The sequence below is a fragment of the Muscardinus avellanarius genome (assembly GCF_963383645.1).
Source record: "Muscardinus avellanarius genome assembly, chromosome: 1".
NCBI lineage: Eukaryota > Metazoa > Chordata > Mammalia > Rodentia > Gliridae > Muscardinus > Muscardinus avellanarius.
The window spans coordinates 3551201-3623289 of NC_137786.1; positions in this window are offsets into that span (position 1 = coordinate 3551201).

Sequence of the window (72089 nt, forward strand, 5' to 3'; positions counted from 1 at the left end):
TGACTTGGAGGTTTATAGAAAGAGGAATGGGAGCAAGGGTCAGGGGTCTGCACAGCTAGAGGCTTCACACAGCTGCCAGAGCAGGTGATCTTGGTCAAGGGAGCTTCTGGCCCATCATCTCAGGATTGGTCAGGCAAGGCCTCGTCAGGGATAAGGTTTTTGTTGCCTAGAGGGTAGCTTTGACTTATCACAAGATGATGTTTATCCATTAGACCTGTTGTTTCTGGAACCACGGTGACTCAGAGTAAAGGAGATGGGTGGAAAATGGAGGCAACTGTCCAGTCTCAAATCCTGCTTCTAGCTATGCACTGGACATTTGCAGGTGAGAATGGAGAGTTTGAGTCCTCCCTGCAATCAGATTTTGTTTTGGTATCTGCATTTCAGTGGTTCTAGTTGAATATATATAGCAAAAGGGTCCTTGAGATAGATTACAGGAGGGAAGAGAAGACTGAGTTGATGTGTGAACTCCAGAAACCAGTTTGCACTGGTGCTAGGAGGTGCCATTGTGTTTCCAACTCCCTGAGAGCCAGCTTGACTCAGATTCAAACTTGTCAAGACCACCGTGCATCCTGCTTTAGACGTTCCCACTGGCAACTTTATCTGATGCGGTGGAGATCCTGGCATTGAAGCTATCTATCACCCCTGTGTGGGTACTCCAGTGGTGAATTCCAGTCTTGGGAGCCACAGCCAGGTGCTAAGAGCAGAGCAGCCCCACTCAGAGGAGACCTGGAGCAGGCAGCCCTGGCCCGGGGCATCTGCTACTGTGCGATGGTCCACGCCTGAGCCATGGCAGATGTGTTGACTGTGAGAACAAAGCAGAGCTCCGTGTGGACTAAGGCCTTTAGCACAGCTTGCTTCTGCTCTGTCTTCCTCCCTCTGAGCTCACCGCAGCTGGAGCTGGTGTGTCCACTTCACAGGTAGGCGGGGTTGCATTTTAACATGATGTAATGTCCTCTATTAAGCAAGCTGTCCAGGATCCAGGTTTCTGCTGTGAACCCCTTACCTCTTCTCCCCTTCTGCCCCCACAGAATGGTTTTATATGGAAACTGCTAAGGAGCCAATGTGTAGCAGTGACTTATTGGTGTAAGCCTCTAATTCTGAGACAACTACCTCTTTGCTGCGGCATTATTAGGAGTAATTCTTTCCAGCTTAATTTTATGGATCGTCCTGCCTAATACGAGGCCATGGGGAATACAGACAAACTTTAGCAATGGCTAAAAAGGCCTACAGCAATGGCCTGGAGGGTCCGTGGCTGATTCTCATCTCAAATCTTTCCAGTCATTAGCATTGAGTATTGAAGCCAACTGCGACCAAGTAGATGGTACTTGTGTTGGGTCTAGGAATCTCAAAGCTATTACTTGCATGAAAAGTCTCAATTTTGGCCAGGGAATTTTCTCCGCATTTTATATGTACACAAGATAAATGTAGATTTTGAATATGCTTGGTACCATTCACAGCTGGAACAGAAAATATTAAGGGCTTTCAGTTCTGAGGATGGTCCCTGTAAGAGGCATTTATTAGCAATATGGAGAGACCTCCAAAGAACTCTTGGGTTCCTTCTTCCTCTCTGTTGGATCAAGAGGAAACACTGACCCTTTGTAACCCTTGAGTTTTTCCAGATTTATTCATGTTTAAGTCGGAAGTTTAGAATTCCAGAATCATGGATCCCATGAAGATAAGATGCATTCCTACTCATGTAGAGATGAAAGAATACTCTGAGTATCCTATCTTCTAAGACCCTTGTTTTTTCATGTGGGGTTTTCCTTGCCTGGCCCTTTCCTCTCTGTGGGGCAGGGCTTTTCAGTATCAGCATTACTGATGTTTAAGCTGAATCACGCTGTTGTATAGGAGGCTTAGAGCGTCACCAACTTCTTCCCCTTAGATGCCAGTCACTCATAGCTGTGCAAATCAAAGCAGTCTCTAGACATTTACAACACCACCCCCCCAAAAAAAAAATGGACAGGATTGCCCTCAGAGGAGAAGCACGCCGCTAGATTAGCAATGATACTAAAATAATGAGGACAGAGCAGGAGACAGCCTCCATCACCTCGAGTTCATCTAAGTGCGACAACACATTATCTTTTTAATTACTAAACAGCCCACATGAGTTGGTGCCTTTCTAATTCTGTCATACAGAAATCAACTTCCTGACTTTCTTCAGTGAACTGATTGTGGAGAGCAAACAGAGTCACTGAGTGTAGCCCGGGAGCCACAGGCGTGCATAGGCCGGGAGCAGACAGCACCCCACCCTGCAGCCTGCGCTGCAGGACAAGGCTGGTGCTTCCTGGGTGCTCAGGCAATACAAATTTACATAGTAAAATATAGCAGGAGGTATGGTGTGTGCATTCTTGCTTCTCCAAGTGGAAAAACATCTTGTGGAAAGCAGGAGTGTGGGGAAGTGAGAGGTTTGTTGAGGAAAGTGATAGTGCTGTGTAAAGAAGGCCACGCTTAAAAGAGAAAAGGGGAAGGTTATGTTCCAGAGAAAAAGCAGCTCAAAGGGTCTGCTTTCTGGAGTCAAAAATGAAGTGGAGTCTCCTCCAAGGGCAGCCCATGTTCCCCAGACACCTCCTCCCATTTGTGTATTCCATCTGGGGCAGCCAGTTATCTTTTTCTAACCAAACCTCAGTATCTCTGTGTTGTCTCTGGCCGCTTCCAAAGAGGTGGCGTCTCTGTGAGGCCCTGTGGGGTGTTTGGCCTTCTGATAGCCCTGCAGTCGTTTAGCCACCGCTATCTCCAGTAGCTGAGGTGTCTTGAGAGCAGCCTTCCCTCCTCTCGGGCTCACCTACGTGCCCATGCCTGTTAACTACCTGACGCAGGCTGGTGCCCTGTCCCTGCAGGCTGCCCTGTGGAGCCTGGAGTGTGGGAATCTCATCTCCTAGGGGCTTCCAGCTCCTTCTCTCTCTGCAACTGAGCAGTGGACAGTGTGTCATTTGGGTGTCACTGCCCCTCTGAGTCACAAGCGTCCCTGCCGCTGCCCCTGCCCACCAGGCGCCTGGCAGTGCACATCATTTTGTCACAGACAGCACAAAAATGTAGATCTCCACCGACCATTTCTTGTGCAGATGTAAAGGAAAAACCATCAGTGAACATTCATAGGGGCCAGGCCCCAACAGGGAGGCGTCCACTGTCCTGCTTGTCGGGTTGAGAGAAGAACTCAGCATTTAAAGTCATTTTCTCCAATGAGCAGGGACAACGTGCGCTGCTGAGAAGGGAGGGGAGCCGGTACAAGCGGGCACATCTGGGAAGCATTGAGTCCAATCAAGGGCCAGCCTGGCAGTGAGAGGAAGCCAGAGATCAGGGGGCAAGCCCCTCTTGGACCGGGCTCTGATCCCGATCCCGAGTGAAGAATTTTGAGTTCAGCACTAGCAATGGAAAGATGCTCTGATCTCAGTGGGCTTCTGTGCCAGGAAGAAACGATGCCTGCCCAGCAGCCTGGCCCTCCCCTTGCAGCTGCCACTAGGGTTAGGAAGCACAGCTGTGGAGGTCAGTGACAGACAGGGGCCGACTCCCACGGCAGGCCTGAGAGCAGTCCGCCTCTGGCTTTCAGTGTCCCCACGCCACAATTAGAGATTCATTACTTGGCTAAAAGTTGTGTGTTCTCCTCTGAGAGACATGAAATTGGTCTTATCAGCTGGGGTTCTCCAAAGAAACAAAAATGATGTGTGTAGCCAGGCATGATGGCACATGCCTGTAATCCCATACTTGGGAGGCTGAGACGAGAAGATCACAGTTTGGAAAACAGCCTCAACAATTTATCAAGACTCTCAGCAACTGGGTGAGACTCTTTTTTAAAATAAAAAATAAGATGAGGCTGGCGGTATAGCTCAGAGGTAGAATATACCTGTGTTCAATCCCTTCCTTCCCTTCCCAACACACAAAAATTTACATGTATTGTGAGGAGAAAGAGAAAGCAGGACAAAGAACGATACATTTATCATAAGGCACTGTCTCACGCAAATGTAGGCCCTCCGAAGCCTAGAACCCACTGGCTGACAACCGGGAAACCAGGTAGAAACTGGTGCTGCTTTCCTGAGACCAAAATGTTTTGGGCAGCGAGCTGGACACTCAGGCAGGATTTCTCTGTGAGTCTTGAGGCCAAATCCCTTCTTCTTGTTTCTCTTAAACGAAACCAGGAACCCGTCTTGTTTCTCTTAAAGCTTTCATCAGATCAGCTGGCCCAGACAGATTATGGAGGGTGATCAATTTACTAAAAGTCTGCTTATTTAAATGTTAATTACAGGCTAGGCCGGGCATGGGGGCTCATGTTTGTAATCCCCGCACTTGGGAGGCAGAGACAGGAGGGTCGCGCAGATTTGAAGCCAGCCTCGCTGGCTTAAGAGACCCTGTTTCCAAATAAAAATATAAAATAGGTCTGGGAGTGTAGCCCGGAGTTAGAAGGGTTCCATCCTCAGTACCACCAAAAAAAAAAAAAAAAATGTTAATCACATCTACAAAGTATCTGTACTCCAATGTCTGGACTGGTCGTTGGCTGATCTCCTGGACTGGGCAGCACAGCCTCGGCAAGTTCACATGGAAAGTCACCACCGCAGTTGACACACTGGAAGAGACTCCTGCTGGAGATACAATTTAAAAGGAGGACGGTGCTGAGAACCCAGTAGGCCCTTGCATTACAAGGGAGAATTCGAAGCATTAGAAGCCCCAAGAAGGAAGAGAGAGTTTGCTGACGGACATCGAAGGCTGGGGAACTGATTGTACAGATTAGCCATGTCACAGGACCTGTCACTCTTCTTCCTGTGACAGAAAGGTATTTCTACATCATGGGGAAGAATGAAACAGAAGCATTCTGTGCATCTGTCCTGAGTAGAAAGCATTGGAAACCCGAGGAAAGACTGAAGATTACATGCAAGTCCCTCCTTCCATAGTTAATTAAAAACGCTTTGCTTCTGAGACAGAAAACTATAATGTGACCCTGGATACCTCATCACAGCAGAAGAACTCACAATTTCCAAGTCACATGAGTGGGACTCAGAGGCAAGACTGATGAAGATTTCACTGGCTAAAGAGAAAACATTGAGCCCCGATGAGAATAATAACCACAGTAACCTGGAAACACATCAGAGCTCAATAAAGTCAAGCCTTTGTCACTACACAGCCAATAAACAACACAGTATCACTGAACTGATCTTTCTTAAAGGCAAAAAAAGTTTTTATTGCTTAGAAAACTGTTGGATACCTGGAAAGCACCTACACAAGGTTTTCTATGCAAATTGTACTATTGGGTAACAAGAAGTGGATGAAGACAAGTTTCTTTTTTATAGTATTTCAGCTATAAATAAAAAATGACAGAATATGGCCCTTTGTCATTTGTACTAAACTAAGAACTCTTGACCTGAGTGTGTATAGATATTGATGTTAAAAATGACAGGTTATAGACTGAAGATGGAAAGGTACAACATCTTTAGGAATGGTCTAGAAAAAAAGGGAGAAAAATGTATACTTGGGTATGTATATGTATTTGTTGTTGTGTATGTATTTATGGTACATATACATATGCATGCATATATATGTAAGTATATTTATTATACACACAAATACATATACACACTATTTATATACGCATATATATCCATGTATATGGTATGTATACACACACACACACACACACACACACACACATATACACATATATGTATGCCTAATCAAACCTACAAATCTACCTACCAAACTCGAGGAAGGACAGAGGCAGTGGAACATTTTATTTGTACCATAGAACTAGCAAACTGGAGACTTTAGAATTTCTTTAGGACAAATGTCAAAGTTTTTAATAAAGAAGTAGTGGGGGAAAAAAGAATTCAAGAATTGGTAAGGAATTTCTAAGCATGATGGACTATGTCTTTAATCCCAGCACTGGTGAGGCTAAGACAAGATAATAAGTTCAAGGCAAGCCTCTGCGATTCTGCCAGACCCTGTTTCAAAGCAAGAAAATAAATAAATAAATAAATAAATTAATTAATTAATTGCTGAGGGCACAGCCCAGTGGTAGATAGTCTGGTTTCAATCACCAGTAATACAAAGAGAAAAAAAAATAATTGGTAGAGACTTTGTAAAAACATAGTAACTTATCAAAATTTTAGAACTATTTTGGATTCTGTACAGTTTTTATCTATAAAGAATTAAACAAGAAAGCCAGATGTGGTTACACATGCTTGTAATCCTAGCATTTGGGAGGCCGAGACAGGAGGATCACGGTTCATAGCCAGCCTCAACTACTTTGTGAGGTCCTTTGCAACTCCATGACATCCTGTTTCAAAACAAAGAATACAAAATTGAGGTGGGGGTGTAGCTTGGAAGTAGAATGCTCCTGGGTTTCATCACCAGTGCAGCAAAAGAAAAAAAAATATTAAACAAGAATGGTAATGAAACTATTGGAAATACAAACACTGGATATTTATTTGTATTAAGAAATTTATTTTAGATATGATCAAATAATGATTATTTTTTTAATCTTTCAGATATACACACTGAAATATTTGTTTCAAGTTGAATAGGATGGGCAAGTAATTGGACATTTATTGCATAAGATAGATTTGGCCATGGTTATGCTTTGGTTATGGGTATCCCCTGGAAAACATATGTATTGGCAATGCAAACATATCCAAAAGTAAATTAATCAAATTATATTTCTAATCTTATCTGTGAGTAAATGAATAAATCCAAGTATGAATTATAATTTTTTTTAGTTTTTTTAATCTTTTCTTTTTTATTCATTTTTCTTTTTTTTAATTGGTGCACTGTATTCATACATCATAATGGTATAAAGAAAATACTTTTGTAGACATACATGCACACATCGCCCAGTTAGCCCCTACCCGATCCCCACCCCGTTCCCTCCCCACCCCTCCTTCCCATGCTTGGCTTAGTGGTTGACAGTATTATAGCAATTTATCCAATATTAACAATGATAATCTCACATAACCGTTTCATTTGTCTGATACCAAGCTTCTGATGATTTAAAAATAACATTTCAATATTTCTTTTTGCTTTCTTTCTTACCAGAGAATATTTTTTCTTTTTTTTTTTAGGTGAAACTATCATACATTTATTTATTTATTTTTCAGAAAAAAATCTATCCTGATATGGAATATGGACTCTAGATACCCAAAACAATCTCGAAGAACAAAGCTAGAAGATGTATATTTTCTGATTTCAAACCATATAAAGCTACAATAATTGAAACAGTGTAGTACTGTTATAAGGGCAGATATATAAACCATTGGAGTTAAATAAAAGCCTAGAGATAAATTCTTCCATATATTGTCAAGTTATTTTTGACAAGGTTTCCACGAACATTTGGTGGAGGAAATAATAATCTTTTAACTAAATATTGTTGAAAAATAATAATTACATGAAAAAGAATAAAATTGGACCCTCACCTAACACCATATACAAATATTAACTCAAAATAGATAAAAAACCTAAATATAAATCTTAATACTATAAACTTTTAGAAGAAAATCTGGGTCATAAAAACTCACAACATTGAAATTGGCAGTGATTTCTTGGATATGATTTCAATGGCACAGGCAACAAAAGGGTAAACAAACTCCCTAAAAAATAAAAAAAATATTGTATATCCAAAGACAATGTAAACAGAGTTAAAAGTTACTGATAGAATGGGATAAAATATTTCCAAATGCTATATCTGAAGGTATATTAATATTCTAACTAGAAATCCTAAAAATTAGCAACAATAAAAGCAAACAATACAGTTTAGAGATAGGTAAAAGACTAACATAAATAATGAATCTCCACAGATAACCAGTCTTAAATGTCTGTTGGATAGAAAATTTTGTTTCTGTGGTTCTGGTGTGTGTTACCTATTTCTTCTTTGTAGTTAACCTCTTTGAGTATTTTCTCTAGAGCTGGTTTTGAAGACATAAATTCCTTCAGTTTGTGATTGTCATGGGAGCTTCTTATTTCCCCATCTAATTTGAGAGAAAGTTTTGCTGGGTAGGAAATTTTTGGCTGGAAGTTGTTTTCTTTCAGAGTTTGGAATATGTTACTCCAAGCCCTTCTGGCTCTCATAACTTGGTTTGGGAAGTCTGGAGTGATTCTAATTGGTTTGCCTCTGAATGTCACTTGGCCCTTTGTTTTTGTTGCCTTTAAGATTCTGTGCTTGGCTTCCACATTGGTCATTTTGACAATTATGTGGCATGGGGATCCTCTTCTCCGATCCTGTCTAAAGGGAGTTCTATAAGTTTCCTGGATCTGTGTATCGACCTCTTGCTCTATGTTTGGAAAATTTTCTGCTATTACTTCCTTGAAGAGATTGTTGATCCCTTTGGTTTCGCCTTCTTTTCCCTCCTCTATTCCAATTATTGTTAGGTTAGCTCTCTTAAAATGGGCCCATATTTCTTTACTGTCAGATTCCTGCTATCGAATTTTTTTTTCTAAATTAAAAACTATGCGTTGATTTTTTGAATGATCATCTTCTAAGAGCGAGATTCTGTTCTCCATGTGGTCTAATCAGTTGTTTGTACTTTGAATTGAGGCCTTTACTTCACTAATTGCATCCTTTATCTCTTTTTGGCTTTCTCTGAATTCTTTTCAAAACACCTCTATTATTTCTACAGTTGTTTTCCTGATTTGATCTTCTAGAAATCTCTGAATTTCTCTTTTATCAGGTTCTGATGTTGTGGGGTTGTGGGCATTCATTGTTCCATTATTCCTCTTTCCCATGATTTAGGAAGTTTGTGCCTTCTCTGGGTTCTTCCCTTGGGTCACTACAACTTCACTTGAGGTGCTCTGGATCTCGAGTCTGTGGTATCTCAGTCCCCACTACTCCTTTACTGGGTTGTATCGCAGAGTCTCAGACCCTGGGAGTCAATCAAGGCTGCTTTAGACCATGGGGGGTGCCAGATTGGGCATTCTCGTATGGTGTGATATCTCTGCCACCGCCACTCCCCCACTGGGTCAAGTCCCTGGGAGTACAGTACTGGGATTTCTCCTCTAGGGGCCACAATTTGACTCACTGTTCTTGAGTGCGCAGATGGAGCTGTAGTGGACTGGTTGAATTCGCTGCTGCTGCCGCTGGTGGCAATATGGCGCCACTGCCACGCCCTCGGCCATGAGGCTGGCGTATTTCTTTTCTGGTTTTGAGCTCTGCTCTGAGTCCCTGCAGGGTGTGCTGAGCCCAGCCTCTGGGAGCTTTAGATGCTCCATGTGCCGAGAAATCTGCCGAATTCCTCCCGACTGATCCGCAGTGGCTCACCTCGGCTCGCTGTCCGCCGCTCCTCTCTGAAGCCTGGTGGGCTGTTGAGTGCATTGGTCTAGAGCCATCTGGTGAACTCGCTGCTGCTGCTGCTGCTGGCAGTAAGGCTCTACTGCCGCATCCCCAGGCGTGAGGCCGACGTATCTCCTCTCTGGTTCTGAGCTCCTTTGAGTTCCCCTCCTTTCTGGAGCCTGGTGTTGCAAGGGAAAATGGCACCCACCGCTACGTGCCGCAGCTCCAGCTGCAGCACTGTGGTCTAGTTTCTTTCTGGTGTCTCGTTTATCCAGCCCTCTTTTTCTCTGTCCCTTGTAATTACATTTTTTGTTTCTCTGCTGATGGTGTTTTCTGGCTATGAAAGGTGCTGATTTTGTGGTAATAGAGATTGGTTGTTAGCGGGGCTCATAAGCTCCGCTTTTCTCCATTGTCATCTTCCCGGAAGTCTGGATTATAAATTGAATAAGTAAGTACTGGGTGGCCATGCGAGGCAGGTAGGGTACGGCTCTTGAGAAAATTAGTCACTTGGATGTGTCCTTAAATACTACCTCTGCTGGATAAAGAATTGTGGCAAATATAACATCAATAAAACATTTGATATATAAGTAATAATAATGCATTGTTATTGTAATTTATTTTATTAATATTACTTATTATTATTATAATACATACAATTATTTCAACTTTTAAAAAGGAGATTCTGCTATTTGTGACATATGGATGAACTTGGAGGACATTATGATAAGTCCGATGAGGGAGACTCAGAGATAAAAGTATGGCATGACCTCACTCGATGTGGGATCGAAGAAAAGTAAAAAACAGAAGCTGCGAGTAGAACAGTAATGAGCAAGGACAGGGAAGAGTCTCAGGTCAAAGCACAGGGGCCTGCAGTCCCATAGGACGATGAAGTCTTTAATTCTCACACAGTGTGAGGACCTTAGTTAATTTTATATTGTAATAGCCAGTTCATTACTTAAACGTACATAAAAACTGCATATTGTACTTAAATATATGCAATCAAAAGTGCTGATTTGCCGGGCGTGGTGGCACACACTTGTAATCCCAGCTCTTGGGAGGCTGAGACAGGAGGATCGCACAGGTTCAAAGCCAGCCTCAGCTACTGAGTGAGGCTCTCAGCTACTTAGTGAGACCCTGTTTCCAAATAAAATATAAAATAGGTCTGGGAGTATAGCCTGGAGGTAGAAAGCCTCTGGGTTCCACACCTGGTACCACAAAATAAATAAATAAATAAAAAATAAATAAATAAATAAATAAATAAATTACTGACTTATATGGGAATTCTAAGGACTTTTCACAATTGAAACAAAATAAGTTTTGTCTAATTGTTTCTAAAATTATAAATTTGTGTATAAATATAAAATAATACCATATGCTCATTGATTCAAAATTTCTATGAAAAACTCTCTATGATGCCAGGCATGATGGCACATGCTTGTAATCCTAGAACTTGGGAGGCTGAGACAGGAGGATCGCAGGCTCACAGCCAGCCTCAACTACTTAATGAAGACTGCAACCCTGTTTCAAAATGAAGAATAAAGAAATAGGGCTGGGAGGTAGAATTCCCCTGGGTTCAATGCCAAGTACCAAAAAAAAAAAAATGTTTTATTTTCTTGCAAAAGAACAAATTTGAATTTCAAGTAAAGAAGGAAATTCACAATTTTCATGGAGAAGTTTTGAGAAACCTCAGATTTGATGGATTCTTCATTGGCAAACTAGCAATTGAGCCTTGGCTAAATATTTTTCATATCTAGATTCTGACTTTCAAATCCATAAACCAGAGGCCTCGATTGTCCTAGGAATTTAGTAAGAACATATGTTAGTAAACAACTGAAATCTGAGTTGCAACACAATGACACACTCTCTGTAGTTTAAATGTAAAAAAGAGTTTGACCCAATCCCTCAAGGATGGTCGATGGGGAAGGTGGGGCTCAAACATGCATCCTGAGCACATGGCGCCCTGTGTGGCTGAGACACAAATCTGTAATTTAGAAGAGAAAGAAAGGTGCTGGCGAACCCTAAGCAATTTCAACTTGCCACCGTGCAGCTTAAAAGGTCAATTTTATTTTTGATATTTTAAATTGGCAAGTCATGACTGCATTTATGGGACATAATGTGATATTTTGATATGCATAAATAGTGTGGAATGATTAATGAGAATAATTAGCATAGCTACCTCCTTGTATGCTCATTCCTAGTAGAGTGAGATGGTTGGAAGTTACTTCGTTGTTTAGGAATAGATGGTACGTTATTATTATTTCACCGCACTGTGTGATGTGTGTCAAGACCTGCTCCTCTGCCTAGCACAGTTTAGGCCAATTGACCAATAACCCAGCCCCTGCCTCTCACCCCAGCCTCCGTGACCAGCACCCAGCTACCTGCTCCTCAGAGTTCAGTGGTTCTGGATTCCACATAGGGGTGAGATCATGTGGTACTTGTTTATTTGTCTGGGCTCAAAAACATAAAATAAAAATATGACTATGAGATGATCCAGTGAGCTCACTCCTGGATGGATATCCAGTGGAATTGAAACCAATGTGCTGCAGGGACGTCTGTACCCCTATGTCAATATTCACAATGGCTACGATCTGTGGTCATCCCAAGTGTCCCTCAGTGGCTACACGAGCAGGAAAAGCGCCCCACACATGGGCAGTGAAAACTCTCCAGCCTCTAAAGGAGAGCCTGTCACTCGTCATCCACCCGTGTGCATGTGCTGGAGGAATTACCCCAAGGGAGGTCATTTTCAAGAATGAATTGTGTTTTGTTTTGCTCTGCCTTCTCTTGCAGGAAGGAGCCAGCTGTTGGAAATCAGAGCAAGATGGGGAGGGGTGTACACTGAGCACTCTCACTTCGGCTGCTTAGTAAGGGACTGGTGATCAGGAGACACCTGGGTGCTGGGGTGAAGGTGGCCTGTGCAGTTCTGGACTGGAGAAGTGCTCCAGGGAGCTCGTGTGGCCCCTGAAGGACAGGGGCACCCAGAAGAGCCAAGAAAGAAGATGAGATCCCTTCCCACACACACAGGCCCTATAACTGACAAGCTGGGACCTCTGTGGGCTGTTCTCAGTCCTGACACCAGCCTGGACACCACCACAATCAGAGGGACTTCCCCTGTCCCTCACCACCTGGCTGCTTTCTTAATATCTTTGATTTCAAGTCAACCCCTGTGTCTGCAGGGCTTCTTTGAACTAGTGAGTGCGAATGCCAGCTTAGAGCACTTGTCCTTGCACCTGACCTTGGGCCTTTTTACCAGCACAGAGCGGTCCATGCCACACTGCTTTAAGGCTGCCCTGACTCTTTGGATCTGGTACACACGCATGGCCCGAGAAGTATGAGGTGTCACTGGAGAGAGGCCTCAACTGGAGTTCTCCTTGTAAACAAACACTCTTAACAATATGGGAAAGAGCATTCCTCACACTTTTCTTCTGTAAAAATATAATAGAAAAAATGTGTGGCTTAAGGCTGGGTCCAAGAACAGACTTGTGGGCTCCTTACTTTCCTTAATAGCTGCCTGAATTTGATCAACACTCACGTCTCAGCCAGGTGGCTGGTCGGTGGTCCAAACAGAATATAGGATAAAAACAATTAACTAAATTGTAGGCTCCCTCCCTCCCTCCCTCCCTCCCTCCCTTCCTTCCTTCCTTCCTTCCTTCCTTCTTTTTTTCCTTCCCTCCCTCCCTCTTTCCTTCCTTCCTTTTTCCTTTTCCTTCTTTTGATTCTCTCTTGGTACTGGGGATTGAACCCAAGGGTATTCTATCTACAAACTATACCGCCAGCCTTTTATATCTTATATTTTGAAACAGTCTCACTGAGTCACTGCACACCGGCCACCAACCTTTGATCCTCCTGTCTCAGCCTCCCAAGTACTAGGATTACAGGAATGCACCATCTAGTCCAGCTCTTTTTCTTGGATTTTGAATTTAGAGAACACTTTCTCAGATTTTTATGACTCTGTAATCACCGCACTTCATCATGGGTAATTTTTAATGGTAGTGTCTTTTGGAAAGTCTGCTGGGCTCTGTAGACATCATCACCACAAGTTGGGCTCATCAGCTGCCTTGTGCAGCTGGGGGCATGTTCTTGCTTTGCTCACACTGCACTGACAGGTTGGACAACATATGCAAGCCACCCACAAGTCCCTCTGGGAGCTGCCGCTGCCATGACAACCTGGGAAAGCCCTCAGCATCTGCAGGTGTGGACCCTCAAGACAGGTGCCGTCCTGAGTCACCAGAGGAAAGGCATTGCCTGCAAACCCTGCAGCCTTGTGTAAGAGCAGTAAACCCTGGCGCAGAGAAGCCAGGGAGGTGTTAGGGGCTCCTTAGTTCACCTTTGCCGGTACCGTAAGACTCAAAGGCACACTGTTTGTAAAACTGTCTAATTTAATTTTGGAAAGCTCAGACAGAGGGGGCCGGAGCAGTGGGAATATCTTTGACTTCAGCATCAGGCAGGTGTGTCTTTGCCCTCAGACATGGCACAATCAGCCAGAACTGGATCCTAGGAATAAGACCCAGCTTGGGACTTCTCCACAGCGACGGGGCTCTGGCCATGTCCACTGGACCTGCTCAGCAGCTCAGCGAGAGGTCCAGAGTGATGTCTGTCATTTCTTTCTGTATTACCTTTTGCTTTCACTGCCCAGAGATTCATTTCTGGAAATGGAGACCAAGGGCATCGGCGCAGCTCCGCTGTTTAACAAGTTGCCGGTATCTTGTGTGCACAGAGCATCTGCAGACATCTAGAGAATGTCTCCTCCCGAGACTCACTTTCTTGACCCCCTTCCTGCAGAATCCATTCATGTTTCGACTTGCAGTAAACACGGAGCTTTTCTTGGTCCTCGAGAGCTCAGTCAAGAACATTGCATCAGCCCTGACAATTATGTCCACTTTCCGTTGTTTTCCATATCACTCTGCATTCTAGATGCACATTAGCTGTGCGAATCCCTGCATGGGGCCTCTGTCTGAGGCAAAAGCCCTGTCTGTCAACATCTTTGTGTTATGCCAGTACTTGAAACCTAGACAAAGTTGGAGACACAGCAAGTAACTAAATTCATAGGAAAGTGGCATTTGGCACATCTATATTATTTTTTCTTATATCTGTCACCTAATCATCTAACCTGCAGTTCATCGACTCACATTCTTACAAAGTTGTCTAAATCATGGCTCTGGGTATTTTGCACAATATTCCTGCATATATGTTAAAACTGCTTAAAGGTAAAAGAAAGCTTTGCTATATTTTTATAAACATAAAGTGTCTGTATGTTTGTTTCGCCATATTATATGTTTTCTGTGACTTTGGGGTTCTCTTTTGTGGGTGTACTGGGGATTGAGGTCAGGGCATTCTACCTCTGAGCTACACCCCCAAATCTTTTTTATTTATTTAGAAAGAGTCTCACTAAATTGCTGAGGCTGGCCTCCAACCTGCAATCCTCTTGTCTCAGCCTCCCAATATATAGCCTCCTGTTTCTGACTATATATTGATGTTCTTGTCTTGAGAGTTCAAACCAAACCATCTAACCAGATTTCTTGCCACTATTGTGTTCAAACTGAAGCTCCTTATTGACAATGGGAAAGCTAGAGGAAGTCGGACGCAATGCTTGTGGAACATTTTTCTGGACCGACGTAAAATGAACAGCCAAATCTCAGATGGCTGAGCACCTCCTCTGCTGCATATTTTCAGGATGGGATTTCAAAACAAGAAAGAAGATTATTTCTCCAAAGCCTATATTGAAATTTTCAATTTTCTTTTCTTTCTTTCTTTCTTTCTTTCTTTCTTTCTTTCTTTCTTTCTTTCTTTCTTTTTTTTTTGTGGTACTGGGGATGGAACCCTTCTACACTCCCAGACCTATTTTATATATTTTTATTTGAAAACGGTGTCTCTTAAGCCAGCGAGGCTGGCTTCGAACCTCCGCAATCCTTCTGTCTCCACCTCCCAAGTACAGGGACTACAAGTGTGCGCCGCCATGTCTGGGTAAAATTTTCTTCAAAGACATCTTCAAGGTGGTCTACGTCACCTCCCAATTTCCTGGTGACTGGTGTCAACCCAAAGTGCAAAAGCACAGAAAAGTCACCCTCGGCATTGCCAACACTGCACAGTTGGCCTGGCACCGGGAACCCTACACACAAGGGGACCCAAGCCCTTGCCGCCACACTGGATCCTGCGAGACAAAGGCTTCTTCTGCACCAAGGGAAGTTGCTAAGGCAGCGGCAGGCCACAGGTCCAGGCTCACCGCCCCTACTGTGAGGTGTGGTACGAACACCACCACGGAGACACTCGCTTCTTCACTGAGCTACATAAGCCAGGATAAAGGAAGCTGGCAGCCAGGGAACATGCTTGAAGCTGCCCACCCTTCCCGAAACATGCGCTCAACTCTTTTCCTTTGTCTTTAAGTTTGACATTAGCATTTCTTACTGTTGGAGAAAGCAGAGTAAGTGAAATGACTTGGCCCTAAGTGTCAGAGGGCCCCAATGTGGCAAAACCCTCTGCAGCTGCTGTTGCTTGGAGGGGGAGGTGGTGGTGCCTCCAGCTAGGGCTAAAAATACCGCGGCCATTCGTGCGCGGGCACTCTCCAAGTGTGGCACTCCAGACTCGTAAATGCCTTGCGCCTAGAACAGCCAGATGTCCAGACAGCTGGCTCCCAAATGGGTCCCTGAGTGGGGCCTGAACATTCTCAGAATGCAGCCCGAATGCTAGAAGGGGCTGCAGGCCCCAGGGTGCTCCGCTCATCTTCTAGCCAGTCTTCAGGAGTCTCCGTCATGCCTGGACCCTAGTTCATTTTTAGACACATTCAAAAGACTCACACACACCAATGGCTCTTCAGGCATTATGGACATCGAGTTGGGAGCTGGGACCTTTCTCTATAGGCCATCCTTGTTCTTGTTCCTCTTACGAGCAAAGGCACAAGTTGTCCTCTATTCTAGACTATCCTTTCAAGGGTATCTGTAGACAAGCAGCCTGCAGAGGTGGAGAAGTTATTTCCTTTAGATCAGAGAGTGAGCTGCTTACTGCCCAGAGTTATAAAGATACTATCTTCCATGTAAGAATGATATTTCTCCACACCTAAAAATTGTATGCAAGTAAAATCTATTAACCGTGAATGTTATTCCTGTTTATAAATAAGTATATTTAGAATGAGGGTTATATTATATTCTTTCATCTAAAACCAGTTGTATTGATGACGCAAGACCTCTCGACAAAGTATGGTGTTACAGAAAATGTCTAAATCAAATGTGCTGTGGTGGCAAAGACTGTAATGACTTTACTGTGTGACAATCACCATATCAACTATCCCCAACACTAAGGGCAAGTGCTATGTTGTAATCTACTTTATGTCTCTGAATTCTATATCATCGTTTCTCCTTTGATTTTTTATTTATATATATATATATATATATATATATATATATATATATATATATGATATTTAAAGGAAAAACCTGCCTAAACTTCTTGTTGGGGCAATAGAAGTAATAATAAGATAAAACAATATTTCAATCAATTAAAAACTGACCTTGAGCCCACTGATATTATTAAAAACCTGGGAAGCTGATGGACATAAGAGTCCAATCATTTTTTACTCTTCAAAAACTAGCCATCCCTGGAATGATAGTGCATGCCTGTAATTCCTGTACATAGAAAGGGGAACCACAGGTTTGAAAATAGACTCAACAATTTTAACAAGCAACCTAGCAAGATTCTGTTACTAAACAAAAAAATTAAAAAGGGCTCGGGGTGAGGCTTGGAGGTAGAATGTCCCTGGGTTCAATTCCCATTACCACACTAAACAAATAAAAACTCCCTGTGTGTAGTCTTGGTCATGAGAAGCCTTGTGGAGTATAGTATAGAGATAAAGCCTGGGTGTGATTTCTTGGGATTAAGCCATGGATTTTCCCACCTTATTCTCATACAATCTTCTTTCATTTCAGGGATGTAAGGAAAAAAAGATTATTACTATAAGTTAATTGCAGAAAGAAGACACAGGTTCATCTGGGGCTGGATTTCCCAGCAGGTTGTACTGAATACACCTTTTGTATTCAGTATGTGGCCTCAGGAGCAGAAGAGGAGACCGAAGCAGGTGTCTGTGCCCAGCGGCCCTGTTTCTTCACATGTAGCAAAGGCCGTTCTTCCTTGGGCAGCTGGAATCCTTCCCGCTCCCACTACTAGCTCCATTCCAGTCCATTCTTCTCTGCAATGTCCTCTGATCTGTGGCTGAGCACGGAGCTAGGGGCAGTTAGTGCAGCTCAGCAGTAATATATCGGGTTAATTGTTGCTGTGAGTATTTGAAAAGTAATTGATTTCCATACTCGGCTTGAACTCAATTTAACAATTATTTATAGACTACGTTTTATGGGTACAGTGCTGTGCCAACTGCTGTGGGTTTCAGGACACAATAGGCAAACTGAAGCCGGACAGACTCAGCCCAAATGAGAGCCATGCCAAATATATAACAGTGAATAGTATTCTCTGAATCACATCACTAATGAAATGAACGTTCTGTTGCCTTATTGAGTTGGCCTGCGACGGCAGTAACGCGCTTTCTCACACTTCTCTTTAAAGACTAAATCTGCGCCCTGTAATGTCCTGAGAATAATGATATCAGGCACTTGCATTCAATATTGGGTTGACACATTTTTATCAGTTTTCCCAAAACATTAACACTGAGTGGAACTAATGATTTTTCCCTTTGGGAGCAAATAACTCCAACCTCCTAGGCCCCTTTAGAAGCAGGTAATACCGTACCTGAAGCAGAACCACAGTCTGAGTCAAGCCCAAGTCTCCATTGTCTACCACCCCTTCTTCAGGAGCTGCCCAGCGCCCCCTGGGCATCCTTGCACACCCTATTCAGCACCTACAAGGCAGACACCCCCTTTGGCCCTGGGTCTCACCAAGCCCCAAAGTGATAAGCTGTAGGCTTCCAAAGTCCTGCTCATGTATCCTCTGAGTGGGACCCTCCATGCTCTGAGTGGGCCCCTCCATGCTCTGAGTGGGACCCTTCATGCGTGGGCTTCTGGCTCCTTCTCCTCCATTTGAAGCTTCTTGCATTCCTGCTTGCCCTCTATGAATTTTATCTGGGGTCCGACATTCCCCACAATTCCTGACTCACTGTCCTTTCTTGATTGGGCATCATTCTGCAGAGGTGCCTACATTTCCCTGTGAATGTTAGCCAGTTCCAGGGACACCGGGCCTGATCCCTCCTGGAGAAACTGCTCACAGGGCTCCATTCTGCAGGGCCCAAGGAGTCCACATTCCAAGGACCTTTCTACCAAGAGTGGGCACAGGGTCCACCTGGCCGGCAGGTGCTATGCTACCACCTAGGGGCCTTTCCACACACTGCAGGTCAATCTTGTTCAGTGTCTCCAAATGCCAGCAATGAGGTCTTCAAAAGAGAAAAATGACACTCAAGCTAACTTCGTAGGAGAAGACTCCATGTTTTCCACACCCTGTTCCCTGCAAAGCCATTGAAAAACGTTGGCCTTGGGCAACTTCCAGACTCAGCGTGAACCAGGGAGCACCTGCGTGTGCAGTGAGAACCCCCAGGCCTTCCTTTGGTCCTGGTCCCTGACCTCAGTGAGCAAGGACCCAGTCTCCTTCTCAAACAGACCTGCTGGGTACTTCAAGCGTTCCCTGTAGACCAGTAGCCCATGGAGGAGGCTGGCAATCCAGGCTGAGAACAGTAGAGTTAGGGGCTGGGGCCTGCTAGAGCAGCAGTCAGCATAACCTGGGGGTAGAACTCAAGATCAGCCCCTCTCCCAGCCCACTCTCCCTGGTCAGCAAAAGCAGGGAGGCCACAGAAGAGAGGGAAATTGGAAGCTTTCAAAAGAAATGACAGTCTGAGCCTGCAAAGAATTAGGAGAGTGGATCACCTGGAACAGAGAAGAGAAAGAGATGTCTTGATGGTGCCGGGGGCTGGTTTAGTTAGACATGGAGACATGTGCAAATGTGGTGTCATGACCAACATGAAGGAAGATGCTTGCACACACGTCTAGAAATAGTAGGCACAGCATGCCGTGCAGGGAGAGGCAGAGGGAGTTAGGGGACCATATGAATCCGAGCAGGCTGAGGGCTGGTGAGTCTGGATAACTTCAGCGAGGTCCGGGCAGGGGGTTGTGGGGCAGGTTAGATCAGAGCACAGGCATGGTGGCTCAGCGTGGAGAGAGCCCAGTGAGAAGGTGGCTGGGCATGTAGGCTCTGGATTGGCTAGTTTGCATTAGGGAAACCCCCTGGGCTCCTGGGCAAGTAGTTTATGATCTCTAGGAAGTTGCTTACTTTAGGAGAGGCAGTCTCTCTAGGATTCGCAAGGCCCAAAACATCAGAATGCAGAAAAGAGGAAATCTTGGGCTGGGCGTGCTGGCGCACACTTGTAATCCCAGCATTTGGGAGACTGAGACAGGAGGATCGTGGTTCGCGGACAGCCTCAGCTACTAAGTGAGGTCCTCCACAACTCAGTGAGACTCTGTTTCAGAAAAAAGAATAAGGCTGGGCTGGTGGCGCACGCTTGTAATCTCCACACTTGGGAGGCAGAGACAGGAGGATCACGCAGGTTCGAAGCCAGCCCTGCTGGCTTAAGAGACCCTGTTTCCTAAAGAGACCTATTTACTAAAAATAAATAGGTCTGGGAGTGTAGCCCGGAGGTAGAAGGGCTTCCAGGAACCCCAGTACCACCACCACCACTAATAATAATAATAATAATAATAATAATAATAATAATAATAAGAAGAAGAAGAAGAAGAAGAAGAAGAAAGAAAGAAAGAATAAAACATTGGGCAGGGAGTGTAGCTTGGAGGTCGAATGCCTCTGGGTTCCATCCCCAGACCCAAAAAAAAAAAAAAAAAAAGAAAAAAGAAAAGAAAAGAAAAGAAAAGAAAAGAAAAGAAAAGAAAAGAAAAGAGGAAGACTTAACAGTACAAAAGGCCACACAGTCAGGAACCCTGTCTGATGTTCAGGCTGCCAGCCTCACAATGGGACCTCTATGGCCAACCCTCGGCGGTAGGCTGCCACAGAGTCTGTATCTGAGTAGCAGGACATGGCTGTCTAGGCCTGAGGAGAGCCGAATGCTAAGTCCAGGGGCTGAATATAACTGGGCCCCATAGGAGGAGATGGGGAGATGCCTATCTAAGAAAGAAAAAAAGGGGCTCAAATACCAAGACAATGAGAAGTGTCCTCTGAAAAAGAATGGCCACAAATGAAGGAACCAGCCAAAATGTCTCAACATCTACCTGTGGCCAACAGTCTCTCAATATGCATAGGATTATTTCCCTTTATTCATAACCCCAAATTTTCTTGCAATGCATCAGATACATATATAGATTTTATATGTATCCTATATATATTACATATATAATATACTCTAGAACTATTTGAGATCATGCATGCATGCATACATATATATGCATTAGTTTATGTATATTATATATAATATATATTAGTTTATATGTGTTCACCTATGAAGAAAATTTCTTGAGCTCATACATATATATGCATTCATTTTTACATATCATATATAATATAATCTGTATTAGTTTATGTGTGTTCATATATGAGAAATATTTCTTGAACACAAATTACTAGCAAAAGCTTTTGTGCAATTAACTTTTTTTGTGTGTGTGGTACTGGGGATGAAACCCAGGGGCTTTCTACTTCTGGGCTATACTCCAAGACCTATTTTGTATTTTATTTGGAAGCAGGGTCTCACTAAGTTGCTGAGAGCCTCACTAACTAACTAGCTGAGTCTGGCTTCAAACCTCTGCGATCCTCCTGTCTCAGCCTCCCAAGCGCAGGGATTATAAGCGTGCACCACCACGCCCGGTGCAATTAGCTTTTGATGGCTAATAATAAATACCCATCCAAAGGTATGATGATTTCAACTCACCCGAAGCATGTGTAGAATTATCATCACTAGCTGTTCTTTCTGGATATTGTCACACACTCTTAACTCCTCAAATATTACCAATAGGAGATGGCAGATCTTGCTTCTCTGCAGGGCACTGGAGAGGAGGGAGAAAGCTCTCCTGGTCCATGAGTGGCTCTGTGCACTGCTTCTGTTTGTGACCTGCTGTCTCTGCTGTGAATCTGCTTTTCTGCTGGGCATTGATGGCTCCTCCTAGTTTACAGATCTCTGTCTTCTATGACGAGCACGGCAGACAATGTCATTGAGGACTTAACATTTTTAGTCTTTTTTCTTAGTGATTTCCTCATTTTGTTTCTTTCCAAGGAAAGCCATCCTTACTCCAACATTAACAGTTTTAAACAAAGTTTTGAAATTTGTCTTCTATTCACATCTTTGAACCATCTGGCATTTGCTTTTCTGTATGGTGTGAGGCAGGCACCCAAGGCAGTTTATTTCCGCCATGTTTCTCTCCGTTACCACTTAGTCAAGTCTCTCTTTCTGTATCCACGTGGTTTTCTCTCTCAGCCCCAGTTCCGACATCATGATACATATGAGCCCGGGAGGGGGCCTGTTTCTTGAGGCATTAGCCTGCTCCATGACAGTGCTGTGCTTAGGAAGGTCTGTTCCCCAACGTGTTGTTTGTAATTATTGTAAAGATGTTCAGTCTGTGGGCGTGGCACATGACTAGAATCGCATGACTGCCAATCACAGAGCTCTTTGTGCTGGGGCCCCTGGTTCAAGAGGTTTTCATTTGTCAATACATTTCCCATTCACAGACCAACGTGGGGTGCTGGTACTGCAATCATGAAAACATCAGGCTGACTCTTTGGAGAGAGAAAAGTAGATTACGTGACTTAAAAATTCAAATTTCAAATTTAGGAGGTGAGTCACAGAGTAACCAGGCAACCTTCCCTCGGCCACTGGGGCAGTGAGGAGCAGCCTGATGTTGACATGAGGCCGCCTCCACGTCCACCGCCTGGTCACTGCCCTGCGCATGGAAATTCCCAGCTAGCCGCATCACTGCCCTCAATAAATGGGGAGCTTTTGGTTGAGCAAAAATTGTGAGGCTGTTATTAGTTGACTTACTATAGAAAAAAGTATTTTTAAAAAATCAGCAATGTAAAAAAGTTCTTATTTCCCCACATCCTCACCAGCATTTGTTGTATTTCTTTATGCCTGATACTCTGATTGGGGTTAGATAGAATCTCAGAGTAATTTTGGTATGCATCTCTCTGGCAGCTAATGATGTTGAACATCTTTTCATGTATCTCTTGGCCATTTGTATCTCTTCTTTGTGAAGTGTCTATTCAATTCAGTTGCCCATTTCTTAATTGGGTTGTTTGTTTTGCTAGTGTAGAGTCTTTTGAGCTCTTTGTATATTCTGGATATTAGCCCTCTATCAGAGTGGTAGCTGGTAAAGATCTTCTCCCATTCTGTAGGCTTCCTCTTTAGCCAGAAAGGAGGGGTAGGAGAGGAATAAAGCTGATGTTAATTAATGGAAAAGCTACATTCGAATATGTGTATACATATGAATATAATATAGCTAACCTGGACACTCAGTATTGGGAGGGAGGGAAAAGGAAAAGTGGGGTGGGGAGCACCAAGTACTGTGTGAATATATGCTATAGTGCACCAATAAAATAAAATTAAAACAGAAAGATCAAGCTATTTCTCTTCCTAAAGAAAGCGTTTCTAGAATTTGCTACCTTATCTCAGGAATATAGCGCCATCTTTTGTCAAGATGAAGAGCTTAGCTTGTCATGGTACTTGTGTGACTTCAGGTAAGTTACTTCAACCCGCGATGCCAAGGTTTCCTCTTTGTCAAAACAGAAAATGACAGAGCCTACTCCATGAACATTTTGTTAGGATGAAACCTGGGCTAGATTAAATGCTCATGAATCTTCACCAAGTTTAATGAACTTCAGATTCCCATGTAGCATATCATAATTATGGTAATGAACCTTATAATCTACCCAGTATCTTTGCTATGTGTAGGAGAAACCATCACAGTTTCCAATCAACTGAGAAGGAAATTGGCTCCGGCCAGTTAGTAATCTGGTCAATGTCTCAAACTCATGCAAAGGAAATGGAAATCAAATATGGATATTTTGTTCTAAACTCATGGTCTGTGAGGTTGTAGATGCAGAAGGTGTTATGTGCACACTTCTTTGTGGACACAGTTGTGTGTTTTCCAGAGAGGTTAAATCAGCCTTGTTTTCTGCATTTATTTGGTAGGCATTCTGCTTCTTAATGGGATTTTCTTTCCCTTCTTAATCTTCCTGGTTGCTTGCAAAAGTCAGATTTCCTGACCCAAGCCTCGCAGTCTGCCTTCCCACAATCCTCCCTGAGTTCAGTGGAGAGTCCAAGCCTAGAGGCTGGTGTTTCTCCAGGTGGGCAGGTGACCACAGCTTCCCTGGGGGTCAGTGGAGACATACCACTCCCTCAAATTACATCATGTCCCATCCTGAGAGCGAATTCCCATTGGACTCCTGCAGGTTGGAGGCGTGGTGCTCTGGTCTCCTTCCCTACGGGATGAGGCCTCCCTGTCAGATCTGCAAGGTTGTCTTGTGGATGCTCCCGCCTGTGCCAGCGTTTGCACACGGTCAGGCTCCTTGGCCGCTCTTCTTGTTTTCCTCTTCTTCTCCGTCTTCCTTCTTACCCCTCCCTAGCACCCCTGCCTCTGCCCTTCCATTCTCCTTCCCAAGGTGCTAAGATGGGTCCCCTTGGCTTCTGCAGTGTAATTGTCACTAACCCCACTTCAGCAGCCACTGCCAGTGGGGGAGATTCCCATGACAGGTGCAGCCAGGTGTTCTGCGTGTCTCAGAATCTCCTGACCAAGGCCATGGCATGGGCATGGGCCACAGGGAGGCACAGGGGGCTCCCTTTCAGAGTGCAGTTCTTACCTCATATGGTATCTGGAATAAAAGCATTGCTTCCTCCTCATAGTTATTTTCCTTCCTTCCTTCCTTCCTTCCTTCCTTCCTTCCTTTCTCTCTCTTTCTCCCTCTCTCTCTCTCTCTCTCTAGAAGATAGAGGTTAAACTCCTTTCTAATGAGATCATATATGTGAACTGAAACTATGGCTGTTTTATGCTGAGGACCATCCCCTGCCCCGTCAAGGCTTGAGTTATCTCACGAGGCATTTTCACTACCTGGAAAAGGGAGTGAATCCTTCCCCTTTCTCAGCCAGAATGTAGCACACTCCCTTCCAAACAACTCGGGTCCCACACTTCCAGAAAAAAAGTTTCTATTACCAAGAGTTTTCTATTTCTCATTATCAACATGATATATGTATGTTGGCTCTGCACAATCTGATTTAAAAATATATATATTTTCTTTCTTTCTCCTGAGGAACAATATGATCCTTTCCATTTTACTCTCCGTGCTCTGACTTCCGAAAGGCCTAGAGCCAAAATAGCGCTTTTACTCCTGAATCCCCAGGTCCCAAACTGCAAACTCATCCCAGTGAATTCCCAGGAGAGGAAAAGCACTGTGCAATTCCAAAACACACTTTAAAATTAGTTTTCATCTTCTGAATGAAGAAATGGCAAATCCATTTTAGCATCATGGCGCCAGCATTATGAGATGAACCGGAATGTTCCAAGGTGGTCAGCACCAGAGAGCTGTCTACAGTGACCCTGAGTTCCTCTGCTCTTGAAAACACAAAACATTTGGTCACGAAGAATAACGTATTTGGCGTGAAGAAGTGCTGCTTTGTAAAACATTTTAATTTGCCAGGAGTGAGTCAAGGACTTAATTTACTCACTCCTCATGAGTTCAGTGCAGACTTGTGATAAAATGCTAGGCTGTTCTTTTCTTCATAACTGCAGGCCCGCTGTGATTAAACTTTTCTGGAGCACTTTGTCTCTTGGTTTCTGATGATCACAATGCCTGCGTGGTTCATATGACCCTTTCTCTCCTCTTCTTGTGAATGTTCTGGAAAGTCCCAGATGGGTGACACAAATTAGAAGTCATGAAGTAAAAATCTCCACTGGATGAAAGAATAACCTTAATGAGTAAAATCAAGGCTTCCTTGAGTCATTACCCAGAGGCCTGGGCATTACCCACTAGTTAAACAATGCTGTGGCCTCTGTCGTGAAAATCTTGAACCGTACTTGGAATTATGAGCTCCAGTGGCTCTCAACTGCAATATACTCAACCACATGGGAAGTGTCTAAGTGTGCAGGCACGGTGGTGATGTCATCCTTATACAGTGTTAATATAAAAGAAGAAGTAATGATATCAGGGAGGTCTATAACTCAACTAGAAGTCGTGGGTTCTAAATGGTGCCTGCCAATCACTCTGAATGCCATGCAGGTGGGCTGTGAGATTGGATATCGACTGTTATTCATTACTTAGGCTTGGGTTGTAAGTGACGCACCACCCAATCAGCTTATGCAAAGCAGACTCTGGATCACTGGAGTTCAAGGTCACTTTGCATGCAAATCTTGCAAGAGACACACATGTGATTGGGTTTTCAGGGTAATCTCGGGCATCAAGGCAGACCATCATCTTTGACCTTTCTGCCTGTGAGGGTTTTTGTTTTCGTGGTACCCAGGATGGAACCCAGGGGATGTACCGCCAAGCAACACCTCCAGCCCTATTTTTTAGTTTTTTGAAACAGTGTCTCACTGAGTTGTGAAGGGTCTTGCTAAGTAGCTGAGACTGGCCACGAACCTCGATCCTCTGGTCTCTGCCTTCCAAACGCTGAGATTACAAGCGTGCTGACGATGGCTGTTTGGAGTGCACCAGGTTAGGCATCTTCCAACTAGCGATGGGCAACCTTGTTTTCTTTCTTTTCCCCTACCCAAACATCACAGGGAAGTCAGTCTTGTCCGTAGCTGCTTGGAGATTCAACCTGGACTAATGAATGGCCCAGGGTAGAAGGGAGGAGTGGAGGAGAGGAGCGCTGCAGTTGATTCCAGTGGGATGTGAGCTAAGTCCTAGACCAAGCATGCGGGACTAGATCTGGAAAACTCCAGGAATTTCCATGTTCCTACATCAGGAGTTCAGGATAGAAATTCCCCAATGAACAACATACAATGGTGTTGAGCAAGTTTCTGGATCTTGTGGGGTACAGAGTTTTCTCTAATCTTTTTAAATTACAACTCTATGGAATATAGGATTTCCCTCGTCCTTTTAGAAACAGATTATTTAATTAATATCTAGATCCTTAGATTGCATGTTTTAAATCATTTTATTTTATTAAGTAGGAAATGAAGGGAAGCCATGTTCTGTAGGAGGAAAACAGAGGAGGACCTCCTTCTAATCCTCTGAGCCCTCTAGAGTGAGCTCATGAGAGTCCTGTACAAGAGTGCACAATCTGTCCTTCAGAGAGTGACAGTACATTCATGACTTGGCATAGTACTCCCTCTGAGGCCCAATCCTGGTGAAAATGAGCCCTTTCATCTTATCATAGCATGGAATACGTTTGTGAAAGAAGTTGAACTTGTTCTTTACCAGATAACGGTAGAAAGCGCACTAGGCTGAGGAAGGCAGATGGCGCATTAGCGGCGTGTTCAGGCCTGAAGTCCACCGCGTGGCGACTGTGCACACGCGGAATCGCCATCAGCATCTGCAGGAGCTGAATGTGGACCCAAGACTGCCAAGAAGGCTGCTCTGGCTCCCATGCATGCCTCCCCAGGGAGGTTCTCCTTCACACAGCTGCCTGTGCCTTTCCTTTCTTTCCTCTTCCTTTTGCTTGTATTGGTGCATTATAATTACAAATAAAATTGGGATTCCCTGGGATGCATTTGTACGCACACATAACATAAGCTCACTGATTTCATCCCCGAGGCCTTCCCCTCCCCCTCCTTCCTTTCCTCCCCTTGGTTTCCTGCCTACATCTACTGCTCTCCCTTCTTTCTCAGAATGCCCCCTCTTTCTGTCTTTTGTGGGGTTTTTATGGCCCTTAATTTGCCAAGTCTGGCTGATTTCAGTGTTGTGTTCTCCAGTTCCTTTCACTTACCAGCAGAGGGCAGAGTTTCATTCTTCTTCGAGGCTGAGTATAACTCCCCGTAAGTATGTACCACACTTCCCTTACCCACTCATCTGCCTGTACAGATGCACTTCCAGTGCCTCATCAGAGCCACCCGTCTTCATGAGGCCTTCATGCCTGAAGGAAGGCTGGCAAATGAACTCTAGCCCTAGAATGCTAGACTTTGGCAAGAACCACAGAGACTGAGAATGTCAGTGCTTAAAACAGAGGCTAGAGCTGGGCGTGGTGGCGCACGCTTGTCATCCCCCGCGCTTAGGAGGCGGAGACAGGAGGATCACGCTGGTTCGAAGCCAGCCTCGCTGGCTTAAGAGACCCTGTTTCCAAATAAAAAATATAAAATAGGTCTGGGAGTGTAGCCCGGAGAAGGGTTTCCAGGAACCACAGTGCCACCAAAAGAAAAAAGAAAAAAAGAGGCTGGAATTGCAAGCTGGGCAAATGTAAGTGCTCTCATCCGCTGACCTCACATCAAAAGTTCACACGTGTTTTGTGGATATTTTAAAAACAGAGGACTAGAAAGGTTTTCAAGGATCCTGAAACCTTACGTAGGGTATTTCAACTTACTTATCAACACCTTGTTATATTTGAGAACAAGCTCCTTGGAAGCCAACAGTGTACAGTGCTTAACACCCAAACAACTGTCGGTGGTTGGCAGATGCCCTGTGGGAAGCCAGACATCTTTGCATACATCTTGTAGCTGAATGGCAGCCTGTGCAAGTGCCTGGTCAGTCATATGTGAGATACGGTTCTCCATCAGAAGGACAGCTTTATTCCAGGGTATCTTCTATAAGCAAGTGTGATGCCGCTCCAAACAGGTAGAAAAGATCCAGGTACCATCAGTCAAGTGTCATCAAAACTGTTTAGTGAAGAAGGGCCACATGAGTCCACTAACACCATGGTTCATGTGGTGTAATAGCACTCACACACTTCTCTCTGAACCCAGATCCAGAGGTTGGTGCTTGGTGTCTTCTGAGACCCCTCTGTACTTAGCTTACAGGCGGCCTTCTTCCTGCTGTATCCCCACGTAGCCTTTTCTATGGGCATTCCCATCCCTGGTGTCTGATTCTTTTCATTAAGGGACCAGTTTTCTTGGTGTGATTACAGAGGACTCCACCAGTAGATCGTACTAAACCTTAATTTTCTGTTAAAAGGTAATATCTGCCAATATAGTCACATTGGGGGTTGCAGTTTCAACCTCATGAATATGAACTGGGGACAATTTAGCTCATGACAAGTACTGAGCTTCTAATAGCTGATAATGTTTTCTGGAGTTCTAAATATAGAAAAGTATCCATAGGTGACACTGGTATGAGTTTTTTCTCTTAGAGTTAGCATGAGAATAATCCATGGCTCAAAGCTAAGGTAGACCCAACAAGAAGGCACCTGCCTGTAAACCCGGAGGACATCTCCCACCACATCCCTGCTGGTACACGGATATTGGAATCCAAGCCTTCAGAACTGAGAGAAATATGCTTTTTTTATTTGACCTGCAGTCTATGATGGTTTGTTATTTTCCTACAAGCAAACTGAGACATCTCTTCACAGTGTTTTCTATTGCTCATGCTTCCTAAGAGGAAAGTAAAAAACAAACAAAAAAAGAGCAAAAAGAAAACTCTATGTATATAGGATGCCTTTGCTGTCTTCCATTTAATTATTAGGAAATGTCACCCACCATACCCTCAAAGTGTCAAAGGGTGTCAGCAGTGACCCTTCTGGCAGGGGTAAGATCACAGATGCCTTCTAGTTGATGTTGTATTTCACAAACAGAAAATGTGAAAGAAGCTGAAAGTCTGAGCAAGAAAAGTTGTAGGGTTTGACTTACTATTAAAAGTAATCTGAGTTTTCTAGTACTTAGTGAAATAAAAAAATTATAAATCAGGAAGTATTCAAGAATTGTAACCGGCCTTTGGCCTTGAAAATAATTCCATAAATCTTGCTTGTGTTTTATCACAGCTGGGGCATAATCTAACAGGCTTTTCAATATGCAGCTCTTCTCTCAAAGAGTTGAGTGGCCTCATTCAAACCCAAGTACTAATAATGCAGTGGCTGAAACAGATGGTTACATGTGCTTCCAAATTTGTGCTAATCTTAATCTCTGCTTTGGTTAGGGTGCAGATTCTACATTCTACATTTCAGAATGATTAAAGTTTTATGAATTTGGAAGGCTTACTAGTGAGGCGATAAAGTTATCCTTTTGTTTGAGATCCTTTAATTATTGCCATTAGGGAAAGAGACAGTCTTAGACCTTTGAACCTCCATTAATTTTTGCATCAAATTCTTAAATTTTATGGAAAACTGTATTTCTTTTACAAATGTGGTTAAAGAGGCATGGCTTTACTTAAGTCAACAATTATGACAAAATTAAAAAACATTTTTGCATGTGTTCTTTAGTTAAAAACGCTGGCGGAGGAGATGAAGGTAAATAGTCTTCCCTTTGCCTTTAAGTTCTGAGTCTCTAGAACCCATTGATGTTGCAATGTCTCCTGTCTCCAAAATGATGTGGCCTCCAGACTCTCCCTTACTTTCCATAAACCAGGGATCGGGATGCTGATTTTTGTCAAGGCTACAGGTGGACTACTCCTGGGCCTGTGTTTTGATATCAGTAACAGAAGTGGGAGATACCCTCCTTCATGTCAAAATTCACCAAAAGGAAGAATTTAAAATGCTGACCCAAGTGATAAGTAGAATGAAAAAAAGCTAACTTTTCTTTGATGTAGTTGAAAAAGTAAATGAAATGGGAATAAACCAAGGTGAACATTTTATTTCAAAAGAGAAATAAATAGTAAATTTCACATCTGAATCATGAAAAAAAAAAAATAAAGCTTCCCAGGCGGTAGGAGGTAACAATGTCTGCCTCTAGTTAAGTGATATTTACAAATCCATAATATTATTTTAAATAATTTGTTTACATTTCAAATTCAGAAAACAAGGCAAGACTCAATGCAGTAACCATGAGAGTTTTTGAAAAACTCTTTTATTTTATTGAACTTAACCTGGTAGTGAATAGACTCACATATAGTTATTTTCATTACTTTTCAAGGGGTTTTGTATATTTAAGTAAAATAAAGTAAGTTTTTTTTTTTTTTTTTTTTTTTTTTTTTGGTGGTACTGTGGTTCCTGGAAACCCTTCTACCTCCGGGCTACACTCCCAGATCTATTTTATATTTTTATTTGGAAACAGGTTCTCTTAAGCCAGCTAGCTTCGAACCAGCGCGATCCTCCTGTCTCCGCCTCCCAAGCACGGGGATTACAAGCGTGCGCCACCACACCCGGCTTTTTTATTTATTTATTTATTTTTGTTCACCTATTTCATTACAACTAATGAAGTTTTTAAACAGATGTAGTTACTACTCAGATCATGCCATGTGTGATGGGGTATACCTCTAATCCCAGAACTTTGAAAGCTTGGATGGGGATATAACAGGTCCGTGTTACCTTGGTAACTTAGTGAGATGCCCAGCAGCTTAGCAAGACCCTGTTTCAAAATAAAAAGCAAACATTGATGAGAGTGGAGCTCAAAGGCAAGATTCTTCTAGGCTAAATGTAGCCTCCCCCCTCAAAAACAAAACTTATGTTTACCCATCAGATTGTAGTAATTGAAAACCCATCCTTATGCATGTTTCTTCTTTTCTTATTCCAGAAGTGTCACAAACTCTACCTATATATTCTGTATCCAGACCCTGCATAGATCGTATTCTTCTCAATGTGTACTTGCCGAAAACAGGTTAAACACAGGCGCAGGAGTACATATGCACCCCACACTTTGGTCTGCATTGGGAAGAACCCTACCCAGTGCATAGAATTATTGTTCAATTGCAAATGTCATTTTAAATGGAAATCACATTATTGTTTAAAATGCTTTTATTGTCCCAGGCTTAGAACAGAGTACACACAATGAGCTGTAAAAAGCACATAAATCTAAAAGACTACTCTTAGGTGGGAAGTGAAAGAAAAACCGGAATTTAAACAAATGTTTTAGAAATGTAATTTCTCTTAAACTCTAATGGACTTTTATTCTCTTTAGGAAAAAAAAAAAAAACAAGAGAGAGGAAATAGATGTCACTGAGTGACTCATGACAACATGAGCATGTCTTTTTATCATGGGTGGAGGACGCAGTTCCTGGAGCTATCCACTGCCCATCCAGATGTAGGCACTTGCTTTTAGTTTTTTAAAACAGATCCCAACAGTCATCTGCAATATTTCGCTACTTTAAGCATAAATCACTGATAATAGTAATAGCCCTGATGGATCCATTTCATTCAATTAATTGAGTTTCTTAATGCAGGCCCAATTGCTTGGATTCACAAGGGAAATTGGATTGCATGATGTACAATTTTTTCACGCTGATTCCACTAATTACCCAACTTTAATGCAGTTGTTGGTCAAAAATCACAAATGTATTTGATTTAACAAATTCTTTTTTCACCACAAACAAAGCCCTTGAGGTATGTTTTTAGAGGTGGAGATGATTTTTCTCTTTGGCATTACCTAATCTGATAAAGTGCAGCCAGATGATTCAAAGTGAAAATCCAGATGCAGAAAAATGCTTTAAAAGTTTCAGAGCACTTTAAAAAATTCTCACTGACTATCCTATCATTCTGTGTCAGGGCAAGTTTACCATATGTGATTTAGTATAAATTAGTGGTGTAAATACTACAATTGATGTAGCTCATTCCGATTTCCAAAGGTACAAGTTATAATTGCTGAAAATACAGGACATTTGAGATCGGCATTTGTTCTAAAGAAGATCTTGAAACACATCTAATCTAGCTGTGTAGAAGATGAATGATCGAGACAAGGTGTTTGGGGAATCAACTGGAAGAAAATGCTAAGAAAAGCATTAAAGCAGTTCTTTGGGGAGAATAAGAAAAGGGTAGAGGAGACTCAGCAATGTCCATCGAAGACATGGAGTCCCACATCTTCAACAGGGACTTGGGCTCCTGGCTTTGAGGGCTAGGAAGGAACATGTGGTGTGTAGGTTCCCAAAGGAAACAAAGAAAAATCAATTCTTCAGTAGCCAACCAGAGATGGCTTTCATCTTTGCCCAGGTCACAGAGGGGTGTCTTCTCCAGGAAGCTCTGCCATGTATGTGAGAGGTAATGAAAGTCAGAATGAACTACAGAACCCTCGGAAACAGGTTTCTCGACACAGCAGTGAATGAGCCCAGAGTCCTCATAGCTCGGCCGAGAAAAGAAGAAACCTTTAAGGCTGACATGAATTGTTGACTCTTGCTATGTGTTATCAGTTCCTCAGTGAAACCAGCATATTTATGGTTGATTTCAGATAGACTCTCTTTTCCTCTTTTCTTCCGTGGATCAGACTTTCTCCATTGACTGTGTGGTGATGTTATTGAAATGACATATCTGAGAAGGGATTCAAATGTAGCCTGGTGGAAGTAGTCTATGAAAGCAGAAATTGAGCTGAGTGTGGTAGTGCACGCCTATAATTTCAATACTTGGGAAGACAGGAAGATTGCATGTTCAAGGCCAGCTTCTGCAACTTAGCAAGACCCTATTTCAAACAAGTAAAAATAAAAAGGGTATATCTCAGAGGCAGAAAGCTTCTGGATTCAATCCTCAGTAACAAAAGGAAGGAAAGAAAGGAGGAAAGAAAGAAAGAAAAGAAAAGAAAGAAAGAAAGAAAGAAAGAAAGAAAGAAAGAAAGAAAGAAAAGGAGACATGGGAGACTGTGTTCAAGATTACTGAAATAAGAAAGAGAAACACAAGGTCAGTTTGAGCTTATTTCTCCTGAAACAAAGGGTGGTTTGAAGCTACTGAGGAGAGCTAATGGAAACCTACTGGGGGACATTAAGAAAGAAGTAGATCAATAGGGTGCATCCTGCACATTGAGTTATTACTGACTTTGCAAGTGCTTTTCTTTGTGGTAAGTCAATATGTGTTTGCTAATTCTCTTCCACGGAATTTAGGCTTCTACCTTTCCTCTGAAACTTAAAGATAGGGCTTCTGTCTCACTGATGATTTTCATTTCAAAGGCATGACTCCTAGATCCTAGAGAAAGACATCCTTGGGTTAAATAACCAACCATCAAGATGTTTTTTTTCTTCTGAGTGTCTCATTAATATAGGGAAAACACTTAGATTTTCTGGAGAAATTGTTTAATTGTTGAGCCGGGCATGGTGGCACACGCTTGTAATCCCAAGGACTTGGGAGGCTGAGATAGGAGGATAGTGAATTCACAGACAGCCTCAGCTACTTATTAAGTTCCTCTACAACTTAATGAGACTTTTTTTCTAAATAAATAACAAAAAAAATAGAGCTGGGAGTATAGCTTGGAGGTAGAATGCTCCCTGGATCCATCCTCAGTACCACCAATAAATAAATAAATAAATAAATAAATAAATAAATAAATAGAAATTTTTCCATTGCAGGAGGTTCAAGGACTAGATTAGCAAAGAATCCTGTCTGCAGCTCAGTGGAGCAAGGGGAATGGCTAGGCCAACCTGGACAAGGACATGAGCTAAATGTCTTAGAGATTATTCACAACTGTATGAAGGAAAGAGCATCTCAGAAGAGGGGTAGAGAAAATGAAAACACTATCACAATAAACAAAGGACAGTATTCAGGATACTACAAACTAGCGATTTATGGGGAAAATCCTCACGGGATGATCTGACACAGCTGTGCATGATCACCTACAAACCACAGATGAGCTCTGGGCTTATCAAGCTGAATCAGATCATAGCCTTCCCTTGTTTATTCAATTCCCCACTGTCAACATTATAAAGTAGAACTCTCCAATAAATTTCTATAAGTGGCTTGCAATGCATGAAGTAGTGTCAACTGGAAAAGGTCATGCTTTGAGAAATGTCAGGGGCAAATCAGCATCACAGAGAAGGTAGGGTACCTGTCTTGGGCTGTGCCCAATGGGTGCCTCTAACACCTTGCAAAGATTGTTAGGGTCAGCACTATAAGCTCTATCATGAGGATATCTGCAAAGATGGCAATGCTGCTTTGTTCACCTGCTCCAGGGACATCTATCCACAACCTCAGGCAGAATGGACTCAATAAAGATGTGCAGACAGCAAGTGCAGCCTTTCCCCCTCAATAGAAGGTTCAGTGAGGAGCAGCAGCCCTTCCACAAAGTGCCAATAATGTTACAGAAAAGAGGGTTTTTCAAATAGCATCCAGTCTGAGGGAATCCTGGCAGTGATATGAAGTAGCCTAGGTTGGAATAATGTTTGAGTACAGTAAAAAAAAATAAAATAAAGTGTGTAGAGAGACTAGACTAGAAATGGTAGACTTAGCCACAGGGGTTAAAGTATCTAAGGAAAGGGTGAGACCTGAAAAGGAAGTAGAGCAAAACAAAGGCCACTGACCTTGAAGGATTAGGCAAGTAAGATGAACCTGAAAGAAGATAGAAGCCTCAGCAGAAAAGCAGCAGGAACCTGCAGAGAAACACACACAAAAACAACTAAGGCAGAACGACGTTTCAAGCGAACAGGACAAACATAACAGTGATATTAGCAAAGATGGAGTAGACCAGTTGGCAAACTCACAGTCCCTCACTGAGAACTATCAGGAGGAGTTTCCAGACGCAGGGATACCAGGCAGAACACCTCATCCAGAGCTGCACTGAGTCACAGGCGAGGAGGTACCCACATTTCTAGAAACACATTCACAAAAAAATAAAAAAAGAGGATTGTCAAGTGTCAAGTAGTTTCTGGAGAAGCGCTAAGATCAAAGAAAGGGTTTGACCTGTGGTCCAGGCCCCTGGCCCCGACCCTGGGCTAGTGGGCAGGCACTGGTGGGGCACCCTTCGGTGACCCCCTCTCCACCCAGAAGGACCCTGTGGTCCGGGCCCCTGGCCCCGACCCTGGACGGGTGGGCAGGTGCTGGCAGGGCACCCCTAGGCGACCCTCTCTCCACCCGGAAGGACCCTGTGGTGCGAGCCCCTGGCCCCAACCCTGGGCGGGTGGGCAGGCGCTGGTGGGGCACCCTTCGGCGACCCCTCTCCACCCCGAAGGACCCTGTGGTCCAGGCCTCTGGCCCCAACCCTGGGCGGGTGGGCAGGCGCTGTCGTCGTACCCTTAGGCTACCCCTTTTCCACCCAGAAGGACCCTGTAAAAACAGAAAAGAAAAAAGGAAAATATCGGAGAGGGGTCAAGGAGGTGGCAGATGCCAGGATACTGGAGATGCAGACAAAACTTATCCAAATGAACTGGAATTATTGGAAAAATTCCCTGCTAAGGAGGACTGCTTCTTCTCTACATTGTTAAGAATCTTGGACATCACCTGTAAGGAGAGAGACTTTAGCGGAGACCAAGGAGAAAGGCGGTGCTGAAAGTGGTCTCCGCATTGGCGGTGGAGACTTGTATTCAGGAGAAGCAGAAATTGGAGCCTACCAACCTTATTTTTTTTTTTTTGGAGAAATTACACCAAAGGTTGAATGCTACCATCACGCATGCTTAGAAAGACTGGACAACATTCAGAGTGGAAAAAGAGCTTGGAAAAGATTTGAAATGGTGGAGGCAGTGGCAATGGCAGTGGCCAGTACTCAGGGGAGGCAGAGATCTGATGCATTACACCTGGAACCTTTGAAGTAATGACCCCAGAGGCAGAATGCTACCACCACCACACACCCTCGAGAACGTGGGACAAATAGTTGGGTGAAGAGGGTGCTTGGATTAGAGTCTGCCAAGGGGTGAGGCCGGTGACAAACACAGCAAAGCTGGTATCGGAGCCTGCCATGAGACAAGGCCGGTGCTGGGGTCTCCAAGGCCAGGATTGGAGCCTGCCAAGGGGTTAGGCCAGTACCAGGGCCAATGGCCGGCATCGGAGCCAGCTGTGAAACAAGGCTGCTACTCGGGCCTCCGAGGCCAGGATCAGAGCCTGCTGAGAGGATAGGCTGGTGCCAGGGCCAACGACTGGCATCAGAGCCAGTGTGAGGCAAGGCTGGTGCTGGGACCTCCGAGGCCGGGATTGGAGCCTGCCGAGGGGTCAGGCCGATGCTGGGTCCTCCGAGGCCGGGATCAGAGCCTGCCAATGGGTCAGGCCGGTGCCGAGGCCAGTGTGGCTGGAATTGGAGCCTGACGTGAGGCAAGGCCTGTGCTGGGGCCTCAGAGGCCGGGATTGGAGCCTCCCGAGGGGTTAGGCCAGTGCTGGAGCCAAGGGCCGGCATCAGAGCCTTCCATGAGGCAAGGCCGCTATTGAGGCCTCCGAGGCCAGGATCAGAGCCTCCTGAAGGGTTAGGCCGGTGCCGGGGCCAGCGGCCGGCATCGGAGCCTTTCATGAAGCAAGGCCACTATTGAGGCCTCCAAGGCTGGGATCAGAGCCTGCCGAGGGGTTAGGCCGGTGCTGGGGCCAGCGAGGCCAGGATCAGAGCCTACCGCGAAGCTAGGCCAGTGCTGGGGTCTCGGAGGCCGGTATCGGAGCCTGCTGAGGGGTTAGGCCAGTGCCGGGCCAGCAGCCGGCATTGGAGCTCTCCATGAAGCAAGGCTGCTGCTGAGGCCTCTGAGGCCTGGATCGGAGCCTGCCGAGGGGTTAGGCCGATGCCGGGGCCATTGGCTAACATCAGAGCCTGCTGTGAGGAAGGCTGGTGCTGGGGCCTCCAAGGCCGGGATCAGAGCCAGCTGAGGGGTTAGGCCAGTGTCAGGGCCAGCGAGGCCAGAACCGGGGCCTCCCATGAGGCAAGGCCGCTGCTTGAGCCAGCGAGGTCTGGATCAGTCCACCGGGTAGCCAGGCCACAAATTGGGCTGTCAAGAGTGGGATCAGTATTTGAAACGCGGCATGCACAGAGAAATATTGCAGAAAATTAAAACCAGATGCTTCCCCTAATCAGCAATAACTAGGAGGAAACGGGCAACAGGAAGTGGTCGAGCTATAGAAAGGGCCCTATAGTGAAGCCATTAAGGTGACCAATCAGAGGGTATGGAATAGGGGAGGATGGAGCCTCTTTAAAAAGCAGGAGGTACATAAACATATGTATCAAAGTTAATCACCAAACAAGCATGGGATCAAGGGAGGGGGAGTGAATGGGATGTGGACTGGATGAGGGTTAATTGGATGATGTGTGCTTGTATATCCTCTCAAGTCTTGTATTCCAATGTGATGTATGATTACAATGCACCAATAAAAATAAATAAAAAAAATAAAAATAAAAAAGAGAGGGTTTGAGGTGTGTTTGTAAGTTATTTTTTTCTTGATATAGATCAGAGAGGTTTTCCATTGATAATAAAGCAATGGAAATGGGCTGTTTAAAGAATGAGAAAGAGAAGCAAATAGAGAATAGAGAGGGCTTTGCAGGAAAGTCTCTAAGATGAGGTGGGAGAGAATGGAAAGAGGACAATGGGTAACTGGTTGCAGGATGGAGATGATAACTATGAGGTTCCCTTCCGGAACATCCCTGCATTCCCAGTGGAGTAAGAGGGGCTGTCACCTTCAAGAGCCAGACTCAGCATGGACTAAAGAACCAGAAACAACTAAAGACAGTGGCAATGGTTATTAGACTAACGCTAGAAGGTGCTGAGAGAGGATACATGTCCAAGCAGCCAAGGATCAATTTTGATGATTTCTCAGCAGTGCTTATCTCTTCTAGCATTGGTGCGTGCAGGAATTAAACAGCCAAAATGATTAATATGAAGCTTCCTCAGCAGGTGGGTAACGTGTAAAGCTGCCTAAGATCCACAATCAGGGACCTGAGGAAATTTTGCATCAGGTGATCTTAGCTGGAACATGATAGAAGGTTCTGACAGATACAGAACATGAAATGTTGGCCTTGATGAAGGGAACATTGTCCCCTGTCCTCCATCTCCTCTAGAGGAAGCCTTTCTCTACACACCCCAGTCCAGGGAAAGCTCTCTAGTTTCCTGTTTTCCTCCTGTCACTAGCTCATTATTCCCAAGAAAGCAGCTCTTGAGTTTAGAGTGAAGATTACCTTGATGAAATTACATTTTGATTTATTGGACCTGATGGGTCCTCTTTTGCATTTGCCCATCCTCAAGGAAGCCCCTCTTTCTGCCTCCTCCACAGAGCAGCTGATTGGGCAGAGCAGAGCTTTCTCCAGCATGCAGACATGCTCCATCGAAGGCCAATATGGAATCATGGTTGGTGGGTCTTCACCTCATGGCAAGTTGATTCAGGATGGAAAGACAAAAGACACTGCATTTTGGCCTTGTGTCTAGTCTCCCTTCTCTAACCCAGTGCTACTATTTTATTTGTGTGTGTGTGTGTGTGTGTGTGTGTGTGTGTGTGTGTGTGGCACTGAGGATTGAACCCAGAGGATTGAATCCAGAGGTATTCTATCTCTGAGCTAAACCCCAGCCCAATTTTATTTCCTAGTTGGAAACAGGGTGTCCCTAAGTTGCAGAGGGGCTCACTAAGTTGTTAAGGCTGGCTTTGAACCTGTGATCCTCCTGTCTCAGCCTCCCAAGTACTGGGATTACAAGCATGCACTACCATACCCAGCTCAGTCACTGATACTATTTTAAAAGCTGATTTTTTTGTGTGATACTGGGGTTCCTGGAAACCCTTCTACCTCTGGGCTACACTTCCAGTACCTATTTTGTTTAATATTTTTTATTTGGAAACAGAGTCTCCTAAGCCAACGAGCCTGACTACGAACCTGTGCAATCCTCCTGTCTCTGCCTCCTAAGCGCCGGGATTACAAGCATGTGCCAGAATGCCCGGCTGAAAGCTGATGTTTTAATCTTTATGTATTGTCATCAAAAGGAAGAGTATGAAATAGGCTGCTGATGCCAATGCTCGCTAGCCCTTCCTAAGCTGGAGAATTTCTAATCTGCAGAATTTCTTTGTTCAGTAGATCTGAGTTGAGATGCAGTCATCTTTGCTGGCTAGGGCTGCTCAGGCCACTAGTGCAATGAGGAAGACCAGTGTATAGCAGTGGCCTGTCCTTTTCTTACTAAGTCCAGTCCAATAGCTCCAGCATAACAGCTCAGAAAATCAGAAGAAAGTGTGGATGCCTGTGGGTCAGCACTCTACTGCACAGGAGAACTCACCGGAAACATCAGAACCAATTCAGTGCTTAAACAACCAATGACCTCTGAAAAATGCAAATATTTAAGTAAAGCATCTACTCAGAACTATAAGGCCAAAAAATAAGGCTACTTGGACTTTCATAAAAGAATCAATGCCAATCTCAAAGACATGTATGGGAAAGGGGAGAGAAGAGGTGGGACCCACAGGGAAATGTACCGGGTGCCGTGTGCGGATATCCCTCTATAATTCAATAAGACTTATAATTAAAATGCATTAATAAAAGTATAAAAATAAAAATAAATATTTAAACTAGCTTCTTTTGACCAAATTGGATTTTTATTCCCAAATTTTGTTCTCCAATTGCAGCTCACTCTCTGACATAGATGCAGCCGAAAGCCTTTGCTTGAATTATTTCCCGTATATTACCACAATGTACCTGATCTGGCTGCAATTTGTGGTTAAAGTTGCTTGAAGTAGGAGGCAGTGATCATGTGGCCGGTACACCCTAGTTGCAGATAGCCTGGACCTGATCACAGTGAGCCTTCACTAGGGCTGAGCGGATCATGCAAGCTCTGAGTCTGGGCATGTGAACAAGGTTAAGCAATATCAAACCCAGAGCAAGGGCGAACTGGGAAGTGAACCCAAGGGAAGTGTCATCATCCTCCCTCTCCCCCACCATCCAGCTGCCAACTGGAGTGATTCCTTAATCAAACTCCTATCAGAACCTCTGAGCCAGCCCACCAGTAGTGTGTAAAGTACAAAGGAGAACCAGCTCTGTTCTTATTCTCTATCTCAACAGGCTGCCCGTTACCTCTTGCAGAGGTACATGCTATTGAGTCCAGTGTCCAAACTAGCTGAATTTTTCCCATACTCTTGACAACCAATCAAAAACAGAGTCAGTGTCTCCAGGAGAAATGCCAGCCACAGGCCTTCCTTTGGCAATGAGGGCATAGGCAGCCTCTAGCTCACAGACTCTGGCTCAGGCCCCAGGATGAGGCTTATATCCTTGGAAACAGCATTTCTAGGCTCCCAGAACACCACCGGGTCTTCTTAAATAAGGGCTGTGAATGCAAGCAATATGCACAGCGTTCCTCCTTGAAGTTCTTTGGGTGTTGTTCTTTAATACCAAATAGGCACAAACTAAGCAGGAAGAATGAACCCAAAAGGAATCTACTGTGTGCACAGTGCATGCACATGGAGTTGCTGCCGTGTTGACCTGCCTCTCACTGCACTCCATCTTGCTCCCACAGCCTTGGTCGCCTTCAGCTGACCTTTCCTTCTTAAGGTCCATTGCATTCTTACTCCCACTTCTGCAGAGTCCCTCCTTGCCCATGAGTGCTCACAGAAGCCCTCTGTGGCCCCTTAAACTTAGGCACTGTCACTTTCTTCAATTGTAAACCATCATTTTTCATTACTAGTGCTTCTCACAATTGCAATCTAGACTTTTACATGGAGAAGAGGTTAAAGCTGATTATTCTTCCCTAGGTTGCAACAGTCAAAGATCCTGGCATTGGACAGGCTTTCTTTTTGTTTGTTTAGTTTTGATTCGGTTTATGGAAAAGAATTTGTTTTTAAGTCAGTTCAGGTGTTTTTAAGTCAACTCAGTGATTGGAGTCCAGCTCTGATAAAGAAAAAATCTTCCTGATATTCACTGAAAATGGCTGGGCATGGTGGTGCACGCTTGTAATTCCTGCGCTTGGGAGGCTGAGACAGGAGGATCACACAGGTTCAAAGCCACCCTCAGCTACTTAGTGAGACCCTGTTTCCAAATAAAATATAAAATAGGTCTGGGAGTATAGCCCGGAGGTAGAAAGCCTTTAGGTTCCACCCCTAGGCCACCCCCCCCCCCAAAAAAAAAGAAAAAAGAAAATGGCAAGGCAGAGTTATTCAGAGGAGGTCATGGAGATAAATACAGTGACCACACTAAAACATCAGGGGGAGGGATCTCTGGCAAAGTGACTTGGTAGAATAAATGCTGAAGGAAGGATGATAACATATCAAATGATTAGAAAGTTTGGTAACATATCAAGGTAGTTAAATACTAAGGGTGGGGATATTCACTAAACTGACTTGGAGTTTTGCTCAAATGAAGAGAAGAGCCGAGGGTCAGATCTACTCAGAAAAGACTCAGCACCTGACTGATGTTTTGGCCAAAGGAGGGCGTGTTTGTCAGGAGCATGTGTTTGTAGGTCCCTCTTCTGGTGTCGGCTGTCAATCCACAGTTGTTCTGGTTTTCAGGGGAGCCTATATCTCTGTTCATGTCACCCTTATGTCACAGCTGGCATGCCCATCATGCGTGTCCATTCCTTTTCCTGGTTGGGACCTGAAGCACCTCCAGTTCTGCCACACCTTTCTTTCCACCAGCCCTTTAGGGCTTGTGGATTTAGTGGAAACTAAAGAGAAATTGGGAAGCAAAATAGATTTCAGACAAATAAGGGAAAATATAAAAAGAATAGCAGAAGGTGATTTGAGGAAGCAGATAGGGAGTTAAAAGGGGAGATCTGATGAAGGAAATAGTTCAAATAATTTTGTTTATAAATGAAGTTATCAATACCAATTTTAATAATATGAGAAGGAGCTGAAGTAGAGGGGGCCTAGAGGGAAACACACAACAAAATCTGTGTGCCTGTATGTTTCTATTACTCTGAATCTCAGGATGATGAATAATTACAATAAACCAGTCATTTTAAAAAATCTAACAAAATATATAAGAGAATTTTCTCTTCTAAAGGATGGTGACCTTAATTACATCTGCAGCAGCCCTTGTGAGCAGCAACCAGATTGAGGTTTGACTACATAACCAAGGTTGGAAATATTGGCAGGGAGATTTTATATGATTCTGCTTACCATTTTCAGAATGCTCTTCCCTACCACCAAAAGACATCGCTACAACATCAAAAAGGGGTATGCAGCTAACATCAGAGTGCTAAAATATGTAGCATAAAAACTTGTGATGCAGGTAGAAGAAATAGATAAATCTTATATGAGATTAATCAACCTTCTTCCACTGAGAGCTTAAGCAGGCAGATGGAGAGAGTGAGTCTGAACAGTAGCATCAGTTATATTCATCTAGAAGACACATACATGCTACTCTACCAACAACAGTAAAACATCCTTCTTAAGATTGCTTAATATAGTCATTAAGACCACATTCTGAATCACGACATATGCTTCAAGAAATTAAAAAATAGCATATGCATAAGTATATCTTCAAGAAACAATGATATTACACCAGAAATCAATAATAGAAGGATAGATTAAAATTTTTGAATATATTTAAATTTAAAACACAATTCCAAATAACATACAGGTAAAATATAAAGTCCAAAGCTAAATTAAAAATTATTTTGAGCTAAATTAAACTTAAAATATAACTTTAACTTAACTGAATTTGTATGTAGCAAAATCAGTACTTCCAAGGCACCAAGAGCATCAAATGCATGTATTAGAAGCAAAAGACAAAAAATAAGCATTGGTTCTAACTTTGAAATATGACAAAGAGGATCATTTTAAGTCTAAAGCAAGCAGAGGTGGTATATAACAGGACAATGTAGACATTAATAAAAATTAAATAGAAAATCAATAAAAATAATGTGATTGTTCAAATATCAACAATAGTGTTAAACACTAGGCAGGATAATAAAAATAGAAATTAGACACAAATTACTACTCTATGTCATGAAAAAGGCAACTTCACTATTGATTGTATGGAAACTAAAAGATGAATTAATGCATGCTATGAACAATCCTCTGTCTCAGCATTCCAAGTACTGGGATTACAGGCATGTGCCACCACCCACAGCTGTGCCCCACTTCTTAAAGGTCTTATCAACTTCCACATGGCCTTTAACACATGGCCTCTGCGAGAACCTTAAGATTGAAACTATACCAGGGAGTTATACACTTGGTTCCATTAATCCTCCAAGTACCCTTGAGCTATATCTCATAAGGAAATTAAGACACAGAGAGTCGAGATAGCCTCACAGGTAGCACAAATGGTGATGAAGTCAAGGCCGCCTTCCAACCCACCGCTGAATGCCGGCTGGTATTGACCTTCTACTCTTGCCTTCCCTGGGCAGACCAACCCCCAAATGGCCACATGTTAATCTCTAGTTTTCTACACTATAGGCCAGTTTGGAAAAGGCTCAGTTCATATTTGTACTGAACCAATTAGCAAAGCAGAACATCTTGAGCAGGACCAAATACTGAAAAAGGGAAGGATTTGATACCCATGGGCAGCAGCTCAGTGTAATCACCAGAGCACTGGACAGAGGACCAGAGAATCATGCAGGACCATTCCTCCAAATGAGCCCATCACCAGAAAAAACATATGTCTGGCAGCTGAGGAAATGTGTTAGTTCAAAGGAAATAATAAAAGGCAGGAGAAAAGAAGGCAAATGTGTGTTCTCTAGTTATTTACTTGTAACATATGTTAAGTAATCATAACATGTTTGTTTTCATGTTTCGTTACTAGGAACTTTTACCATATCTCCAAAGACTAGAAGACAGCCAAGTCACAACATGCCTTCCTCTTTCTAAATAAGTCATTTATGAGCAGAGGGTGTAATGCTGACTCTGACTATATTAGCAGCAAATCCTGGCTACTTAGAAAAGGGGAAATAGCTTCCAGACACTTAATAGCTAGCAGACTGGTTCTCCTTGAAACGACTTTGTAAGCAATACCTGTTACCCAGGTTGCCAGTGCTCTGATGGATGGACAGAACACTCTCCTAGTCTGAAAACTGGTTACCTACAGAAGGTTGGTCTCGTCATATTTCAAAAAAACCTGCCAAATTTAAAAGAACTTACACTCCACATCAACCCAAGAAGCCAGTCAGAAAAGTCAAAAAAGACTCTCAGTTCCTCTAAGATCAGGAATAATTTAAGTCAGAAAAATCTGAATTTTGGAATAAAGGATACAAAAGATAACAATAGCACTTACTATTGAATTTGATTAAGCATGCCGTTTTCAAGAGACTCAATTTTCTAAAAATTTTCATGTTAACTGATACTCTATTGGTTAATACTAAAATCAACATGGGTTGGGATATTCAACTGTGAAAAGTATGCTCAGTAGAGTAGAATCCAGTCTTATCCATTTAAATATTGCTGTCTGCACCACACCTCCACATAACTGAGATAGAACTGGACCTATTGTATCTTAGCAATAAGCTGATGTCACTTAGAGCCAGAGCTGAAGGAAAAAGACTTGTCAGGTGACAGGGAAGCAAACAGATCCATTGGCCATCAGGAAACTTTTTCTTGTACTCTAAATATATGCAGAGTTCTTTTCTCTTGGTTTAAATTTGGAAGAAAGTAAGTAGGAAGAGAGTAGTTACTCAGGGTAGGAATGCAATTGGTTGAAATGGTCACCTAAAAATGTGCATGATGGGCAGAAGCCATACCAAAGAATGTCCTTAATGAAAGGCTATACCACCTGGATCACAGGACCATTGATATCTACTGAATTCTTGGCAGTTTGTTCTATGCATGGCATTTTGCATGCAATCCTCATAAATATCCTGTGAAAGGAAACCATCATTTCTACTTGGCAGGTAACAAAAAATGCTCCACAAGCTGGAACCACCTGTCCCGCTTCACACAGGGCAGATGGAACAAAAGCTCAGTACTACTCAGAGCCAGAGCCTGGTGCCTAACCACGGGTCTCCCTGCCCCTGCTCTGAGCCTCATGAGGACAGCACAAACGGCTTGTTCCCCTTTGTTTCACTGTAGCCCAGCAGCCTAGACTGCCAAATCATAAATATTTGTTAGATGAATGCTGTCTAGGTTGTAACTGTTTGACCCAGGCAGTGTCATGATGAAATGGGCGTTTAGGGAGCGTTCGTCTGATAGAGTGCAGGTTGGTTGGACCAGAAGCGTGGGAGTGGAGATGAGAACCAGAAAAATATCTTCAGGGACTATTACATGGACTGGTGTGATGACATCTGAGGCAGCCCGAGAGCTTAACTCTCCTTTTTCCATTGCATAATACAGCTCAAGAAAACCACAGTTCCTACTGTATCCTGCCAGTTTGCACGAGCTTCATCCATTTTCCATACCTTGCTTTTTGTCTGTGAGGCTGGAGGCTTTTCCACCTCACCAGTGACGTCCCTCGGGAGCCATCCAGATGTAACCAAAGGAGCTCACATTCAAGATGCATACCCTGCTACTTAAATGTGTCACGTTCATTGCCAAATTAGGGTAGTTCTGACACAATTACAAGTGTCTAATCATACCCCTACACATCTTATTATAAGCATTATTTTTAAAATTCAAAAAAAGACTTGAATATAGTGGTTGTTTCCTCTTGGGGCCTTTAAAAATGCACAGCAATTTATCTATTGAAGATATATGTTTTACATGCCTAACATGTACCATGCATTCTCCTTGATTCTAGAAAAAAATTTAGATCCTTGCTCTTCAGCAATCTACATTTTAGAGGAAGGATAATTGAGAAGAGAGTATCTACTCATGCCTCCCTAGCTTTAAGCCTTCCAATCATTTGTTATTTACTCAGGAAGAAATATAAACCTCCCAGCATTGCACAAATGTTCTACCAAGATCTCGCTCCTACCTTGGTCTTCAGCCTCTTACTCCGTTTCTCTCTTGAACCAAGTCAGCCTGCAAGGCACCATTCTGAATATTGTTCTCTCCTCTGGAGCTCTATATGCTGCTGCTTCCCTTGGGGTTTGAAGGAGAGCCCCCAGTCTTCACTCTTTATGGCTGCTCATCTTTAACACTCAGCTTAGAGGACAAAGCCTTCTCCAGGAAGCCCTCTGCAAAGTCCCAAACCAAATGTGATTTCCTTTTTCTCTACCATGACACTTGTGACAGTGCATTCTATCAAGCTCCTTTGGGGATGGAGATTACATTGCTTATCACTGTGAACTTAAACCTTAAACTGGATGACACCTGCTCAATGGATGTTTGATGAAGGAAAGAGGAGAGGAAAGAAGAGAAAGAAGAAAGGATAAAGGAAATAAGTTCCACCTTCAAACTATTCTTTGGCACTATTTGATATTGTGATTAAGTGATTAAAATTTCCCTTTCCTTGTGGGTCCGTTCCAAATTCATTTCAATGACAGACAGAAGGATGAGTGCCTGCCCTGAGATGATGGCATAACCCCAGAAGGAACTGGGATGTAAAGATAATCAGGACAGGTGACAGGTCCAAAAGTAAAATGAAGAAAAACAGTATCGTCCTTGTCTGGAAAATAAACATGGCAGAAAAAGAGTGGAAACCATATTTTTTAAGACAATTGTTATTCCCCATATAATGACAGTTGAAGACTTTAATTTTTCTTACTTAAATCAAAGTATTTATAATAATATAAAATATGCATTTATTTAGAGCACCACATAAAAGCCTTATCATAATATATGAAATAATCACAGTGCTGAATTAATTTACACATGCATAGAATGTCCAAAATATTTCCTACGAAACTTCATTCACCCCAATGCAAATTAAATATGAAGTGTATTTTGTTTGCCACAGTAAACCTCTGCCTACAATTCATTTGTCTTCTCTTAGCAGAGACTGTAGGGAGCCCATCTTCAGACTTAGAGGTGACCCCCTGCTCAAAATCTAAGAACCATTAAGATCTTAAACAACCCACATAATTGTGATAAGGTCAAAAGGAAAATGAATGTGCAAAAATATTAAGTATTCAGTTAGCTGGATTACCCACTGTCTGAGAGCTGACATACGGTGGCTGAGCCCAGAGTCATGCTCTGAGGACATAGGAAGAGTACACCAGGAAATGTGAAATTCTTGGTGGTTGGCAGGCTGGTTGGAGATTTTTCATGAGGAAATCTATGGCAGGTCAGAAAGTCAGAATCAGAGCATGGAACATACATGGGTCTGGATGGAGCTGAACTAGGGTTTGACAAACTAAGAAAATGGGAGGCATTTCCTAGTGGGGACAAAACCGTATGCCTAGGAGATGTGGAAGGTTTCTCTGAGATGGATCTTTCAGACTTGCGTTTAGGTGATGGCCAGTACTGAGTCATTCCTAATACAGAGAATAATTCCAGAATCGCATTGAGATGCTTATTTTGCTGGACAATTCCAATTGAATTCCCAGCCCCTAGGATACCTATGAGAGCTTCCTGAGAAGAGATACTGGAAGTCTCCCCATAGATTCTTTTCTTTATAGGGCAAGGATGTGTACTGACTTCTGCCGCCCATCTCCATACTATTCTCATCCCATATCAGGCTGGCATGTATTTCCCAGGCTTACGCCAACTCAAGATTGGAGCCATAACTATCAAACCCTTGGGAATCACAGAGCCTTCTTTCCTCTACTGTTTTGTCTGGACCAGTTCTGTTTGCTTCCACTATTGGTAATAACTTACATTATTAGAGCACATTTGAGTTTCTAATGCTATCAAATACATTATCTCATCTGGCCTAAGGATTTGGCACAGTTGTTAGGCATAAGTAACCCTCTGGGAACTCTGATTTACAAGTCTACCATTAATCCATCAGCAGGTACTCACTGAGTAGCTACTGTAGGCCAGACACTACATGGGGCTTGCTGTCCCCTGGGGGTCGTGGGAGAAGAAAAAGAAATACAGTGTCACAAGGACATGTGCTTCAAGTAATGTCAAATAGGAGGGAAACATCGACATCCATTCATATTCAAGATTCAAGAAAATGAGTATTTTCTAAAATTGTATCCTTCATTTTTGAACAACCTCCCCAGGTAGCTTGGTTTATCCTCAATCATGTTTCTGCCCACATCTCTATACTACCAATACCGACATAGTATAGCCCAAATCCCTTTTGAAAGACAGTACCGCTGTAGAAATTCTCTTTCTTGACTGCCCTTTGGCTGTTTCAAAAACAACATATAAACATTGTAGATGAACTATTTTACGCCCAGTCTATCCTCTATCCTACACTCTCACTCCTAGTTACGAGCTCTGTTTCAGATATTGGCTCCAACTTCATTATCAAAAACAATACTTTCCTCCAATATCGTATTAATCGCCTAATCCTTGTTTTAACCTATGCCAATGTTTCACTAAGAAATATTTTTGCCTCTGTTAAGTCAGTGCCTAATACTAGATAGCATGTAGTTAATCAACCTTAACGTTTGCTACACCATTGACTCGTCCTTATTTGGTCAGGGTTTAGAAGACAATCAGTAAATATGTGTTCAATGAAGGAATTGAGGTGAATCATGTGCTCACGTTTTGCTTTTACGTGGTAGGCAGATTTTAAGATGGCCATGAGATTTTTGCTTCCCAGTGTGTACGTACCTCCAGTTATTCAGTAAAATTCTGACCTTGGCAGTGTGGTGAGGAGATTTGTTCATGTGAAATTAAGGTCCCAAATGATTTGAGGTTAAGGAAAGAAAATCAACTCTGGTAGATGGGCATATTCAGGTGAACTTATGTAAGTAACTGAGCATTTCCTGGTAAAAGAAAGATTTCAACGTCTACGGGGATTTGATGAAAGAGAGGTCTTCCGTTTTTCCCTTTGACTGTGGGGGTGGGGCCCGTCTCATGGAATGTGAATGGCTCCTAAGATCTAAGAATATTCCTCGGCTGACAACTAATGAGGAAGCAGAGACCTAAGTTTTACAACCATGTTGAGCTGAATTCTCCCTAAAATCTGAATATATATGGAAGAAAATTCTTCCCTAGACAGTCTGGAAAGGATCATAGTATAGTATAGCAAACACCTTGACTTTTGGCTTCTAAGATCCTGAGAAGAGAATCCAGCCACATCACACTAGGCTTCTGACCTAGAGAACTGTAAACCGATGAATGGATGCTGTTTTAAGTTTTTAAGTGTCTGACCGTATGTCAGGCATCAGCCGAAAGCTAGGACACTGTTCTTCTAATGGTATGATGTTTGGTGAGGAGAAAAAGCCCAATTACATGCATGTGGTAGAGATATTGAGCCTGAAACATGCTCATTTTTCAATGTGCATAGATTAAGGAGGAGCATTTTAAGTTGCTGTATAAGTTAACAGTTGCCACAATAATGATGAATAATGAATCATCACAAAAACCTAAGCAGAATACAACAGTGAATATTGATTTTCCCCACAACATTGGCAGATTCTCTGGTGCCGGTTGATCTGGGCTGGACTCAGGTGAATGGTTCTACTGGCATTTGTCGGCTTCTTCGTATGCTTTTGAGTTGGTTCATGTACTTTGCTCTTGGCTAATCATGGTTCTACTCTGTCCTTCATCCTGGAATGGACAGCCTATACTAGGCGTATTTTCTGATAGCCATTGTGAAGGCACAAATGATAGAGCAGACATATGAAAATCTTTACGAGGCCAAGAATCAAGATTGAACCAAGACCACATCTACATTCTGTGGCTCAAAGAGCATCACATGACAGCATCCAAGAAGCATATAAATGTATCCATTCCACAGTAGAAAGTAATACAAAGATACACAGTGAAGAAGATGAGAACTGAGAGCATGGAGTTGACTACTACAGATGTTAGGATTCAAGAAAGGAAACAATAAGGCTCCTCAAGACAGAGGTAACTGCTACAACTTATAATCACATCTCCTTATTTCTCATAATAGCCACTAACTGAATCACATTTAATTGTGCTCTTCTTTTAAAAAGTTCAATTCATATCCAAATATGATAAATTGCACTAATAAAAAGTATCCCATGTGTCATTTGATAATAACACTCAATTTAGTAATAGTTCTTTGGGAAAAATAAGAAATTAAAATATATGAATTGAGAATAACTTGGGTTATTCATGTTCAGAATCATGAAAATGTCAGCATGTGTCTCTGAATTAAATGCAGGTTGTATATCCCTAATCCTCTATTTTTCTATGTAGAATGTTCTTTATATCTACAAAAATGTTCTGATTTACTAAGAATTCATCATATTCAGAGTTACTGAACAATATTAAATACAAATGGCAAAATCTTGAATCTACTCAATTCTATTAAAAACAACATTTAATCTTCCATTAGAAGCTTTAAATTTGATATTTTGGAATTTTTAGTTTTGGCCACACATGTAGCCGAGTTAAGTAGTAATTTTTCATTCTGAACCCAAGGTTATTCTCAAGTTTTCAGACAATGTTGGCTTCAATATTATACAATGTCTTACAGCCAATTTGTTTCACTATATAAATTACAAGAAGTTTGTCAAACACTGGTCCTTATTTCCATAGTTAAAAGTCAAAAAGAAATAACTTCATTTTCAGTCTTTCATGCTAGGAAGCATCTAAATTCATTATTCCATGTTGATTGTTTTAACCTTTCCACATCAAATTGCTTGAGTAAGCATACTTTTAAGCCATAATTCATTAACAAATTAAAAATAAGACAACAGATGCCCAGGTGACATCAGGTGATAGACATGGGGAAACCACTCCAGGAAGCAGCAACTAACATACAGGTCGATAATTTTCAGCTACTCAAAGTAAATTGGATGCCTGTAAACACTAACCTTTACTCACTTTTAGTGTGCTTTCATGCTAATGAGGGGAAATATGTTTCTGTAGTGATATTTCCATTTCCATGAGGAAATATGTTTTTCTCTGTCTTATACTAATTACACTGTTTCTTTTGCATCTTGTCTTCTTTATCAACATAGAGGTCCTGAATTAGAGGCAATGTCATCAGTATGAAGTCAGTGGGTGACACCTGTATGCCTCCTTGTGGATGTTCCACTTGGGAAAGTTGTCAAAGGAGGTGGCTTTCAACTCTGAGAATATTTCAGATGGTTTTTCTGCCTATACTGATATCTAAACCTACACCTCTTTCTGTGCCTAAGCCTATGCCTATGGTGGACCTATACTATACGTGTACCTGTGCCTATGTCCCCACCTATAGCTATTTCTCTACACCCCTATCTGTACCTTTAGCTACACCTTTATCTGTACTTGTACCTATATCTACATCTACACTTGCACCTGTACCTATATCTAGACCTACATTAGGTCTATAACTGTGCAGATAGCTCTGCCTCCATCTGTGCTTCTGCCTGTCTTTTCCCAAGCCTACACAACACCTATACCTATAATGGGCTCTAGCTCCAAGGGCTTTTGTGAGTATTCAATGAGAAGCAAATTCTTGAGTACGATGCTAACACTGAGTGGTTGTCCATAGAGGTGGACTTAGAGCTGATGCATGCCAGTCTCTGGGCTTAGAGGAGAATGGGCCATCAGAGTGAGTGTGTATCGGTCATTTGCTGGCCACAACCATCCTGGAAGGTATGTATCTTGCTTAGCTGTGACTTCACTAAACATTTGATGCTGCTAGGATCAATACCCTTGTTCACTCCCCCCTCAGCCTGGCATGGCTCCTCCATTGTGAGGAACAGGTCTCCCTCCTGCAAGCCCAGGCATCACCTTGGGTGCTTGGGATGATGGATCATGCATTGCATGGACAAGAGCCTGATCAGAGGCCTGAGGTCCAGAAAGGGCATTTCGACCATGAACAGCTGACGAGCACTAATAGGACATTAGCCAGAATTAGAGTCCCAGTCGTTGGGCACAGGTAGAAATGGAAGATGCTCCTGGATATGGAGGAGGTCACAGGAGCCAAGGGGAGGTCTGCGTGCATGTGCACTGGGAGGAGAGTGGATGTGCTGTTGGACGTGCTGCAGAGACCAGGGGGCTGAGCCTTCCTCAGGGTTTGCATCTCCAAACACTTGGAGCCACTGCTATGTGCTGAACCTAGGGCAGTATCCAAAGGTACAAAAGACAAAAGAGCCCAGCCTGGGAGCATTTCTATTCCTCCATGAAGGGAAACAAACTACCCCTGCCATCTCAGCCATAAGAAAAGACCTCGTAAAGCTTGAGCTGGCAGAAGAGTCAAAGGAGCATTCATAGAGAAGACAGCATGTGGATAGAACTTGGAATAAGAAGGGCTTTCTGCAAGGGGCAGGGCTGCTCTGTCATCACAGGAACGACAGGAGCGCTGACCTCTGATGGGAGTGCAGGGGAGCTAACTTAAATGCCCCAGGAACCTGAGGGACTCAGGCTTTCCACTGCTATCTGACTCCGCCCAGTACTGACACACAATAGCAAATACGCATCTTCTATAATGGTCATGAATTCAATTTTATTTTATATGTTCTGAGGTTTACTGACTTGAGGTTACTCTCACAACTGCATTCTGCAGAACCTCAGCTATTTAATTACTTACAATTGCCCATCTGAAATTGAGCAAAGATGTAGTTAAAATTTCTCAAGAAAAAAAAATTTAAAAAGTTGCACATAAAACCTGTAAGATTAATGAACTGCAAGTTTAACAATTTCTCCTGCTTTGTTTTATATGTAAACTCTCCTTCCGAAAAACCTGATGTTGTACGACAAAATCAATTATTTTCTGTATCAAATCTCCTATATTTCTGTGCTCAGATGCCCAGTAATTCCAGTTATAACCCTATTGTGGCTCCTTCACATAAATGGGCCTATTAAAATGTACTCAGCTTCATTCCTTCCTATTCTTTTACACATTAGCTTAAATGAGGTCTGAATAAGAGCACATTTCTAATATTAAAGACAAAGTGTTTCCATCTTCTTAAATTTCGTTGGCTTAGTCCCATTCTGCACAACCATGGTTGGTAGAAGAATTTGCTATGCTCCCCCAGTACCAATAAACCTGGGTAAAAATATCCATCTAATTGGAACCTTCTTTCGGATGTTTTCTTGATATTTTAGGAGTGCGTTATGGTTTCTATACCAAATAGTGAGCACATTAGCAGATGAATCATAGTATGTGCCCTTCCCTGGACAACGAGTGTCTAGTTCCCATTCTGCCTTCAGTTCTTTACATAAGTTAAAATGTTTAAAACAAGGATTAACCAGGTGAAGTGGGCGTTCCTCATTGTCCTAGCCACAGCCTCAAGCAGCCCGGCCATGTGACCCTAGCCCTGGCAACTGAGGGCTGCACTTTGTTACTGTCTCTGCAGGAAATGTGCTCACTGATGCTTCAACAGAGATGCCTCCCGAGGTACAGACTGTCATCAGCACCACGGGGACTGCAATAATCAAGCACTAAGCACTCGTCATAGGAGGCAAGTAGAAATGGGATGGTGGGCAAATGAATGCACCTAGGGCTGAATGAATAAATGATACAGCCAAGTAACTGTGGAGGCCTGTGACCAGGAGCATGTTGGAATTCAAAGGAGATGCAGACACCAAGAAAGCATACAACTGCCTTGGATAAACAGAGACTGAGGATTCTGGTACAGTCTGCAAGTTTATTCCTCAGAGGCAGATTGTGGGATGACTACTATGCTTATTATCTCCAATTACTCTATAACATCGTGTTTAATAAAACTGAGTTATCACTTCACGCTTTTCAAACTGTTTCACAATTCTTCTCACTTTATTAAAAAAGGAGAGAGAATAAGTTCTGTGTCCTCTTCAATTAATCTTCAAATTTTCGCATATTACACTCTCCTCCATTATATTGCTTTGTTTTTATCCAAACGTAATTGGTGTTCCTCTCTTGTGGAAGCAATTTAAAAAATCACCAACTACCATCTAGAGTTTCTTCGCTAATTGTCCATAGACATTTTCATCAGGATCTCAAAGCCCGTGCTATCTTAATTCAGAAGCTGGACACTGGACAAGCATGACTTCAACCTCGCCAGCACTGCCATAGGAAACAATAGAAGCTGAGGGGGAGAGTCACCAGGGAAGGGCAGGCTGCTCATTCAGACTTGGTGGTGGGCTCGCTGCTCCCCACCAGCCCTGATGCCACAGGGGCAGCAAATGTGGCTGGGGCCCAGGGAAGATGCAATGGTGCTGGACAGTCTCTAGAAGGTGTTAGACATGAGAGAAAGAGCCTCATTGGAACAGGCTGAGAACCAGGCTCAGAGAGCGCTGATCTCTTCCCAGGCAGTCTTTCTATTATGTGTGTGTGTGTGTGTGTGTGTGTGTGTGTGTGTGTGTGTTTAGCAACCAGCTTAGGTCACAGGAGGAAGGAAACTGAGAGCTGGAAGAACCTGGATGGTCAGGTAGTTGTCTGGTGCAACCTCCCTCCGCCCCATGCAGTGTCTTGTAAATAGCCCTCCAGGCTTGACTCCCTCTCATGATGAATAGCTCAGCACCTCACTCATGGGGTGATTTGTAGACCCACAGTCATGTGCTTTATCCTGAGGTCCACTCTTGGTGCTCATCACATACCTGTTGGGCTTGCCTCTCATGTTCAAGTCCTGTCTTCTGAGGTCACCTGTACCATGGTGAGGCCTCCAGTCCACCCCAAGCTTCCACTAGATGCTCTGTAAGCATGCAGGAGAAAGCCATGCTCTCTCAATGTGAGCGGCCCAGCGTGGTACTGTCAGGCACTGTCCTCACTGCCTCCTTAAGTTTACACACAAACAGGTTCCCTGCACTTTAGGCTAGGGAAAGTACAGAACTTGGATTGCTGGCAATCATGTGAAAAACTGCCCACGAACTCCCACAAATTTCTGGCTTTGCGTTTTTCACTTAAATTTCATCTTGTTCTAGTTCCCTCCTTTTGTAAACCATCCTGAAGCTCCAGTCTGTCATTTGTTATATCCACTAGCATTTTTCATGTCTGGTCATGTGCACACTTATACACAAATTTTTTGTGCCTTCCTCTGAACCACTGAATGGTAGTTGACATATGATAAAGATCAGGACACAAATGCAAGCTATTGGGTCTCCCCCTTGGACTGATCCTCTTAACAGTGGTGGTCTCTGAGCAGGTTGGGTAGACAACTCTGACAGGCTGACTTATGTCTTCACCAGACAGCCATGCTAGTGAAGCAGCCAGCCCAGAGCCCAAGAGGTTTTCTGATGCCAACTGCGTGAACTCCTGACACTCAGAGATGACTCTTCATTAATCTTTATGCCAAAATCCGGCAAAGTGGATTTACCAAATACAAAGAGAATATGTTGCTCCTTTGTGAAACCACTTGAACTGGACTTTGTGATCTCCTCCCCTTTATTAATAGCCCCTATGAAATTTCTTCTGAATTCTTGTCAGTGATCAACGTTAAACCCATTGGCCCATCATCTCTGGAATTCACCCTTTCGCCAACTTTGAAATTGGAAAAGTATTGGCCTTCTCTACTCATATGGCTCTCCCATAATTCAATATTTTCTTATGGAAAATCACTCCTATGTTACATCTGCACTGACCTGTAACTTTGGTGGCCTCGGGTGTTTGGTGCACCATCCTGGGACTTCTGCTCCCTCTCTTTCTTACTACCCCTCTGTAGCTTGTAGGACCCTTTTCTTGGCATCTCTTCTCTACTGTGTCTGAATGCCATCTTGTCACTTAAGTGGATAGAAACAGAAGAATCCTTAAGAGGTCTCGCCCTCTCACTGCCCTCTCTTAGCATCATCCACCGCCCCAGTGTGGGCTCCCATCCTATCTCTACTGGCTTGCCACTTATCAAGTAGTTCTTTGTAATGCTTGATAATAAAGTGGAGGATTTCTCAAAAACTGAGAAGCCGGAAAAAAGTTTTCAGAGTTGTCTTTCTCACTTTAATTTTATAAAGAATACACATAATACTAAATCATTACATAGAATGAGCTGTCAGGGTGTGTAGAAGTAGAATCCGGATCATAGAGACAACAGATATATAAATCATATCTTCACAATTCAAATCTACAACAGGCTCTCTAAGAAATCAAACACAAAATCTGTGCGTGTTAAATATTCTATTTGTTCTTACGGATCATGATAAAGTACATGAAATACCAATTATATCTTAATTATAGTGATCATTACTAATTGAAATAAAGTTATGGGAAGATTTTATTGCTATGTTGCAAAAGAAAAGTATCAAAACACACAAGAAAAATAAGATGTGCCTGTGCCTTTTGGGCCTGGACATGCATCTCTCAGAGGGACACAGGCTGGAATAGTTTCCTATGCCAGTGAATTTTCCAAGATACTGAGTTGTTTGGAATATCTTCTGGTCATCAGTTCCTATTATTCTGGCAAGCCACCTGTAAGCTGAGGCGGAAGCTGAGCAGGAGGAGTGAAATGGGTGGAGTTGATTATGTTTCTAACATGACTTCACTCCACTGTAATGCAAGCCCTGAGCTCCTGAGTCCACACATTTTTTAATAGGGTGTGTGGTTGATTTATTAAGGTTATTCAGGTCAAGCAATCTAAGATTTCTTTCTTTTAAAATTTAAGAAAAGATTAGAGAAATCTCGAATTTGTGATGTTTATCAGTGGTTGAAAACACTATTGTATAGAGCTAATTTAAAGTCAGCAACACCAGTATGAGACTATTTTAGTTGAGAGAAATGTTAGTGCCTACGAGTGAATATCAATTTGCCTTTCTTATGTCACTGAGATCTAGTTGAATAGTAATGAAAATAAGCCTAAGGCATTTGTTTAATTTTGCTTCAAGGTTTTAAATTTAATTACAAAGTAAATAATTGGCTTTTTTTTTCTTTCTTTAATGCTTTGGTCAGCAGCTATTCTGTTTCTCAGTTGGGCAATGAGAGACGTCTAATGGGAGTTGATCCACTGTGCTTGCTCTGACACACATGGGAGGGCTGAGTGAGCAGCACCCAGGCCTCACAGGCAGTGCCGTCCAAGTCGAGTCCAGATTTGTGTTTCTTAACATAGATGGTGTGTTTCTGAAATCAGTGGTAGCAGCACTGCCTGGAAACTGAAACCCACCCAGGCCCACTGAATGAGAAATCCTGGACACGAGCTCCTCAATCTTACCTTCAGAAGCCTGCCAGGTGATTCTACACTGTGCGGGAGATGGAAAGCCACAGCCCAAATCAGGCTCAACAGTGGGCTGAAGGGTTTCACTAAACAGTAGAACGGAAGCCCGAGCAGGATACACGTACATGGAACACTGAAGCCCGAGCAGGATACACGTACATGGAGCACTGAAGCCCGAGCAGGATACACGTACATGGAGCACTGAAGTCCGAGCAGGATACACGTACATGGAGCACTGAAGCCCGAGCAGGATACACGTACATGGAGCACTGAAGCCCGAGCAGGATACACGTACATGGAGCACTGCAAGGAAACTAGAAATAGTGCAGTCTGGTGTTTTGTACACTGAAGATAAATGTCAATATTTTTATTATTCCTAAAAGGCCAGACATAGTATCTTAAAAGTCATAGCTATGGGTAGGAAGCTCTAAGCTCAGCACTGGAGGGTAATGTCATTCAGCACTGATGGTCTTTGGGACATGCACTCATTCTAGAGAGCTTCAGATAGTTATCTGCATCAGCATTATTAGGGTTTGTTGATCAAGTAAAGTGTTTTAGTGACTCCATGCTGGGAAGGTACCAACAAATTATTGGGTACATCAGACCTGGCATCCCTAGTTTTGGAGTGCGTGAGACCTCCACTGCGGGTGGAGCCATCAACAGAAAGCTCTGATCAGACGGCTTTTGCTCTGTGACAGTGGAGCTGCGAGGGATTGGTGGGAGACACTGGCTGTGCTTGATGCACCCTCCTTTCACATGCCAGGATTCAAACACATGAAGTGATCTTCAATTGCAGTGTCACAGATCAGACATATGTCCTGTGCTTAAAGAGGTAGCCATTTGTAAAGGCACTGAAGGCACAACCCCGGCCACACATGGCTGATATCAGCCATGCTGTCCAGTAGGCGGTGAGTGCTGATGTGTGGAAGCTCATCCAGGTGAGCTCTGGCATCTTCCATTCCCAAGAGTTTATTAAGGATCATTCATAATAAACACTGCTCAAATGAGGTAAAACATACATTTATTTTCAAATTACTGGGTATTTTAAAAATGGACACTTGGAGAGAGAAATGGAAAGCCAATACTGAAAAAAAAAAAGAATACTCATGGTTTTGTCCAAAATAATGGTCCCAGTTAGAGGCAGATGGGAACAATACTTAGGCCACCAGATTTCTAAGCCAGATCATCACCCTGTCCTTCAGCCTCCTCCAGAAATAATACTGAGGGTAGAAGAGAGTAATTCTAAAGCAAATACTATGTTTCCATCATCATTAATAATAAAATTTGCCTGTGTTAATCAACCCAGCTCTGGGGGCCTCCAGAACCTCTTCCACAATGTCCCACCCTTCTTCACAACATTTATGATTCTATTATTAAGAATATGTATTCACTATGTCTTTTCCATTAGGATGCACATTCTGTAAAAGCAGAGAGTACAGATTACATATTCTGTACCCGTCCTCCACACTCAGAAGCATATCCAACATATTGTAGGAACTCAGTATATTTTTGTGAAATTAATGAATGATTAAATGTTAATGCATATCTTGATGTCACAACACACACGACCTTGTAGTTTTTCATATCAACTTTCTTGCCTGGGTCTTTTTTAGCTGAATAGAATCCATTCTTCGACATTATATCTAGCGGGATGTGTGGTACCTTGGGGATATCCAACTGTTTATTTATTAAATTATCTTGGGATCTAAGAGTGAGCAAATATCTATCTTCACATTGTCACGGCTCACTGGTCATGTTTAAATTCCTATTCTGTGCTCCAGTTCTAGTATTTATTGTGTAGATATATAGTCATGTGCAATATGAAAGCATTTTAATCACTGGTAGGCCACAAAACATGGGTCGTCTCACAAGATCACATTACCTTGTGATGCTTTAGCTGTGGTGTTCCCACAATCACAAGATTCCTTAAGATGCATTTTTCAGGACATATCCCCATCTTTAAGCAGAACTGACTTTAATTATATTTGTCTTTATTCCTAATACACTGTAAATCATGAGAGGAAAAGTATAGGCAGAACAGAATAAGCCATGGAAATGAAGGTGTGATGTGCTTCATTGGTAACAGCAATAAAATTATTACCTAATTTTTGCTCCTCTTGCTTCTGAAATATCTGTCCTATTATAATAGCTCATGCAGAATCTGAAAGAAAACTAATCTTCCCATTGTTTCGACTATATCCTCTAAATAGCATTTTTTATTCAACATCTCACATTTATTTTTGAAATGTCTATGCAGAAATCTGCAATAAACACTTACCTCGCCTCAATTTTGTCTTCAGACATTTCTATGCCTTGTAAAATGTCTCTAAAACTCAGAAAAATATCCTGTTACTTATGTTTTTATATTCAGTCCAAACTATGATCAGTTGTTGTAGAAACCTAAAAGGAGGTGATGAAGCTCTCTAGGACATCTAGCATGTGATGGTTCGAGTTATGTGTCAGCTTGACAGGGCATGGGGTTACACATCACCCTTGGTGCCTGTGAGGGGACTCCTGGGTGAGAGAGCATCTGAACTGAGAAACCGAATGAAGCAGACTGCCTTTCCAGTGTGACTGATCTGCACTCCACGCAGGTCTGCAGAGAACAAAAAGAGCTGAGCCAGGAAGGGTTCACTCTTCCTTCTTAGTTGGCATCGGACTGGAATGTGAATCTTCTCCCACCTTTACACTATCACAGGTTCCGGAATCCACACGATTAGCCCCTTGAAGTCTCCAGCACACTAGTCATAGATCTTGATCCAATAATACTGTTGTCTAGAAAGACACTGGAAAGGTAGAAATAAATTAATTTTCACACTGATTGCTTACCAATGGACTTCTCACCCCAATGCAACCAAGTATGGCATAGAACATGAGGCTGAGCTTTCTTATGTCTGACTTCATCACAGAACGTGATCACAGTGCTAATCTAAAATTGCAGAATTCCAATAAAGCAGAAAGTTCTACTCTGGCAGGAAGACACCAGCTCAGGCTCGCTCTCTCTCTCTGGTGCCTCATTTTTCTTTCTAGTTTGAAAGTTAGTTGCGTTTCACATGACAGGAGTGGATTTCTCCACGTCATCTTCCCTCACAACTTCATACTCCATAGTGAAGTGGAGACACGCTGTTCAATCCCATAACCCCGCTATGAGGGCAGGTGTGTGAATGCGAGTGGGCTGTGCCCAGCTCCCAGTGCTGAGATCAGGCACTTCTGCTGACAGGCCCACACGGAGCAGGGTGCGCAAGGGCTCCATAATGGTCTCGGAGAGGGTTTTTCCAGTTTACAGCATATTTTAATATGTTTGTGCTTTATGAATCATCCCTTTGAAGTCATCCTGGTGTTTTGTTTGGGGATCTTTGTAAGTTGGTGACTATAAGCTGGAGTTTATATTATTTAGCAAGCCTATTTTTACGTGCATGTTTGCTTTGCCCTTGAGCGCACTGTTTAGTCTGAGAATTCACAAGCACAAACTGTTACATCAGGATGGGACTCCTTACAACCAGGCCTGGGGGTGGGAACTTCCTCAGAATGCCTGACTTATGAGCGTGGTGTGTGAACGACTGCAGGGAGTGCCGACGGTGCCCCTTGTTGCCAGCCCCCTTGCTTTCTAGATACACTAGCCACTGGGAGCCTGCTCTCTCCTGACAGCTGGGCTCAGGCACTAGTTAGTTCCAGGTGAGAAGATAGTGGCTGATTGGTTTGGCCTCACTGTAGATCAAAGGCGAATTCTCTACTGGAAAATATGTGTTGTTTCCAAAAGAACCAGAAAATGTATGCAATTTTTAGAGAAACAGAAAATCATTGACAAATACATCCCAGAAAAAATATGGGTTTGACTTTTCTTTCTTTTAGTAGAATACTTTTAAAACTTCACTAGCTCTCTTAAGTATTCATTTACCTTTGCCAAACCAAATGTAAGACTTGACATGCAACTGTGAAGAAAAATATAAATTTTGCTTTGCTGTCATTTAATTACAGGAAAGAAAATATTCAAGAAGTTATGCAAATAGATAACCATAGTTTGGGGTCCATGGTCCATTACCCTAAATTCCCTTGAAGAGGACTTTATTTAACTAGGTTTATTTAGCATCGATCTTGAGGCTGAATGAGCCCCTATAAGTATTTATAATTAAAGAACTCAAAAGCAGACAGAGAGTTTTGCACAAGCTCATGATATCTGTTAGAATGAGGTTTTGATTAGAACCAGGCGTGGCAGACTGGTTATCTGTTCACCTAATCCTGTCATTTTCACCCTAACCGCAAATACTTTGACATCTTACAAGTTCCTGACAGATATGGACACATAATTGAGTTCAAGCCAATTAATGTGGGAAAAGATGGTGAATGGTTCTTCACAGCTCTTTAAAGAAAACCTAGTCCATAAGACTCCCATGCTCTGTGCTCATCTGCTGACTTAATGGAGATAAGCAAACTAACTTATGAGTCATGAGCTGTCAAAAGATGGGAGAGGCATGCACCCCCAAGCTGATGCTTAGGAAAGAAATACCCAGTGGTTAGGAATTATGTTTATTTTACATGAAGGAGCAATAAATAAACATCTAAACAACTGAACTATCATATCGCTAACATCACCTTCACTGCTTCACTACCGCCAAGTCTTTTGCCTGTGTCAACAATTGTGTGTGCATGTGTGAATCCTAATATCATCCTCTCCAAAAGCAGCCATGATCCAGGTGTGGTGGCACATGCCTGTGATTCCAGCTACTTGAAGGCTGAGGCAGGAAGATCACAAGTTTGACACCAGACTGGGCAACTTCGTGAGAGCCTGAGTTCGATCCTCAGTAATGGAAAGAAAGCAACTGTCACCATAGAACTTCAAAAGAAAACTGCCTCAGCAATGTATAGGAAATGAGCCATATGTACAAAGCAAATCTCAATAAACAAGCACCAACACGGATGTTGACTTGGCTGTAGTAGGTTCCACGGCACATTTGTGCTGTGAGTGTCGCTGCGGTTGTTGCTCCTTGGAGGGTGGTATTAGATTCACTGCTTCATACCTTGTAGATGATTTAATATAGCCAACTGGCTGTCATTCTCAAGAACAGACTCTCCCCTTCCCCCACATTCAATAATCCCTGTTTTTAGCAGTCAGGAAAAGTGGTTCTAGTATACTTGGGGGTAGGAAAATTTCACCACAGTCTGCTTCTTAGGAGCATCTTCATTATATACACAAGGGAATCTTAGTAACATGCAGGCACAGGTGTGTTGGGGGCAATAAGTGGACCTCCAAACCCTCTCATTTTTCACACTTTTGAAGAAAAGTTTACATTTTTAAGATGCCTAAGACTATTCCTTTTGGTAAAAAATCTGATTTGCTATTGTAATTATTAAATAAGAATAAGTAAATATATATCAAAAAAGGTGTGTTAGTGCTTGGACTACTCACAGAGCAGGCTTCAGTCATACCCAACATCCTCAAAGCACTTGACAATAGCATATACTCTGGACATAATGAAATAGGGTCTAAACTCTAAGGTCAGTGTTCAGATATACATCCGTGGGCCTTTGACTTTTTGTTAGAAGATAGCTATTTTAGAGCTAATTCCCTTCAGCCATCAAATGAGAGAGTATAGATTTTGTAAATGTCCTTCCAATTTTAGATTTCTGCTCTCTCTACTTAGCAATTTTTCACCATTGGCTTCGGACACATAAGGCTTAGGCAGAGACTGGAAGGGGGTAAATGCTACCTGAACTCACAGCCATAGGGTGTTTCCCCATTTCCTGTAGCCAGGTGTGGTGATGTTTATCGTTTCCAGCCAACACAGGGTGCTTCCCAATGATTTGACTTTCCCTGTATCCTCCAAGGTTTGAATGGAGAATACAGTATTACCTCTTATTCAGAGGATATATTCCAAAACCCCTAATGGATTCCTAAAACCATAAAGAATTATATCTATCTGTCTGTCTATTTATCTATCTTTCTAGTGATATTTTAAGAATGACTAATAGGTAGATAGCATGTACACAATGGAAAAGGGATAGTTTGTAATAAAGGCAGGATGACGTGAGATGGTGAGAGATATAATCACACTGATCAGAATGATATCCAAATTAAAACTTATTAATTGTCTGTTTCTGAAATTTTCCCATTAATATTTTCCAATTTTTTATTTTAAGTTACTAAAAAAATAAGCAAGAAAAAAATAAAATAACAGATAAGAGAGTGTCTCTGTATTCCCAGCACCTGAAAAAGTGTCAGAATGGTGCCACAAAGTGCTGGGAATATTCATGAGGATGCAGAAGGTGCTTTATGAGGAATTCCTGACACTGGACTATGAATGAGAAGTAAACATTTACTGAATTAGGCCCTTTAGGACTGGGAGTTTGGGTTTTAAAGGACCTAGAGTTATTTTGGTAAATACAGACATCTCGCTTAAGTTTTACCTATAATATATGAGACATTCATGGGAAAATTCAGTCCCTATCCTTAACCTAAAGTGTATGTGGTGGTCATGATAGGGGTCCCTCACTGACAATGGCTATTAGCCACTGAGAGAGAGAGAGAGACAGTGTATGTGTGTGTGTGTGTGTGTGTGTGTGTGTGTATAATGCAGCTAGCATTATTACAAAAAGCCCTAGACTCACACTCTGTATTAGTTTGTCAAAGGTTTGGCTTTGACTCTTAGCAGGTTTTGATATCCCACAAAAGGAAAGAACCACAAGGTTGTGGAGACTAATGGTGATCTGTGGAAAATTAAGGTGTCTTAATAAATAGTTGACTCCATTCTCTGGGTGTACCCAAAGAGCCATGAGGGATAGGTGCAACCATATCCTACTTTAAAAAGGATATTAGCACATAAACTGTGTATATTAGGACATAATTTACCTAGAATGTAAGTCTTGGAATCCTCAAACGCTAGAAAGCACAACCAACCTGACTTAATCCAGTTGCTAGCTTGTACTATATGGTGTCTCTACACTCAAGTACTTTTAGAGTGATTTCTCAGAATTCTCATGTGTTAAATGCTTAGATTTTAATATTTTCTTTAAACAATAAGAAATTATTTGTTACTTTTATTTTCTGTAACATATAAGTTGCATGTATTTATGTGCTAGGTATCAAGAGAATAACATTGAAAATTATGCAAGTTCATCTAGAAAACAAGCTGAAAATATTATCAATGATTCATTGATTATTGATCAATATGATTAATATCTCATTTGACAGCGAGATATTTTCACCTTTTAGAATAATCTCAATTAATTCTCACCTTTAGAATGGTCCCAATTGTGAGGCTAGGCCGGTGCTGAGGCCTCCGAGGCCGGGATCGGAGCCAGCTGAAGGTTTAGGCCGATGTTGGGGCCAGCAAGACCAGAATCAGGGCCTCCCATGAGGCAAGGCCACTGCTTGAGCCAGCGAGGTCTGGATCAGTCCACCGGGTAGCCAGGCCACTACTGGGGCTGTCAAGAGTGGGATCGGTACTTGCAAAGCGGCATGCACAGAGAAATATTGCAGAAAAAAAAAAAAAAACAGATGCTTCCCCTAATCAGCAATAACTAGGAGGAAAGGGGCAACAGGAAGTGGTCGAGCTATAGAAAGGGCCCTATAGTGAAGCAATTAAGGTGACCAGTCAGAGGGTATGGAATAGGGGAGGATGGAGCCTCTTTAAAAAGCAGGAGGTACATAAACAAATGCATCAAAGTTAATCACCAAACAAGCATGGGATCGAGGGAGGGGGAGGGAATGGGATGGGGGCTGGATGAGGGTTAATTGGATGATGTGTGCTTATATGTCCTCTCAAGTCTTGTAGTCCAATGTGATGTATGATTACAATGCACCAATAAAAATAAATTTAAAAAAAGAATGGTCCCAATTGATTCAACACAAAGTAGAATATATTTACAAGATACAACACACAAACAGCAGTATTCTTCTAACTTAAAAAAGGAGAAAGAATTAGCTTAGAATGTATGTAATTCTTAGAACATAATTTATAATGTAGAAAGATAAACAAAGTTTATTTTGCCTAGAAAAAAGATTGAGTTGTCCTTTCAAAGGAAATGTGGGTAAAACTCAAACAATGGCTCCTGTTCTTCTGTGCTTGTCTTTAGCCTCAGTGGTGGCCAGCCGCTCCCTGTGCCCGCCTTCTTCACCAGCTTTATTACATCACCATCTACAGCGCACAGCTCAGACATCATGCTATATCCTTAGAACTGCATCCTGTGGTCATTTCTAACTCCATAACAGTTTCATCACTCCAAAAAGAAATATCAGTCTCCTCATTAGCCACTTTCCACCGCTCCTTCCTCTAGCCTCTGGCAACCTTTAATATTTCTGTCTCTAGGAATTTGCCTAGTTTGACCACTTCTTATCAATAGAACCCTATGAGTTGCCATTTCCCATCTGGATTCCTTCACTTAGCATACTTATTACAAAGTCCATGTTCGTTATAGTATGTATCAGCGATCCATTTCTTTTTGTGGTCACAATAATATTACATTAATGGCCATACCACATTTTGCTTATCTATTTATTGCCTTTGTGGAAAGTTTGAATGTTTCCATTATGGAAAATTATTAATGATATTTTATGAACATTCATTTTCTAGTTTTTGTATGGACATGTCTTTTCAATTATCTAGGGGTTATAAATGAGTGCTATTTTATGCTATATCACAATTTTATATTTAACTTTTTGAAGAATTGCCAAACAGTGTTTCTGCTTCAGTATTTACAATATTACATTCCTGATACCAAAATTAAATATTCAAATATTTCTTCATTCTTTGTGTATGTCTATATTGCTTTTGTCATGGCATTTTTTAAATCTGCATTTCCTAGTGAATAATGAAGTTGAGATGTATTTATAATGCTTACTAGCCATTTTCAGATTTCTTTGATAAAATGTCTATTCAGATTCTTTGCATATTCTTTTACTTGTTATTTTTAGTATCAATATGCAGAAATATATATTCTAGACAAAATTCTTTTCATATATACAGTGTATAAGTATTTTCTTCTGTACTAAATTATCATGATGATGGGTTCCATTAAGGTGTAAATGAGGTTTTAAATTTTGTTAATATTTTGGCTATGAATCAATTTTATACAATCATTATTGCTTATGACTCTGGTGTTTTATTTAAGAAACCATTTCTAAGAACCTCGAATCACAGGAGAGAGGAAAATGGCACTGTGGGACACAGCACAGTTCAGTAGCTGTAACAAACAAATATTAAATACCAAGAAGGTAGCCCCTTGACAAGAAAAACAAAGCAATGAAGAAACATACAAATGAAAACACAAAAATGGAACCATGGCAGAATAAAATCCAATAGTCAGAATGCGAGATTGATAGCAAAGACCTCAAGTGCACCACTGACCTGGTGTGGTGGCCAGTGCCATCTCGGGCTGCTGGCCAGGACCATAACTGCCAGCTCGACAGCCCTAAGAGATTTATCAAGAAAACCCAGAACTCGAGGTGAAGTAAGCAGAGGCAGAACTCCAACATCTTGAGCACTCCAGGGATAAAGGAAAAATTCAAAAAGGATCCAAAGCCCATGCAGTCACCAGAACCTGGCATCTGCCGCAGCACATGGTGGCCTCCAGAGACCCAGGCCTGTATGCCTGTAAGGTAACTGCAGATAGCCTCCTAAAGCAGCCACAGGGACTCTGGTTGGGTTATAACCTACAGAAGCACAGGAAAGGCCCATAGCGCCCAGGGTAAAATACCCACGCAGGGTAACAGGGGGTCCCTCCGAGATTACACTGGACACCCTCTGTCACTGCAGGTAGGGATGCACTGGCACAGGGCCAGAAAGCACAGCTCTGTGCTTAAATGAAGCCCAGTTACAGTGACACCCAATACCCGAGACCTGAGCACAAAGTGGGGTGAGAGAGGGTGCAAACACTCAAAAATTAATTCCAAAAACTGACAATAGGTTACTGAGCAAATGAGAGATATTGGAACATGCTCCAAAACCTACTACAGTGAACATAAATTAAATGGCTGAAAGTATCTCTGCAGACGTAAAATGGGCCCTGTATGTGTAAATTTGCAGAATTTTTTCTTTTCTTTTCTCTCACTGTTGCCAGTGTGTTGTTTTTTTTGGGGGGGTGTTGTCATTGATTTGCTATAATCAATATTCTTTGGTTGTTTTGTTATCTTCTGTATGTTCATTAGCTCTCTCCCCCATTCCTTTTAAAATCTTTCTCCCTCTATCCTATCTACTCTTTTCTCTCAAAACTTTTTTTCTCTTTCTCCTTGTTCTATATTCAAGTTATTTCAAATCCCTATAACTAAATACTCTACATTGACTACAATGATTCTACTATTCATTACCTCTCATCTCAACTAGATACTACTTTATTATAATAAAAGTCTTAATCAACTTGATCATATCCTCTACTGTACACTATTTCTGTACTCATCACCCCAGATCCTCCCCCAGCTAACCTTCACCATTGAAAGTAATACTCTTTACCCTTGCATAAACCTGCTGTCACTGCTAAATCACTATGGCTAACATTGTATCAGAGAGATGGCCCACAGGAAAGGACAACCAGAAAAGAATTATAAACTAACCTTAGTAGATAGAAGGAAATGCTCAACAGACCACATATCAAAGTTTTAAAAATGCATAAGTCACAAACTATTTTTCCCACACTGCTGAGCTATTTATAAATGTTGTGGCTGACAGAATACCTGAACTTAATACCTAAAACCCATCAATGCCACCATAGCAGCAAGCAGAAGGAATCCCATAGCAACTCAGTATTGACAATCTAGAGGTAGAACAACAATGGGGTGATAGTAGACACAGTCTTCAGTGTTAATATCAAAAGGTGAGTGGCAACTGGAACCATCTCTACCATCAGCAATCTGGAATAGCACCTATCAGTAATAAATCACAAAGAGAAAGAAGATTCCAAGACAACAGAAACACAAACCCAAGAATTCTGAAAATATGAGAAAAAGGAACAGTGAAAAAATAAGGGAAATCATGAATACTGACCTACAAAAAATTCAAGATGGAGATTTCTGAATCCTGATCTTAAATATGATGAAAGGCCTCGCAGTAAGTGTACAGCAAATAAAAGAGAAAATGCAAACATTAAGAAAAAGCAGAAAGGCTGGAATGAAATGAAAGAGTCAATAAATAAAATTAAGAAAGCAATTGAAAGAAATTCTGAAAGACTAGATAAAATAGAAAACAGAATATCACTGTTAGAAGACAGTTCATTCAAAACCAAAAGCACAGTCAATAGTAAACAGAAGATATTACAAAAACAGAATCTAAACATCCAACAATTATGGGACAATATAAAATGTCCTAAATGAAAAATAAATGTCATTGAAGAAAGGATAGAGGTACAGACCAAGGGTATCCATCATCTCTTCAGAGAAATGATTTCAGAGTATTTTCTAAACATGGAAAGACTGAAATATTATTGTACAGGAGACATAGAGAACATCATTAAGACAAGATCAAGGAAGGACCACCCCACACCATGTAATAATCAAAATGAACAACATACAGGCTAAGGGAAAATCTTAAAAGCAGAGAAAACAAAAGAGTGGGTGACGTTCAGGGGCAAAACAATAAAAATTACTCCAGAATTTACAGCCCAAGTCATGAATGCCAGGAGAGATCAGTATTATGTAATCCAAACTCTGGAAGAAAACAACTTTCAACCAAAACTACTACATACAGAAAGTTTGTTAATTAAAATTGATAGAAAAATAAGAATGTTTCAAGATAAGCAGAATCTTAAAACTTTGTGAATACTAAGCCAGCACTAGAGAAAATTCTTTAAAAAATCATAAGAAAGAACAAAGAAATAAATTTCAGAACCAGAAAAGAAATGAATTTGATCAGCAGGGCAACTAAGTAAAGAAGATATAACACTACATTAAACAGAATATAGAACACAAAATAACAGGAAACAAAAATTATATCTCAATAATAAGACTGAACATCAAAGGACTTAACACACCAATTAAAAGACATAAACTGGCAATGTGGATTAAAAAACATAATCCAAATATATGCTGCTTGCAAGAAATTCACCTTACAGCCAAAGATATTCACAGGTCAAAAGTGTAAGGATGGTAAAAGTTATATCATGCCAATGGAGACATAAAACAAGCAGGGGCAGCAAAATTCATATCTAATAAAACAGACTTTAAGCTAAAACACATCAGAAGAGACAATGCAGAGTGCTTTCTTTTATTAAAGGGAAAAATCTTGCAAGTACATATAATGATAATAAATGTTTATGCTCAAAATTTGGATGCACCCACATTTGTAAAACAAATTCTTTAGGACATCAAATCTCAAATAGACCCAAATTTAATAATATTGGGAGACTTCAACACACCACTCATGCCACTTGATTGATTTTCAAAGCAAAAGATTAATAGTAAAGACTCTTCAGAACTAAAGAAAACTATAAAACAAATGCACCTAATAGACATATACAGAGTGTTTCAACCAAGAACAACAGAATCAGTTGTACAAAAAACCTTCTTAAAAATATATCATATCCTAGGCCAAAAAGCAATTGAAAAGAAATTCAAAAGATGTAATATAATCACTTGCATCTTTTCAGATCACAGAGTAATTAAAGTAGAAATCAACAAAAGGAAGACCTAAAGAAACTATATAAATACATGGAGATTGAATGATACACTATTGAATGAAAAGTGGATACAATCAGAAATAAGGGGAAAATTTAAAATATTATTGAAATTAAATGAAAATAGAAACACAACGTACCAAAATCTATGGGAACCTTTGAAGGAAAGATGTGGGCATTGAGTGCCACATATGAAGAAGAGAGTCACCAAATAACCTAGTGACACATCTCAAGGATCTAGAAAAATGGCAGCAATCTAACCCCAAAGTCAGCAGAAGTCAGAAAATAATTAAAATCAGAGTACAAATAAATGAAAAAGAGAATAAAAAGTACAAAGGATCAACAAAACAAAAGGTTATTTGAAAATATTAATAAGATTGACAAATCTCTTGCCAACCTAATCAAAAGAAAGAGAGAATCAACCCATATCATTAAAATCAAAGATGAAAATGACACATCACCACAGACAGTGGAGAAATTAAAGGATTATCAGAAACTATTTTGAAAATTTATATTCCAATAAACTGTAAAATGTGGAAGAAATTGATAGATTTTGAGTACATATAAACTACCTAAGCTGAACCAATGAAGAAATAGCAAGCCTAAACCAACCAATAGCAAGCAAAGAAATACAAACAACAATAAAAATTCTGCCATCAAAGAAAAGCCCAGGCCCAGATGGGTTTCCAGTTGAATTCTACAAACCTTTCAGAGAAGAAATAATCACAATACTTTACAACTTGTTCCAGGAAATTGTAAAAGATAAAATTCTTCCAAACTCTTCCTATGAGGCCAGTATCACACTAATACCAAAAAAACAAATAATGTGAGCACTAGCAAATTCAGAAAATGTGACAGTTTTCTGTGTCTCTTTAGACCATAATGGAATAAAACTATATACTATGACCATGTAGGGTTCATCCCAGGGATAAGGTATAGTTCAGCATATGAAAATCAATCCATGTAATTTATCAGATAAACATAACCAAAGATAAAAATCATATGATCATTTCAATAGATGCTGAAAAAGCATTTGACAAAATCTAACACCCATTTATGCTAAAAGCACTGCAGAGAATCAGAATAGAAAGAACATACCTCAACATCATAAAGGCAATCTACAATAGGCCCACAGCCAACATCATATTAAATGGAGAAAAACTGTGAGAATTACTAAAAACAGGAACAAGATAATGATGTATTTTATCACCACTTCTTTTCAATATAGTACTTGAGACTTTAGCCAAAGCAATAAGGCAAGAAAAGAAAATCAAAGTAGTAACAATAGGAAAAGAAGAACTCAAACATTCACTATTTGCAGATGACAAGATACAATACTTAGAAGACCCAACAAACTCAACAAAAGGGCATATAGAACTGATCAACAAATTCAGCAAAGTGTACAGATACAAAGTTAATCTTAAAAAAATTGAAAGCTTGCCGGGTTTGATGGCACACGCTTGTAATCCCTGCATTTGGGTGGCTGAGACAGGAGTATTGCACAGGTTTAAAGCCAGACTCAGCTATTTAGTGAAACTCTCAGCAATTTAGTGAAACCCTGTTTCCAAATAAAATAGGTCTGGGTGTGTATCCTGGAGGTAGAAAGCCTCTGGGTTCCACTCCTAGTACCATCAAAAAATAAATTAACCTTTTCTCTATACCAACCCTAAATCCTCTAAAAATAATACAGAAAGTACTCCACTCAGGACACCCCACAAAAAATAAAATACTTAGGAATAAACAATCAAAGAGGAAAAAGACTTCTACATAGAAAATTATAAAACTCAAAAAAAGATATCGAAGAAGACCTTAGAAGATAGAAAGATCTTCCATGTTCATGGATAGGCAAAATAAATATATTCAAAATGACCATACTTTCAAAAGTGATCTATAGATTCAATGCAATACCCATTAAATTACCAAGTTTATTCCTTACAGACAGAGAAAAATCAGTCTTTAAACTTATTAGTAACAACAATAAAACCAGAATAGCCAAAGTTAGTTCTCAGCAAAAAAAAAAAAAATGCAAGAAAAATTACAATATCTGACTTTAAACTATACTACAAAGCCATAGTAATAAAATCAGCATGGTACTGGCACCAAAACAGATACATAGACCAATGGAGCAGAATAGAAGACTCAGTAACAAATCCACATACTTACAGCCAATTGATTTTTGACCAAGGGGTCAAAAACATACACTGGAAAAAAGACAACCTCTTCAACAAATGGTGTTGGCAAAACTGGTTAACCACATGCAGAACAGTGGAAATAACCCCACTATCTCACCCTGCACAAGAATCAATTCAAGATGGATCAAAGTCTTGGAAATTAAACCAGAGACCTTGAGGCTCCTTGAAGAGGGCATAGGTCCAACAAAGAAACAGATATGTACAGGTAAAACATTTCTCAAGATCCCAAAGGCACAAGAAACTAAACATTGGATCAATATATGGGATTGCACTAAACTGAAGAGCTTCTGTACATCAAGAACCTCAACCAAGAGCCAAAAGAATGGTAGAAGGCTTTTGCCACATGTTCCAGAAACAGAGGAAGTGGGAACTCTAATACATTGTTGGTGGGATTGCAAATTAGTGCACTCACTTTGGAAAACAGTATGGAGAATCCTCAGAAGAATGGCAACAAACCTACCATATGATCCAGCAATACCACTTCTGAGTATTTACTCAAAAGAAAGGAAACCAAACTACCAAACTAATGCATGTGTATCTATGTTCAT